The sequence below is a fragment of the Capra hircus genome, chromosome 5 (assembly GCF_001704415.2).
Source record: "Capra hircus breed San Clemente chromosome 5, ASM170441v1, whole genome shotgun sequence".
NCBI lineage: Eukaryota > Metazoa > Chordata > Mammalia > Artiodactyla > Bovidae > Capra > Capra hircus.
Genome location: NC_030812.1, coordinates 88,750,047 through 88,822,135, shown reverse-complemented (window position 1 = coordinate 88,822,135; position 72,089 = coordinate 88,750,047).

Sequence of the window (72,089 nt, the reverse complement as noted above, 5' to 3'; positions counted from 1 at the left end):
GTATCAACCTTGTATCTTTGACTTCATTGAATTTATTAGTTCTAAAAGTTTTCTGGTGGTCTTTTGGTGACATTTTCATATATACTATCCCGTCATCTGCAATGTGACAGTTTTACTTCATCCTTTATAATTTGGGTTCCTTTTATTTCTTATCTTATTGCTACGGCTAGGACATCCAATTCTGTGTTGAACGTAAGTGGTGAGAATGAATTCTTGACAAGAATTCTTGTCTTGTTCCTCATTTTAGAAGAAATGCTTTTAGCTTCTCAGCATTGAGTATGGTGTTGGTGTAGGTTTGTCTTCTCTGGCCTTTCTTTTTTTTATATTTTATTTCAAAATAAATGTCTCTAAAGTAATACATGTAACCTTTCTTATGCTATATCCTCTCTATACCCACTTTGAGTGTTTTTTATCATAAATGGATATAGTGTCTTTTTATATGTCATTAACATCTATGTATTTGCTAAATATGCTTATTCACAAACACTGCCTTAATTAGGATCGCACCTAATAAACCCTTTTTATATCAAAATATACTAAAAACATATATAAATGTTTCAAAATATGCCCATAGCATATTCCCATCTCATATGCTATTCTTTGAAGTATAATTTTTTTCCTGGTGCTATAGTGTTCCATTTTAATGAGAGAGAGAAATTTTATCAATTTAGTGTAGGTGGACATTTATGGTTTTTTTTTTTCCAATTTGTTATTAACTTTCATTAAACAACCTTATAAATAATTCAGTGTTCATCCTAGAAACGGGATTGGTGAATGGAAAGGTATGGATATTTGTATATTAAAAGATATGACTATCTATATATCTATATAGATGATATATCATCTATATCTATATTACTTTACTTTTTCCCACCAGCTGCTTATGTGAGTAAGGTGATTTCCTTACACTCTCATTAATTAAATTCTCAGCTAGACTGGTGAATTACAGAAATTCTTTGACTTTTAATTTATTGGCCACAGATATTTTTATTTTTTACCATTTTGATGAATTATTCTTTCACATTGTTTCCAAAATGCTGATTTCTGGGCTCAAGTTTAGAAGTGAGTTCCAGCCTTGATTCTGCTAATAACTATCAGAAGTTGATAAAATTTAACCTTTCAGGGCCTCTCTTTAAAAATCTAGATTGTCCCAAATATATTTTGGTACTGATATCAGTTTGATATGTTCAAAAAGAAAATTTGATTGTGTGATGTCATTATTTTCACTTGGGAGTAGCATCCCTTGGTCTAGAGGGAAATGTCATTTCTTGCTTTGTGGGGACAGGGCCAACTTTTTGACTGATAGGTGAATTTCATCAGGAGAGAATGTAATAGTTCTAGCAGACCCTATTGTGCTTCACTGGGTTGTGTAAGCCTTAGTTTATGGTTTAGTGTTTACTAGTATATTACTGACAAGCTCTCCTGGATTTTTAGTCTTACTTATGGTTAACATTTTTTGAGTGGAGAAACTCAGTAGGTATTTTCCAATTATGAAAAATTGAGTGAGTGATCTCAAGTGATTGGTAAAACGATCTGCCCATCTCAAAGGGTGTTTTGAAAAACAAATGAAATAATATATAGGAAAATATTTCATTATGGAATGAATATTTCTTTATTAAATATATTAAAACATATTTAATTATTACATTATGGAATATAATGCAAATATAAACTGTTCTTGGTCCAAATATTGTCATCGTAGTTAATTTGTGGTAGTTTTCAATGTTGAGTGAATATGAGAAGTGGCGTGTTCTACATAAACTAATTTCCTCCAGGTTGACTTTTCATAAGCTTGGGATAAACTCATATGACTGGTTTCTTGCATGCTTGTGGATGTGGTTTCAGAGCACTTTCGTTAGTTCTTTGGCAAGGTTAGTGAAGGCATACACACTGACCTAAAGATGTTGTCAGAACTAGAAGCAGTGGTATGTGAGCTGCAGATAACTGCATCCTTTCATCCTGGTGCCAGTGATGAAAAAGGAGGGAAAATATGTCACCAGAAAATACTAACCAGAATGACTCATTGATCCTGAGATAGTTTTAATTTAAAATGCAGGCGGTGAGAGATATACAATGTGGCTTACACTCATTCATGCTCATACACAGAGGAAACAACACGAGATGTGTTACCATCTTTCAACAGAACAGCAAATATGTTTTTTTTTCCCATATAGATTTTGTCTATGCCTAAGCCTAAATTCATTTAAAGTATGCTAGTTACTTGATTTAATATTTTAATAATTGACTTTTCCAAACAACCTCACAGCATGGCATCATGAGAAAATAAGAATTTTAATGCCAAGAATGAGGAGAAGGCAATGGCAACCCACTCCAGTACTCTTGCCTGGAAAATCCCAAGGACGGAGGAGCCTGGTAGGCTGCAGTCCACGGGGTCACGAAGAGTTGGACACGACTGAGTGACTTCACTTTCACTTTTCACTTTCATGCATTGGAGAAGGAAATGGCAACCCACTCCAGTGTTCTTGCCTGGAGAATCCCAGGGACGGCAGAGCCTGGTGGGCTGCCGTCTATGGGGTCGCACAGAGTCGGACACGAGTGAGGTGACTTAGCAGCAGCAGCAGTGCCAAGAATGAGTGAATTGTTATGGGATTATACTGGCAATATGGGTAAGGCAGAAAATTAGTAATAAGCCAAGGAGAATTCCATGGACAGTTCATGGGCTATAGTCCATGGGACTGCAAAGAGTCAGACATGACTAAGTGACTCACACACACACACGAGGACCCTTAAGAGCTGTGCTAGTCCATCATTTGGTTTCTTGTTGATACCGAATATCATATACTTAGAGTATTTTTTTTCTAGTTAAATGCTTTCTGCATAGGAAGTTTTATGAACTTTTTGAATAAAGAGTATTCCAGTTGCCTTATACACTCCTTAGTGATTTTAGGATTGTGCCAATCAGTTATCCAGTATTTCAGGCAATCAAATACATTTTCCTGGCCTCATCTCAGGCTTAGTGCCAAGTTATTGGTTGAATTATTTTGTTTTTATGCGAAATAGTCTCCCAGAAGCTCCATTGCTGTGAGGGGCGGGGGTGGTCTGCTGAAAAGAAAATCTTTGCTGAAGGAGGTTTTGGGAGGGATCAAGCAGAATGAGTGTAGTTGGTGGCCCAGATGTTACCATCACGGCACCTCATAAAGGACAGAGCCAGGATGTATTTTGGCCTGACCTTCACCTGCCCACTGACGTCAGTGTGGAGGAGTGAAGTGATGGTTATATCAGTTGTATGACTTTTCAACTTAACTGTGTTCTTTCTTTCTTAACTGAACTCCATTAACAGAGCTGCCCCTCAGTTTGCTGCTGTCAAACAGGAACCTTTTAACAATTCCAACAGTATTTCTCACTCTTATAAGCAGTCCAAATATTCTACTTCTTTAAAGAAAGCTTTTAAAAGAAAGACATTGTCTACTTACACTTTGACCTCATAGGTTTATAGCTTTTTGATATGGTAAATATTGTAAGATATAATTAAGTACTTCATTTCAGAGAGTGACACTTGGGTACATTCATACAGCTTGTATATTTTGGACATTAGATCACATGATTTTTCTGTTTAGGCTCTTTAGTTTAAGTTAGTGGAGAGCTCAGTGTTTACGTAAGGCAAGGTGAAGACTCAAGTTTTAGGAGTTATCTGTGGAGTTAATTTTATTGGTTAGAAAGACAGTATTATACAGCTTATGCCAGCAGATGGCACTCTTACCTTTATGCTTTTATAGAGAGCTGCTTGGGCTGGTGGTGACTTTGCTCAGCCAGATCTCAGAAACTGTTGAGGACTGCATTTCCCTATTTTAATTTGAACACAGTTTTATAGCAAAGCAATAAAGTTATTTTTACTGTTATAGAGAAAAGCAGATGAACGGACAAAACCACTTCTATAGATAGGCTGTTCAATTATTTGTTAGCATGTGAAACCGTTAAGATCCATATGGATGAAAAATGCACTTCCTCCAAATGCAAGTTCTATATTGTATCAGTGTCTTTTCTTCCTTTTATTTATAGCTCAGAATCTTAATCTGATAAATTCAGCTGGGTGGACAATAGAATGAGAACAATGCCCCTCTTTTCCTTTGTTTTGGGAATTTCATATGATCTTGGAGTCGTAGAATTTTAGTGCTTCAAGCAACCTTAAAGAGCTCCTCTAGTTGAACAGACAAACTTTTAGCTGAAGAAACCATGACCCACTGAGGTTAAACAATTTGTCCAATCTGAGAGTAGAAACACCTGCTTTCACTTAAAAGCAGAAAATGGGCCTCTTCGAATAGCCTAATACTCTCCAATTTCATATTCCTCTTACTGTTCTCTGATGGCCTAGAAAGCAGGAAGCTTTGGGCACTTGACCTTTTGGTAGAGATTGGTTCATTCACCATGCTTTGCCTGCCTTCAAAAAATTTGCCCAGAGCAGTTAAAATTCCAAAAGTGCATCTCAGAGATAGTTAAGTGTTCAAATGAGGCCAAAAGGTGTATGTCAGGAGCGACAGTTTTTCCTATGGTAATTACTAATTTAAGGAGGGCCATGTGCATCCTTAATCAAATTTAACCAGCGAGGGGAAATCCCTAGACCTTAGGTAACTATGTGCCACAGGTATAAGGTGTCAAAACTCTGAGTCAACTAAGTAAACTTAACTTCCTGAGTAGTTGCTTCCTTTGCTGTAGAGAGATTTGTAGAGCCAGGGAACATTCATAGAAGGAGCATGGGATTAGCAGGGTAAAGTTTCCAGTTAGCTTATGGCAACAGGGAACTGGAAAGCCTTTCTTGCTACAGCATACTGCTGAGAGGCAAAAAGCATCTCATTTTATTGTTCTGAATCAGCTTAAATATGGATGGCGCTGCCTGGCTAGCAGGTCATCCACACTCAAGTTGGTCCCCTTTCATGCCCTCCCCCGACTCCCTTCCCTGTGTCTCACTCAGAACAGCGGGAAGAGCCAAGGAGGCTGAAAAAACACCAGGAATATTGGACAGAGAGGCCTCTGTTCTCTGTCCTGGTTGATAGTTGCTGAAGGGTTTGCTGTTTAAGCTTGTGTGGCTTGTTTGAAGGTGGCTCCCCACCTTCAAAGGTGGTTCACTGCCTCCAGGGGCAGAGAGGCTTGGGCCCCCGAACTGTGCAATGTTCAGCATCCTGAAAGTCACACAGAGGCATGGCTGCTTCTTGGATGCTATGAGGGGCCAGCGTCTTGTGTTCCCAGCCTCCCACCTCCACTTGAGACCATTACCCCTGGCTTCTAGTCCCTGCAAATCCAGTTCTCTTCAGGGTCTGCTGGGGCAAAAACCTCCATGCCCTCCACCTCTGAGAGCATAACTTTAATTCACCCCAATGGATCTGAAACCAGAACCTTTTCTCCTGAATTGAGTTTACTAGACAAGCCACATCTAGTAAAACAGAAATCAAGTGTTGATTTTTTCTTTTTTTTTGGCCAGTGAGTGAGTTTTTAGCAAGAAAGAGAAGATAGATTTTGGTTTCTCAATAATATTGCCTGTTTCATGAGGCTACACTTGATTCTAGACACACGTTTTTAGGATGGGTGATGTTTTCCCAGGAGGTAAAAGAAAAATTCAAATTCGCAGAGGTTGCTGCTTCTAGTTGTTTTTCTTACCAAGTCCCCGAGCACCTGCTGGGTGAAAAATAGGTCGAGTTTAAGGGGAACAATTGTTAGAGTATTAAGATTGTGTGTCGGGGGAGAAAGATGAGTTGCTTTTCCTGGAGGTATGGGCCTCATCGACTGTGCAGCTGGAGAGAATTCTTGCTGCTCAATGTTGTATGGCCCAACCTGATTTCTTATCTTCTTAGAAACTCTTGGCTTTCTATACACTGGAATTCACACTGACTGCCTACTTACTCCTCAGGGATCCTTGAGAATTCGCTGGGCTAATGTATGCTAACTGCTTTATCCTAGTCAATAATAATACAAATAAGGACTATTAAGACATCATCTAGGCAAGTGAAACCATTCCCCTCATCCCCTCTTTTTTTGTTGAGTTGTTCTTGATGTATTCCCTAGACTAGGATCTGAGATAAACTACTAGAAAACTCTCCAATGAGGCAGAGGAAGAAAATCATTTCTGATACACTCCCCTACCTCCCCAAATATTGATATAACTGCTGAACTTGGAAGTGTGCTTCATCTTCTATGTCAGTTCGGTTATGTTAGAGAGGGTTCAGGCCAGTTTGTGAAAACTGATGGTGTGTATCTCTTCCAAACATGGTGTTTGGAGCATCATGACAGTAGCTGAAAACCAGCCACAGTGAGAATATCTGCAAGATAGCTGATTCTTAAACCCTTAACCCACTGCAGCCTAAAAATCACTTTTAAATTGGTGTACTAAATAATTTGGGCTTCCCCTGTGGCTCAGCTGGTAAAGAATCCACCTGCAATGCAGGAGACCTGGGTTTGATCCCTGGGTTGAAAGATCCTCTGGTGAGGGAGAGGCTACCCATTCCAGTATTCTGGCCTGGAGAATTCTATGGACTGTAAAGTCTTGGGATCGCAAAGAGTCGGACACAACTGAGAGACTCTCACTTCGCTCACTAAAAAATTTATTTTTCAAAAGTGACTGGGAAAATCAAGTGGTTTTTCTTTTCAACCTCATATGAAAAGAGTATCTCAGGGAGAGCTTGAGTGATTCATAATGGGAGGACTATTCATTGCCTTCCCTTCAAAATATATTGATAGTAGTAATTTTTAAATGCCAACACTGTGTTTGTTTAACAGAAGTTAATTGCCTGTGGGCCAATATAACATGACTTCTATTTCTTAAAAAGAAAAATATAAGAAAGCAAGCGAGAAAAATCTTTTGAATCAATGTTTTAAAAAGGTGTATGGAGAGATAATAAAGGAATACCATTCAGTTCTACTGCAGGTAACCTCTGTTTTTAGAAAGAGCTATTTGTACTGTAAGGGCTTCCCTGGAGGCTCAGTGGTAAAGAATTTGCCTGCAATGCAGAAGACACAGGTTTGATCCCTGGGTCAAGAAGATCCCCTGGAGAAGGAAATGGCAACCCACTCCAGTGTTCTTGCCTGGGAAATCCCAGAGACAGAGGAGCCTGGTGGGCTGTAGTCCATGGGGTTGCAGAAGAGTCAGATTCGACTTAGCCACTAGACAACAACAAATTTGTATTGTAATCTACTTTGTGTTTTTTTTTTCTTCTTTCAGCTTCTTTTTCCCAAGTTCTATCAGAGATCTGTCCTGTTAAATCTAAATCACTTTGACAGTTATCACAGATTCTAAGGAATATTGTGCTAAACCTCAGGGGATGTCAGTGGATTAAATGGGATAATGGATTAATGGCCGCCAAACAGGGTGCTATTGGAAAACAAAAATTCCCCCTTTTCCCCAAACACCTCTGTTTCCATAAACCAAATTCTGTGCTTGACTCAGTAATGTTTATCACTATCAAGTGTGTCTTAATTTTTATTAGAGCCATGGTAAAGGACAAAGAAATGGTTTTCAGTGTATTATTATCATATTTCATAGCAGGATTGCTAAACAGTTGAGGATTGTCTTAAGTCTCCAAGCAGCTCAGGTATCAAATATTACTGTTTGAAAAAGAGCAAAAAATAAGACCTCTGTGAGAAATGAAGGCAAGTGGTGGGAGGCCTTTTTCTAGGATGTGGAACCTTGTATCATTGCTGATGCCACCGTCTCTGTAGTTGCTGTTCTTACTTCGTGGACTCTCAGCTCAGCCATAGACTCACCAAACAGTGCCTCCAAGATCCCCAAGAAGTCACTGACACAGGCTTCCAACTCCAGCAACATCTCATGCTGACTTTATTTATTAGCATCCGGCGTGAACCACAGATGCACTGGAGCCCTGAGCCTCAATTCAGAGGGGGAGGTGAACCATACGTGAGCTCCGCAGATGGGCATCTCTCCCTGGCTGGCTGGATTCCCTCCTTCATCTCTGCAGGGACAGTTGGTCTGGCATGGAGTCTGGCTAGAGTATAGGAACTTAACATAACTTCATACTTCATATAGAGGCTTCTTTTCCTGTATTTTCTAGCCCTGGAATGGTTATCCAGAAGTTCACCCCCGACATTTCTTATATTTTAGAAACTTTTTATTTAAAAACTTTTAAATTGGAGTGTGTGTGTGCGCCCACGTGCGCTCATGTGCACTCAGCTATATCCAACTCTTTGCCACCCCATGGATTGCAGTCCTCCAGGGTCCTCTGTGCATGGACTTTTCCAGGCAAAAATGCTGGAATGGATTGCTCTTTCCTACTCTAGGGGATTTTCTCGATCTAGGAAAATCCCAGACTCAGGATCTAACTCACATCTCCTACTTTGGCAGGCAGACTCTTTACCAGTGGTGCCACCTGCGAGGAGGGCATGGCAACCCACCCCAGTATTCTTGCCTGGAGAAACCCATGGACAGAGGGGCCTGGCGGGCTACAGTCCGTGGATCACAAAGAGGCAGACAGGACTGAAGGCACTTGGCATGCACAGGCAGGCCACTTGGGAAGCCCTAAAATTGTTTTATAATGTTGTGTTGGTTTCTGCTGTATTTTTATTTATTTATATTTTATTTTACTTTTTTATTTTTTACATTGAAGTTCAATAGCTTTATAGCATTGTGTTAATTTCTGCTGGTTTTTTTTTTAACTCATATTTTCTTAGGAGTGAATTTTGGATATTTGAGTGTTAGAGTCACAAGAAAAACGGAGTTTTCCTGTGAGTGTAAGCAAGTCAGATATTAAAAGTTCATGGACTTGAGCACACACTTCTAAAATCAATTTAACCCTCATACCTAATCTTACTAACCCAACCTAATGTAAGAAAAAATGCTCAGAATTTGACATGGGACCACTTCTAAAGTAAGATCCTCAGGTTCCATTGTTAAGTTTCCATGTATTGGAGTTTATTTATGAAGGAAATTATTTAACAGATGTCTTTGGAGACCAAACATTTGTATATGAAACAAATCAAGAAGAATTTAAAATAATAAATAATATTTAACATTTACGGTCTACTTTCTTTGTGCCGGGAACTGTGACAAAGGCTTTCCAGGGATTATTCGTTTCTGAAAAAAAATCTCAGAGACAGGATATGAACACGACTGGTCTACATTTGGGGTTAACTCTCTGCAGTAGAGCTATCACATTATACGCAGTAGTGTAAATGGGTGCTCAAGGGACAGCTTCAGAGAGATCCAGGAAGGAAGATTTCTCGAAAGATGTAAATTTGGAGCCAGTTTTTGACATATGTTTCTGTGGTCTCATGCCATTGGCTATATTAACAACTCAAGTACATAGATTACAACTTTGAAAATCATTTAAAATTCTGGAAGGAGTAAATGCCACATGTACTAAGAAATTTACAGGGACAAGGAAGTAGTCACTATTTTCCATCACTTTATCTCTCTAATTCATCAAAATACCACTGATAGAATGTCTGTGAACTGTCATTTCAGCTCAAATACATTTCTACCATCACTTTCGCAAGTTGTGGTTCACAAATTCCTATTAGTCACTACTTTTGAAGTTGGTCAACAGAATACTTTCATGATCTTCGCCCTTATCAGGGTGTCTGGCTTATCATAGGTTTTTACAGATATTGGTTGAATGAATTTCTGATAAAAGATTGTCTCGTTTTTTGTCTTCAGTTCTTTTTCTTGTTTTTAAATCCACCCTGTTTTTATTAATGAAACTTTCTCACTCTAATCTCCCTCCACCCCTCCCCTTGCAGAGGAAGACTATATAATATAGAGCCCTTCATGATAATGAGAAGAGTAGGAGGCATTACTGACAACCTTTCTGAGACTTGTGGTTAAGCTGTTCTAAGATGGGAGACAGAAGTCTCTTAAAAGATAAAAATTTCAGTTTAGACAGACGGGCTTCTTGATCCTCGTTTATGTTGAAGTGGTGTGTGTTGGAAGGTTGTTCTATCTGTGGCTGCCAATTAGAATCCGTTGATGATTTGACTGTGAAAGTATTCAAAGGAGCGCCTGTAGAAGTGGTCAGGAATTACCTAACAGAGGCTTTTGACTGGACAAATACAATTCTTTTTGGATGACCTCCTGCTTTTCCCAAAGGGACGTTGTCGCATACTGTTTGCACAAGTGCTTCCTCTCTGTAACTTTGCCAGAACTGTGTTCTGTGTGATTCTTCTGACATACCCAAGACTCCGTGACTTGCCAACATTCAGACATCACTAATGACCTCACTAATGCCATTTTGATAAAACGTTTACATCATTGCTTCTCTTATATCTTGCTCTTGACGCATATCAGAATGTCTGCTACATTTCCCCACATCCTTCATTGCCTGCATATTTGTTTGATGTGTGTTTTGAGTTGTTAGTGTTCTGTACTTTCAATTCCCTTTTGGCTGGAACCCAAAGATTTGGTTCACCAGGCCATGAGCCTTGCACCTTGGTGAGAAAATTTCTGCTGCAGGCCTGATAATGAGGAATATTGCATATTCAGAGGTCTCCTGTGGTTCACCTCCCTGCCTCACCTGTTACTTTTTGAGAAGCGTTTATTATTTTATTGTTTTTTTAAAATTTATTTATTGTATTGGCAAGAAGCATTTTTTAAAATAACGTCTTTAAAATAAAGACAGCCAGTTGACCTTGAAGAGTATTTGCAACTGCCGTCCTTTCTTGTACCATTTCTAGCTAATGTCATTTCTACAACGTTTTTCTTCTATGGGTTCTTAGTTGCCTATTTTCTGAAACTGGTTACTTTCCTAATAGAAATCGCTTCTGCCTTAGATTACTGTCCCTTCATGGTCCCCTGGTCCTGATACTGACTATTTGTTCAGATTTCTGAATGACGACTTTACCTTGACTTCGGGGCTATATGCTCCTTAATTGCGGTCTTACTAAATCTCCTTGTTTATGCTGATACAGTTCATTTAGGTCTAATCTATCTCAGAAATCTCCATAAAAATATTGATCTAAACTAGTAAAAGTGGATTTTGTCTTTAGTTGTTCACTCAGCTGTTAGCTCTTTTGTTGTTTGCCAGGATCCTTCTTTGTTAAATAGCCAATCCCCACTAACCCCCTGCCAACCAACACTGCCCCCCGACACCCGCTCCTGCAAAACAATGACAAAACATTAACTAGCCTCCATTATTGTTGAATATTTAATATGCAGATGTACACTCTGAGCATTTAGAGGGGTAGAGTTTTGACCTGGGGTTGGGAAGATCTCCTGGAGAAGGGAATGGCAACCCATTTGCCATTCTTGCCTGGAGAATTCCACGGACAGAGGAGCCTGGCAAGCTATAGTCCATGGGGTCGCAAGGAGTTGAACAAGACTGTGCAAGTTAACACTTTCACTTTCATATACTATGTAACTTATGGTAGCCACTACAGTATCTACTTCTTTGTTACCTTATAAACCTCCTCATCCCCAGCTTTATGTATATGTGGGTGTGTACTTAGTTGCTCAATCATGTCTGACTCTTGCAACCCCATATACTGAAGCCCACCAGGCCCCTCTGTCCATGGGATTCTCCAGGCAAGAATACTGAAATGGGTTGCCATTTCCTTCTCCAGCTTTATGGGTGTATCCCAATTACTTTGCATTGGTTTCTCATCCCTGGCTTCATATTTGAATCATCTAGGCTGTGTTAAAAAAATGCTCCGACTCCCTTCCCTCCCAGACATATTGAATCTGAATCTCTGGGATATGGGAACTGGGCGTTTTCATGTTTATTTTTCTCCTGGCTGCCCTGTATGATGGCATGTGGGATATTTGTTCCCTGACTAGGGATTGAACCCTTACCCCCTGCAGTGGATGCACGTAACCTTAACTGCTGGACTTCCAGGGAAGTCCCAGAACTGGGTGTTTTTAAAGTACTTCCTAGATGAATCTAAAGTCCAGTTGTAACGGAGAACTGTAAAGTCAGTCAGTGTGGTGACATTTCCCCTGGTGGCTGTTATTAGTTTACTATTAGGCGAGGATGCATATTCGCAATTAAGGGCAAAGTTAAGGAAGAAATATGTGGCCCCTGCTGGTTATCATCTCATGATCAGCCTTAGGATGAAGTTGATACTTTGGACAATAAAGCAGAGAAAGTGATCTTTAATGACACCTTGAAGCCATTGAATCAATTAACCCTGAAACTTGCTGCGCCTTTGGACTTCTTCTTATGTGAGAAAATAAACACTTAAGCTAAGGAAACTCAGATCAAGAGGTTAGATAACTCATGGAAGAAACTGAAATCCAAATCTTACAATTCAGTGTTTTTTCTGCGTAGTCTCTGAAGATACTTCTTCAGAAACCAATGAGTATTAAAAAAAGAAGAAAACAGAATCTACTTCCAAGAAAGTCACAGTCTCTTTGAGGGAGATAAAGTTGTTAGAAACCTCATCAAACAATCATCATAACCAACTCTGATAGCATGTTAGTTTACAAAGAATTTGATATCTCTTGTCCCTTTTAATCCCCTCAAACTGTTAGGTAGGATAGTATTATACCTACTTCATAACTGAGAAGATTGAGGCCAGGAGAGGATTTATTATTTACCCAAGATGATCCTAAAGGAAATCAACCCTGAATACTCATTGGAAGGACGGATGCTGAAGCTGAAGCTCCAATACTTTGGCCACTTCGATTAGAAGAGCTGACTCATTGGAAAAGATCCTGATGCTGGGAAAGATTGAGGGCAAGAGGAGAAGGGTGGGGAGGAACAAAGGACGAGATGGTTGGAGGCATCACTGATTCAAAGGACTTGAGTTTGAGCAAACTCTGGGAGATAGTGAAGACAGGGAAGCCTGGTGTACTGCAGTTCATGGGATATCAAAGAGTTGGACACAACTTAGACACTGACAACAACAAGATGATCCAGTTGGTAACTGCTAGGAGGTGAAGCCAGGTCTTCAGACTCAAAATCCAGTGTCCTTTTTGCTGTACCTCTAGCTGAGAATGGTCTTTATGTTTTGGAATTCCATCATCTCTTCCTTTCCTGGATATGGGGATGCAGGGATTCAGGAGAGTGTAAAGTTATCCTTTTCCTGGGGCAACAGTGACTTGGGATACAGAGCTGTCTGATCTGTATGGGATATGGTAGACTTCTGATTTCTGAAAAGAGGATAGAGTTCATGGAAATTATTGAGTTCAGGGGAAGAAAGTTTTGTCTTGGGAGATAAGAGTCTAGAATTCCTGGGGAGGATTTCATCTGAATTAAATGGCTCAAGATTACTCATCAATGGCAACTGGGTTCAATTGTGGGAGCAGAAGGCTCCCTATTTGATTCCTATATTATTGTATGATCTTGTGCACTTCTGTTAAATCCTTTTCTGGGTATGATAGCTACATCCTTGGTACACATAGAAGTTCCTGTCATCTGTGATCTGGAGCGCTTTTGGTTCTTTTTCCCAGTCCACCAAACTCAAGATAAATCACTTGCCTCCATCTGTAAACTAAACTGCTTCTGCAACAAGTTTTCCCCTAACTTCCCGCAGAGAACAGCCTAGCAGTCTTCCCCTTACATTGCTCGTAATTCTGGGAAGATAGTAAACCAATTAAATAGTGCAGCTGTACAAACATCCCAGCTGTAATCTATGAAGTCTGGATCATGAACACATTTTCATTGTCTTCTTTCCCCATGTGGAATCTCATTGTTTCTTTTAATTGTATTTTTCAAATGTGTTTATGTAAGATGGGAGGCTCTTTAGCTAGTTAAAGTACATTTAAGCTACACTTGAAATGTTGAACTGAATTTTTTAAGGGGAAAACAGTTTTGGGAGATTTTTAGAACAAATAATAGTTTTGGGGAATGGAAATGCCTGAATTTTTGAGTCTGTTTTAAACTATATCAGCATGAGAGTCCTCTTTTTGTTTCTTAGCTGTTATTTACTGGGACCACCTTTTGGGATGGGTGTCAGGCTCAGGAAACTGAGTTATTCTGCTAAAGGTATAATCATTGCAGTGAACATTTATGAGCACATATTATAAAGCAGAGCCTGTTTCATGCCCTTCATATGAGTTATGCTATTGCATCTTCAAAAAGACCTGATGTTGTGCCTACACATACCATCCCCATTTGGCAAATAAGGTAATAAAGGTGTGTGTGTGTGTGTGTGTGCGTGCGTGTGCTCAGTTGTGTCCAACTGTTTGTGACCCCATGGACTCTAGCCCACCAGGTTCCTCTGTCCATGGGATTCTCTTGGCAAGAATACCGGAGTGGGTTGCCATGCCCTTCTCCAAGTGATCTTCCCGACCTTCCTGATCAAACCTTCGTATCTTGCATCTCCTGCATTGACAGGTAGATTCTTTACCACTGCACCACCTAAGAGAAAGAAAGGTATAGAGAGGTGAATGAATTGCCCTTTGTCATCTAGCCAGCTGATGTTGAAACCCAGGCATTTTGACTCCACATCTATACTTTTAACCACAATGTTCTATGACCTTCCTTAAAAAGGAAGCAACACATTTAGTTGGTTTTCCTTTAATTGACCTCTTTCTTTCTACCCTAACTAGTCATACAACTAACTGGTGAAATAGGCTTCAAGTGACAATGACACAGTTTATGTATCTCATTACCAAAAGGCAGACCAGGAGAAATCATTTCCTGGAAGTGATTAGAGAAAGAAACATCAGTTTTGCAGCTCTCTTTTAAACATGTGGACAAAATTTCCTGTTACATTTTTTTTCCCCTTTCACTTCTTGATTAAGATGCTTTTGCTTTGCATGTAATCAAAAATGGAACCATCTGTTGAGCATTCCATATCCCATACTTTTGACTTTCCTACATCTTCCTAGAAAATGGTTGTTTGACTCTCAAGGACGAACTCATTTTTCCTCCCCACTTCACTCTTGTAACTCTGTAGAAAATGACAGATTTGCAAACGAACCGCTCCAATTGGTTGCTCACTGTTCATATGCTCTGTTGTGTTGGGCTTCCCTGGCGACTCAGATGGTAACAGAGAAGCCTGGCAGGCTACAGCCTATGGGGTCACAAAGACTTGGACACGACTGATCTACCAGCACTTTCACTTTTTTTTTTTTTCTGTGTTAGGAATGTAGTTTTGCTCCTCTTTAGGCAAGTCGTGAATTGGCTGCTGAAGTCCATGGCATAGTCAATAAAGCAGAAATAGATGTTTTTCTGGAACTCTCTTGCATTTTCGATGATCCAGCGGATGTTGGCAATTTGATCTCTGGTTCCTCTGCCTTTTCTAAAACCAGCTTGAACATCTGGGTGTTCACGGTTCACGTATTACTGAAGCCTGGCTTGGAGAATTTTGAGCATTACTTTACTAGCGTGTGAGATGAATGCAATTGTGCAGTAGTTTGAGCATTCTTTGGCATTGCCTTTCTTTGGGATTGGAATGAAAACTGTGAAGAAATCTGAACGCCGAAGAATTGATGCTTTTGAACTGTGGTGTTGGAGAAGACTCCTGAGAGTCCCTTGGATTGCAAGCAGATCCAACCAGTCCATTCTGAAGGAGATCAGCCCTGGGATTTCTTTGGATGGAATGATGCTGAAGCTGAAACTCCAGTACTTTGGCCACCTCACACGAAGAGTTGACTCATTGGAAAAGACTCTGATGCTGGGAGGGATTGTGGGCAGGAGGAGAAGGGGACGACCGAGGATGAGATGGCTGGATGGCATCACTGACTCGATGGACGTGAGTCTGAGTGAACTCCGGGAGTTGGTAGATGGACAGGGAGGCCTGGTGTGCTGTGATTCATGGGGTCGCAAAGAGTTGGACATGACTGAGCGACTGGACTGAACTGAACTGAATGAAGTCCATGGGGTCGTGAAGAGTTGGACACGACTGAGCGACTTCACTTTCACTTTTCACTTTCATGCATTGGAGATGGAAGTGCAACCCACTCCTGTGTTCTTGCCTGGAGAATCCCAGGGACGGCAAAGCCTGGTGGGCTGCTGTCTAAGAGGTCGCACAGAGTTGGACATGACTGAAGTGACTTAGCAGCAGCAGCAGCAGTGATTGGCACTAGTGGTAAAGAAGCTGCCTGCCAATGGAGACTCCTGAGTAGGTTCAGTCCCTGGGTAGAGAAGATGCCCTGGAGGAGGGCAGGGCAACCAACTCCAATATTCATGCCTGGAGAATCCCATGAACAGAGAAGCCTGGTGGGTTACAGTCCATGGGATTGCAAAGAGTCAGACATGACTGGAGCCACTTAGCACAGCACAGTGACTGAGAAGAGTTCATTTCTAGTTCTCGATATTCTTTGTATCAATCTAACTTTTCCCAAAGCATATCTTCTATACTTTTGGCATGGAGACACAGAAGATAAATGACTTTTCAAAGGTCATTTGGAGAGCCAGAGCTGGAGTGATTGTCTTAACTTAGAACAGTTTCAGCTTAATTTCTTTCCCTCTCTCCTGTTAAGTGCACTTTGATCATGGCAGATACTGGTCAAGCAAGAAAGTGTGCTTTGAAAAGTGGTCTGCCTCTTTGAGGGCTGTATACATTTATATATATACATTTATATATATATAAATGTACCAAATAAAAGACCCACTGTGTTCTGAGGACCTGAGGAACTCCTGTTCTGGCTTCTGTCGGACTTTGTTGACCTGTATAACCAGGAACAATAGGATTTTAATATGCCAAGTCCTACCAGCAGGATAGAAAATGAACAGAGATGCTAATCAGCTAATTTGCCCCTTTGCTAAGCGTGGCTTCGCTGAGCTATTCCCATGTTTCTCGGAGCAAGACATGCAGCCAGAAACAGTCTTATGAGCCCTGATACTGCATTTGCAGTGGGAACGTCGTCAAGGATGGTGCCTGGCACGTGGCTCAGTGCCCCATTAGCAAAATCCCACGTGAGAAATCCCATTTAGCCCTAAGAGCTAAGAGAAGCTCTGCTTTCTCTTGACGAACTGTTGCATCTTAATCGTTTCCCTTTTAACAAGAAAAAAATCAACCGTAATTTCCTTTTCCTTTTGACTACTTAAGAAGAAAGAATTATATGGGCATTTATAATCTAAATACTTGATTTACTCTCTCCGTTAAATTTTCCCAGGGGTGATTTTTTATTCTCGACTAGTGTGAGCAAAGAAAAACAAAGAGCTTTGTTCATCACCCAGTTCTACAAGGGTTAAGTTATAACCTACTGCATGTGCCCACCAACAGTGCACCTTGAGAGGCATTCAAGATGAAAAACAGAATGAGGCGTTCTGTGCTTTGGGTAAACACATATTTAGATGGCTAGACATACATCTCTAAGAGAATCTTAGTGACTCTGGCTTCTTGTGTCTACTCATACATAGAAAATCACTAAATACAAATGAACTTACTAATGGAACGAAAGCAGAGGCACAGATGTAGAAAACAAACATGATTACCATGGGATAAGAAGGGGAAGAGGAATAAATTGGGAGATTGGGATTGACATATGCACATTTTTATGTATAAAATAGATAGCTAGTGAGAACCTGCTCTATAGTGCAGGGAACTCCACTCAATACTCTGTAATTTTCTATATGGGAAAAGACTCTTAAAAAAAGTAGATATATGTGTATGTGTAAGTGGTTCACTTTCCTGTGCAGCTGAAACTAACACAACATTGTAAATCAACTGTGTGTGTGCATGCATGCTAAGTCGCCCCAGTCCTGTCTGACTCTTTTTGACCCTATGGACTGGAGCCTGCCAGGCTCCTCTGTCCATGGGATTCTCCAGGCAAGAATCCACCAATTAAAAAAAAAATTTTTTTAAAGCACTAAAATCATTAACTTGAAATATCTGTTTGTAATTAGCAGTAATCTTTCATCAAGATATATGCTTGACTGCAGGTATTTCCAAGCCTAAAACACTCATATGTAAACTGGCTTCTCCTTTGCCTCTGTATAGAAGTTTCTTCAGAATAACTGAAAGGCTGTCTCTTGGGCAGTCCTTAGTAATTCCCTGAGTAAAACTTAAACTTTCAATTCTCATGTTGTGAATTTTTCTTTAGGTCAGCAATAGCTTATTATATTTTAACTATTAAATATATATGTTTTTGTTCAATTCAGCTGCTCAGTTGTGTCTGATTCTTTGCAACCCCAAGGACTGCAGCCCACTAGGACTCCTTGTCCATCACCAACTCCTGGAGCTTACTCAAACTCATATCCATTGAGTCGGTGATGCCATCCAACCATCTCATCCTCTGTTGTCCCCTTCTCCTCCCACCTTCAATCCTTCCCAGCATCAGAGTCTTTTCAAATTGGTCAGTTCTTTGCATCAGGTGGCCAAAGTATTGGAGTTTCAGCTTCAAAATCAGTCCTTCCAATGAATATTCAGGACGGATCTCCTTCAGAATGGACTGGTTGGATCTCCTTGCAGTCCAAGGGGCTTTCAAGAGTCTTCTCCAATAACACAGTTCAAAAGCATTAATTCTTCGGTGCTCAGTTTTCTTTACAGTCCAACTATCACATCCATACATGACTACTTGAACCGGGATCTCCTGCATTGTAGGCAGATTCTTTACCAACTGAGCTATCAAGGAAGCCCCCATGTTTTCACTGGGTATTGCTTAAAATTCTTTGTAAGATTTAGTGTGGATGTAATTCTCTGTGGCTTAGACGGTAAGGAATCTGCCTGCAATGCAGGAGACAGGTTTAATTGCTGGGTCAGGAAGATCCCCTGGAGAAGGGAATTGCTACCCACTCCATTATTCTTGCCTGCAGAATTCCATGGATAGAGCAGCCTGGCAGGCTGCTTTATGTTTTATGTGGTTGCAAAGAGTCAGACACGAACTAACACTTTCATACTTTCATTTTCATAAAATATGTATAAATTGAATTTGTTGTGAGACTAGCAACTGGATGAGAAATGGGTTTTATCCTTTATCTAGTTCTTTTTGGAAAAGAAATCCTCCATTTTTTCTTTTGTAAGGGAGGGAAAGCCCTTTTCTCTACCCTCTTAGGTTTAATGATTGTGGGTGTGCAGATTAAATTGAGGAAGACAGATTAGCAAGAGAAAAGACATTTTTCTTCATGTACATATAGGAGTGTTCACAGAAAAATATGACTCAAGGAGGCAGTCAGAATTTGGGGCGTATGTACCATCTTAATAAGGGAAAAGGAGAGGGAGAAGGCCACTTATAACAAAACAAATGACTCTAGGAAAGAGAAATATGTGCCCTTAGAAGATTAGATATGAGATATGATAGTTTTGTGACGTCTGTTTAGGCAATTTCTTGCCATCTGTCATAGGAGTCAGTCTTCCTTGGCAATTTCTCCCAGAGGGCGCGTTTATGACAAATGATTCTTTGGAGAAGTTCTCCTTTTACGCAGATAAAGGGAGTTCAGAGGAAAACAAACAAACAACAAAAACCCAAAACTTTTCGCAGAGATCTATCCTGCATCTTTTTACTTCCAAAGAACACTGTTCTCACGGAGGGAGGTTCATCTGGTAGGTCATTTGACATTGCAGAGTTTGTTTGTGGGTTACAGTGGGCTCCAGGGATGTATTTCTCCAGGCTTTTAGTCCAGTCTGATGGTTCAACACACCCTTTCTTGTCTAGCTGTGATGTATCCTCTGATAAAGTTTCCAAAGTGCAGTGTTGACATTTTATTTCTTCAAACGCTCCATTTCTTTGCCTCAATTCACTATATATACCTTCAGAATTATGGTCATTCCTGACATCTCATCTCTTGATTTTTTTTTTTAAAACAGTCTATTGCTTTATTGAAGGAGAGCAGTTAGGAGGGGTGACACCAGGGTGAGGAATGAATCAGTTAAAATAATGTAAGTTCAGGAAGCAGTGTTAAAATAGTACTGTACAAAATGGATAAAGGTAATAATTTTCTTAGAGAACTCAACTCATGGAAGAAAAAACTCACGTTCCAAAAACATCTGTATGAAGTACAACTTGGTTTTGATAACATTAGTAGAGAGCATGTTCCAGGAAGTGGAGGTAACTGGAGGTAAAATCCCGGGACTGTTAACAGAACAATCCCAGTTGGCTAGACTGAGGCCAATACTTAATGAGGGTGAAAACCTTGTCTGTGGGGAATTTTGGATGATACCCGGAGAAATATTACACTGGACGCAAACCAAATTGAATTGTTTTCAAGTGTTGCAAGGTTTCATATAGTAAAAGGTTTTTTTTTTTTTGCATGCTGAAAAAACAGCAAAAGTAGCTTAGGAAACATAAACACAGAGGAGAACATTCATGCAAAATTTCTAACTTGTTAATATAATAATGTATCAGCTCCTGTTTTTTAAAATGTTAATGTATTCTCCCTTCTTGTTTCAAATGACAAATTTGTGTTCATTTTGTGTCAATTGACATCCCCTTGAATAATAGTACTACTTAGCACTTCTCACATTAGGGTAGAATATACATTTTTATTGAAAGTAGTAGATACCAAGAGGAAGTGCTTTCTTTTTGTTCATTTACTTTGCCTTGAATTTGTTTTGTTTTGGTTTAACTAGTCTCATGGGCTTCCCTGGTGGCTCAGATGGTACAGAATCCGCCTGCAATGCAGCAGACCCAGGTTCCATCTCTGGCTGGGGAAGAACCCCTGGAAAAGGGAACGGCTACCCACTCCAGTATTCTCACCTGGAGAGTTCCATGGACAGAGGAGCCTGGTGGGCTACAGTCCATGGGGTTGCAAAGAGTTGGACATGACTTAGTGACTCTCTCTCTCTCAGGTTCCTAATGACTTTATTCCTGCCAGGATTAGATAGTTAAGTACTCAAATAGGCAGAAGTTAATTTGAGTACATAGAATTTGCTCAGTCAAAAATTGATAGTATCTTATAAAACTGTGTTGTATTATCATGTCCAACGTACATTCCAGTCTACTTTATGTTCCAGCTGTTATCCTGGTTTTTACCCAATCAATTCCTATTTGTACCATAATAACTTCCTAATTCATCACTTTGCTACCTTTCTTGCATCGCTGTGGCCAATGCATTTGTCCTGCGGTCTGGACAATGTGATCTTTGAAAGATAAGAGTGACCATTAGAGGTCAAAAGGTTTTCAAAATTATCCATTGCCTTTAGGATGAAACTCTAACTTCTCTGTACTGCCCGCAAGGCCCAGTCTGACTTTGGCCCTACCCCTTATCTTGGGCCCCCTTTCTCATCTCCCCTTGCATGGTGCTTCTCAGCCATACTGGCTGTACTTCTCTTCTTACAGTTCTTGCCTTGGGCCTTCCTACACAGTGTTTCCCCTACCTGGACTGTTTTATTGAGTTTGTTAAAATATTGCTTCTGTTTTATGATTTTTTGTTTGTTTGTTTGTTTTTTTCACCCTAAGGCATGTGAATCTTAGCTCTTTGACCAGGAATCGAACCTGCAAAGGCTTAACCACTGGACCACTGGGGAGTCTTTGCCTGGACTACTTTTGTGTAGAGTTTCTCATTGCTAGGTCTTGTCATTTGAGTGTCACTGCCCAAGGGAAACCCTCTCTGACCTCTATAAAGTCACCCTCTTGCACTGTCTCCACTTACTCTCATTGCCTTATTTTATTTTCTCCATGTCACAATTATTATCCGAAATTATTATCTCCATCTCCTCACAGAATGTAAACTTAGTTAATACTAAGACCCTGTCTGCTTTATCGTCTGGTAGGATCTTCTGACCTTCCCTAATATGCATTCGTTGTCTGTATTTGTCGAATGCATCATGTCAACTAGAAAAAGACATGTACTATTTTCTAAATAGTGATAAGTTTTCAAATAGCCAATTAATGGAGATGTAGAAATTGGTTTTGTATTAATTTTATATAAATATATTGAAAATAGTTTTGCTTAAATGCTTGGGCAGACTTCCATACACATCATTTTTAAAATTTTGAAATAAGCATAAACTTTCAGAAAAGCTGAAAGTACAGTGCCCCCATTTTTTTTTTCCCCTGAATTATTTGGTAGTGTCCTACTTTCTCCAGAATTCTTTCATGTGTATTTCTAACAAGGATATTCTCCTACATTACTAAATTTAACCACCAAGTCAGGAAACTTACATTTATGCCTTGCTTTGTATTCACCAGAACTCATTCACGCTTCCTCAGTTGTACCGACAGTGCCCCTTGTAGAAGAATGATCCTGTAGAATCGCTTGTTGCATTTAACTGTCATCTCCCTTTGGCTTCCTTTGCTTTGAAATGTTTCTTTAGTCTAGACTCTCATAATCTGGGCACTTTTGAAAATAAAAGGCCAATTATTTTAAAGAATATTCCTTCATTTAGGTTGTCAGATATTTCTTCAAGATTAAGCTCAATTGTGAGTCTGTCAGGAACTCTGCCAGCAGTAATGCTAAGTTCTTTCCATTGCATCTTATTGATGTAGGATTTTGATTTGTCCCATTGCTAATGATTTTTTTTAACTAAGGTGGTGTCTGCCAGCCTTTTCCCACTCGACAGTTACTAATTTTTTCTCTTTGTAATAAGTGTTTCATGAGGAGGTACTTGAAGACAATATAAATATCTCTTTCCTCACCAAACCCTCCATTTATCTATTTATTTAAATATGATTGTTTCCTACTTTATTCAATAAATTATACCCCATTACTGTCTTTATTGGATATGACCCTCAAATTGCTCCCAGTTTAACCAGTAGAGCTTGTTGAAGCTGGGTTCCATGTCCTTTTGACCTATCTCCATCATTCTTCACGTACATCCTTACTCTCTGATGTAATAGGATGTTCAGTCTCATCTTGTTCTTGTCTTACTTCAGTTATCTCTATAGTCAGCCATTTCTCCAAGGAGCCTTAATTTCTTTTAGTGGAGGATGGTAATTAAAAGTCAAGATCTGGACCCTGAAAGTGAAAGTGTTAGTTGCTCAGTCAAGTCTGACTCTTTGTGACCCCATGGACTTTAGCCCACCAGGCTCCTCTGTCCATGGAATTCTTCAGGCAAGAATACTGGATTGGGTTGCCATTTCCTACTCCAGGGTTTCATCCCAACCCAGGGATTGAACCAAGGTCTCTTGCATTGCAGGCAGATTCTTTACTGTTATTGTCACTAGGGAAGCCTGATCTGGACACTAAGTGTGTTCATTGTCAATGAGGTGTTACTGCTTCAAGGCCGTCTCAGTGGGCAGATCTAGGAAATAAAACTATAGATAATCCACATACTTATATCTGTATATTTCTCTGTGTATGTGCATTTATATGTTTATATAGCTCTATATGTATCTCTCTATCAGAATTTATAAATTCACACAGTTGGTCCAATGCAGTCTTCCCTAAACGTACCCTAATCTATCCACTGGGTTAGTTTGTGCACATGATTACTTTATCTGACTCTTTCCCAAGTATAGTCTGTCCTTTGACTGCAAATTAAAAAAGAACCCCATCCATGATGACTTTTACATCTGTTGTCCAAGAAAAGCTGCGGGTAGATGGAACATTTGGGGTTGGGACATAAAGGAAAAGATTCAAAATTATATACTAAATATTAAACGAATGTGTAGTAATAGGTTTTCACAACTATCATCAGTTTAGTTCAGTTGCTTAGCGATGTCCAACTCTTGGTGACCCCATGGACTGCAGCATGCCAGGCTTTCCTGTCCACCACCAACTCCTGGAGCTTGCTCAAAATCATGCCCATTGAGTCAGTGATGTCATCCAACCATCTCATCCTCTGTCACCCCCTTCTCTTCCTGCCTTCAATCTTTCCCAGCATCAGGGTCTTTTCCAATGAGTTAGGTCTATACATCAGGTAGCCAAAGTTTTGGAGCTTCACCTTCAGCATCAGTCCTTCCAATGAATATTCAGGACTGATTTCCTTTAGGATGGACTGGTTGGATCTCTTTGCAGTCCAAGGGACTCTCAAGAGTCTTCTCCAACACCATAATTCAAAAGCATCAATTCTTTGGTAGTCAGCCTTCTTTATGGTCCAACTCTCACATCCACACATGACTACTGGAAAAACTGTAGCTTTGACTAGATGGACCTTTGTTGGCAAAGTAATGTCTCTGCTTTTTAATATGATGTCTAGCTTGGTCATAACTTTTCTTCCAAGGAGCAAGCGTCTTTTAATTGCATGGCTGCAGTCAGCATCTGCAGTGATTTTGGAGCCCAAGAAAATGAAGTCTGTCACTGTTTGCATTGTTTCCCCATCTATTTACCATGAAGTGATGGGACTAGATGCCATGATCTTCATTTTTTGAATGATGAGTTTTAAGCCAGCCTTTTCACTCTCCTCTTTCACTTTCATCAAGAGATTCTTCAGTTCTTCTTTGCTTTCTGCCATAAGGGTGGTGTCATCTGCATATCTGAGGTTATTGATATTCTTCCCGGCAATCTTGATTCTAGTTTGTGGATAAGACAAACTATCATAGTCTTTGTTAAAGTTCGTAAGAAAGTCACATCTGTTCAACATCTCCCCCATCTGGATGGAGGGAATCCCTGCTTATGCTTTTGTTGCTTTTTTAGCTAAGTTTCTTCAAGATAGTTGCCTAAAAATAGAATCGGCTTATGATTTTGGAATAGGTGAAATGAGATGTTTAGTCAATTAAATACTCATTCTAAAGTTTACTCTTGAGAAAGATTCCAGCTTGGTCTGCTGAAATGATTGTCAGTAATGGATCTTACCAACCCAGGGATGGAACCCAGGTCTCCTGCATTCCAGGCAGACGCTTTAACCTCTGAGCCACCAGGGAAGCCCAATTAAGGAGTACGTCAAGGCTGTATATTGTCACCCTGCTTATTTAACTTATATGCAGAGTACATCATGAGAAACACTGGACTGGAAGAAACACAAGCTGGAATCAAGAGTGCCAGGAGAAATAACAATAACCTCAGATATGCAGACGACACCACCCTTATGGCAGAAAGTGAAGAGGAACTAAAAAGCTTCTTGATGAAAGCGAAAGTAGAGAGAGAAAAAGTTGGCTTAAATCTCAACATTCAGAAAACGAAGATCATGGCATCTGGTCCCATCACTTCATGGGAAATAGATGGGGAAACAGTGGAAACAGTCTCAGACTTTATTTTTGGGGGCTCCAAAATCACTGCAGATGGTGACTGTAGCCATGAAATTAAAAGATGCTTACTGCTGGGAAGAAAAGTTATGACCAATCTAGATGGGATATTGAAAAGCAGAGACATTACTTTGCCGACTAAGGTCCGTCTAGTCAAAGCTGTGGTTTTTCCAGTGGTCATGCATGGATGTGAGAGTTGGACTGTGAAGAAGGCTGAGTGCCGAAGAATTGATGCTTTTGAACTGTGGCTTTGGAGAAGACTCTTGAGAGTGCCTTGGACTGCAAGGAGATCCAACCAGTCCATTCTGAAGGAGATCAGCCCTGGGATTTCTTTGGAAGGAATGATGCTAAAGCTGAAACTCCAGTACTTTGGCCACCTCATGCGAAGAGTTGACTCATTGGAAAAGACTCTGATGCTGACAGGGATTGGGGGAAGGCGGAGAAGGGGACAACAGAGGATAAGATGGCTGGATGGCATCACCGACTCAATGAACGTGAGTTTGCGTGAACTCCGGGAGTTGGTGATGGAGGGAGGGAGGGAGGGAGGGAGGCCTGGCATGCTGCAATTCATGGGGTTGCAAAGAGTGGGACAGGACTGAGCGACTGGACTGAACTGAACTGAATTAATATGAAGTCAAAACACTGTATCTGTTATCCTTAACAATGTATACCTTTTGAGACCCAGATCTAAATGCTCATCTTTTCTTGCCTTTTGCTCTACAACTCTCCACAAATATCTGAAAAGCAGTTGCCTTTTCTCCATCAGGAAATAATGCCAGTGGGAAAAAGACTATTTGCACTAAAGAAAGTTTTTGCCTAGCTTTCAATCTCATTTCAAAGAAAAAAAAAGATTCCTATAAAAGAGACATATAAGAAACTATTTCAAGGTTACTGAATGGTTTAATATTAACTTATTTTATTTTAATGATTTCTATTGTGATATAGATTGTTAATTTTCTGTTAGTTTTTTTTTTTATTACAGTCATATTGCTTTAAAAAGTAATCCTATTAAACTAATGTTCTACAATGTAAAGGGGAATCAGTTTATTCTGGCTTTTGATGTCTTTGAAAAGATTAATATCTTTATTATAGTTGCCTTACTATGAAAGGTTAATTTTAATAAAACTGTTTTTTTATATCTTAACAGTGCTATGGCTTGAAAAAAATTAGAGAAATCCAACTGGAATAAATTCATCTTGGCTCTAAGCTAGTTTTTTATCATGAAAAAACAATAGAATCAGTTCAAATTGTTTGCTTTTTTTTTGAGTATTTTTTTTTTCATTCTCAAATGCTGTTATAAATACTTTCTGTGGCCACGAGCTAGAGTTCAGAATTTTTTTCCTCCTTGATTATATGAAGATGGAGCAGAGGTAAGATTCCTATGTTGAGGCGGATAACTGCATTGATCCTTCTTTACCACTAGATGTCCCTGTGTAGATGAGCCGTCTACCTGAGAGTAGAAGATACCAACAGAATTAGACAGATGTTTGCTGTTCCTACGGTGCTTTTCCCGGCCCTGATTTAGCACCCTGGTTGTGACCAGATGCTTTCCCTTTCTTTCTGGAGGATTCATTCCAGAGGACTGAACAGGACTTGAGTTAAACAAAGAGTGAGTAAAATTAGGTTTAGGCATTGGTCCACACATGTACATCTACTAACTACTCATCCTAGAAAATGTGAGAATCCTTACAGATATATTTTAGATTTACAGAAAATTTTCAAACATGCTAAAATGAGGAGGGGCTTAGATTTGCATTAGATAAAGTGGTAGATTATTTATTTATTTATTTAATTAAAAACCACATTTGGTAATAAAATGTTTGTATTTATGTTTTGAATGCTCTGGGAGTTAATGAAATTTCAACTGTGGACATGCAGATAATATTCTTAAGGATTGGAGTTTTTGAGATTTCTTATACAGTTTGTCTCATAACTCAACTCTTTTCCATACTTGACAAAGATCAACCATGTCAGTTGCCAGTTCAGTGTGATAGGATAGCTAAGCTTGAGGTCATTTCTTTTATAAGTTTGTCTACCTTTTAGTTCTCAGTTTATCTGCAAAGGAGGGGATAACTGAATGTTTGATTAAACACACACATAGAAATAGAATAAGTATCCTAAAATTCATATGGAATCTTAAAAGACCTTGAATAGCTAAAGCAATCTTGCAGGAAGAACAGAGCTGGAGGCATCATGCTTCTTGATTTGAAATGATATTAAAAAGCTATAATAATGAAAACAGTATGGTGTTAGCATAAAAACAGAAACATAGATCAGTGGAACAGAATATGGAGCCCAGAAATAAACCAGTCATGTGTGGTCAATTATATTCCAACCTAGAGCCAAGAATATACAATGGGTAAAGGTAATCTCTTTAAGAAATGGGAAAATTGGGCACCCACATACCAAATAATAAGCTAGACTACTATCTTACACCATACGCAAAAATTGACTCAAAGTGGTTTAGGTGAATATAAGACCTAAGACCATAAAACTCCTAGAAGAATACCAGGCAAGAGGCTCTTGGTGATGACTTTTTGGATATGACTTCAAAATCGGAGAAGGTGATGGCACCCCACTCCAGTATTCTTGCCTGGAAATTCCCATGGACAGAGGAGCCTGGTAGGCTGCAGTCCATGGGGTCACGAAGAGTCAGACGTGACTGAGTGACTTCCCTTTCCCTTTCAAAATCAAAGGCAACAAAAGGAAAAATAAGCAAGATGCCAGAACAGAAGTTTCTGAACAGCAAAGGAAGCCATTAACAGAATGAAAAGGCAACCTGCTGAATGGGACAAAATATTTTCAGATCATATATTTGAAAGGGGTTAATATCCAAAATACATGGAAAGATGCTTAACATCACTAATCAGGGAAATGCAAATCAAAAAGAGAAGAAGAACAAGTGTTGGCAAGGATATGGAGAAAAAGAACAAAATTTTGTGCCATGTTAGTGGAAGGTGAATTGGTATAGGCATTATGGAAAACAGCATGGAGGTCTCAAAAAATTAAAAATGGAACTACCATATCTGGCAATTCCCCTTCTACTATTTATTCAAAGAAAATAAAAACACTGCTTTGAGAAGATATATGCACCTCCATGTTCATTATAGCATTATTGACAATACGCAAGATATTGAAACTACCTGAGTTTCCACTGATGGATGAATGCATAAAGAAGGTAAGATATATATGTTTGTTTTACATGTTTGTGAGGTGTACATATATATGTGTATATATATACACACACGCACATATACATACATCAGTTCAGTTCAGTCGCTCAGTTGTGTCTGACTGTTTGTGACTCCATAAATTGCAGCACGCCAGGCCTCCCTGTCCATCACCAACTCCCAGAGTTCACTCAGATTCACATCCATTGAGTCAGTGATGCCATCCAGCCATCTCATCCTCGGTCGTCCCCTTCTCCTCCTGCCCCCTTCTCCTCCTGCCCTCAGTCCCTCCCAGCATCAAAGTCTTTTCCAATGAGTCAACTCTTCGCATGAGGTGGACAAAGAACTGAAGCTTCAGCTTTAGCATCATTCCTTCCAAAGAAATCCCAGGGCTGATCTCCTTCAGAATGGACTGGTTGGATCTCCTTGCAGTCCAAGGGACTCTCAAGAGTCTTCTCCAACACCACAGTTCAAAAGCATCAGTTCTTTGGCACTCAGCCTTCTTCACAGTCCAACTCTCACATCCATACATGACCACTGGAAAAACCATAGTCTTGACTAGACGGACATTAGTCGGCAAAGTAATGTCTCTGCTTTTGAATATGCTATCTAGGTTGGTCATAACTTTCCTTTCAAGGAGTAAGTGTCTTTTAATTTCATGGCTACTGTCACCATCTGCAGTGATTTTGGAGCCCCCCAAAATAAAGTCAGCCGCTGTTTCCCCATCTATTTCCCATGAAGTGATGGGACCAGATGCCATGATCTTCGTTTTCTGAATGTTGAGCTTTAAGCCAACTTTTTCGCTCTCCTCTTTCACTTTCACCAAGAGGCTTTTTAGTTCCTCTTCACTTTCTGCCATAAGGGTGGTGTCGTCTGCATATGTGAGGTTATTGATATTTCTCCCGGCAATCTTGATTCCAGCTTTTGTTTCTTCCAGTCCAGCGTTTCTCATGATGTACTCTGCATATAAGTTAAATAAGCAGGGTGACAATATACAGCCTTGACGTACTCCTTTCCTGATGTAGAACCAGTCTGTTGTTCCATGTCCAGTTCTAACTGTTGCTTCCTGACCTGCATATAGATTTCTCAAGAGGCAGATCAGCCTCTTGCAAAAACATGGATGGACCTTGAGGGCATTACGCCAAGCAAAATAATTGAGACGTGGAAAGACAAATGCTATATGATCTCATTTATATATGGGCTCAAAAGGAGAAAAAGAACAAACCCAAAAGCTACACCCAAACTTATAGATTCAGAGGAAAGGCTGGTGGTTGCCAGAGGTGGGGGATAAGTGTGGGCACAATGAGTGAAAAGGATCTAAAGGTGCAAACTTCCTTTTATAAATAATTTGTGGCTATGATACAGAACATGACCATAGTTAATGTACTGTATAACATAATTGAAAGTTACTTAGAGAGTAGGTCTTAAAAGTCCTTGTTAAAAAAAAGTTTTTATAACTATATATGGTAATGATGCTAACTAAATTTATTTTGATCATACATGATACATACAGATTTTTGAATCATGATGTACAATTGAAACTAATTATGTTATATGTCAATTATACTTCAGTAGAATATCTTTTGCTCAGGTTGTGTAGAGTAACAAGACTAGGTTGAAATAAAATTTCTTGTTATACTCTCTATTTTGAAATTATCAGAATCATTCAATAACTTTTTGGTAGTAAAATGCAATGTTGTTAATCTTTCTATTTAAAATCTGAATCTGATTAAAAACTTTTGGGAAAACAGTTATTCATTAGAATCAACAGATCATTTCAAAAAGCTTAGAACTTGCTCATTTATTGATTGAATATATTTTACTAAATTGTGTGTGGTCAAATAATCTTTTATAATGTTGTTTCATGACACATTACATATTATAACTCAATATAGAAAAAATATAGGGAAATAAAAAGTCATGCCAAATAACCAAGATTAACATTTTTTTTCTTTTTTAAATAAAGCATCTGTGTTTGGGAGTTCTTTTTATGCAAAATTTCTTCTCAGTGTCAAAAAAAGACAAGTGGATACCCAATCTTCTTTCAGTTCAAAGTGATCTTTGAGAAAGAATGATATTTGGGCAAGCTTGAAGAATGGGGATGAGTGCAAGAGATTGGCAAAGGCAATTGTACTGTCTCTTAAAAAAATCTTTTTTTACAACTTGAAAGCTGGAGAATTTGGTAATCCTGTGCAAAATTCATGAAAATGTCATAGAATGGAGTTTGCAAGCCCTGTGGAGAATGAAAATATGATCGTTAAAAATAACTATGTGAATAAGAAAAAGCATATGTATAACTGAATCATTTTGCTGTATACCAGAGGCTAACACAACACTGTAAATCAATTAAACTTCCATAAAATAAAAAAAAAATAACCATGTGGCATCTTAACCAAGTTGGATAAAATTTGAGGAGGATGTGGAGAAATAAGAACTAAGAATCCTCATACACTGCTGTTAGGATTATAAAATGTTGCAGCCAGTTTGGGAAACAGTCTGGAATCCCTCAAATGATTAATCATGGAGTTGCCATTGACTCATCACATGGTTATATGCCCAAGATAAATGAAAATGTATGTGCATACAAAAACTTATACTCAAATGTTTATAGCTGTTTTATTAATAATAGCCAAAAGGTGGTCACAACCCAACATCTATCAGTTGACAAATGGATAAAATGTGATCTCTGCCTATGATGGAATATTGTTCAACCATAAAAAGGAATGAAGTCCTGATACATGGATAAACCTTGAAAACATTACGTTAAATGAAAGAAGTCACAAAAGATCACATACTATGTGATTCCATTCACATGAAAGTCTTGAATAGGCAAATCCACACAGACAGTATATTAGTGGTTGCTTCAGGCTAGAGGAGATGGGCAGAGAGTGGGGTGCAGTTAAAGGATACAGGGTTACTTTGAGGAGATGAGAAGTTTCTAAATTAACTGTGATGATGTTTGCACAATTCTGTGAATATATTAAAAATCAATTGCACACGTATATTTATATATATGCATATAAAATATATTGGCTGATTGATTTGGCTGTGCTGGGTTTTAGTTGCAGCACTCAGGGACTTTGCTGTTCATTGTGGCATGCAGAACCTTTAATTGCAACATATGAACCCTTATGGGATCTGGTTCCCTGACCAGGGATCGAGCTTGGTTGTGTGAAGTCTTAGCTCACTAGATCACGTGGGAAGTCCCAGTTGTGCTAACTTTAAATGAATGAATTGCGTGTTATGTGAATTGTATCTCAATAAATCAAGAAAAGCAAAAAGGAAGTGAAATGCTGATACATGCTACAATATGGATAAATCTTGAAAACATTAGGTTGAGTGAAAGAAGCCTGTCTCTCAGTGGAGCCCAAAGGAAATGTTCCCCTAGATGCAGTCGACCAATCAGAAATCACTTCTGCCATAAGCAAAGTTACCTGGTAAGACATGTAATCTGTCAGCTTTTATTGGGTTACCCAGGGGACAGAGCTAGAAAGTTAATTACAGAGGAGGTTCTCATGTAGAAGCTGGACAGGTATTAATCCCTTTGCCCTCAGGTATATGCTGAACTCCTCACTCAGTGCTAATTTGGATTCTATTCATCTTAGCTTAAGTGATTTCCATCTTATCTTATTAATCTTTGGATTAATTAGTACTATTTATGCCAAAAAAGCATTTTTTGTTGTTTTTCTATCCATCTCCTCTACCTGTCATCATCTTTCAGTTAATTGGAAAACCAACTGTGAAGATATTGATTACCAGTCAGGATATTTTAGGCATTGCCAATACATAGATTTTTCTCTTATTATTATCAGAGCACTTTATATACAACTAAGTGATTAGAGATGGGTACATTTGGCCAAAGATGTCCTGAGATGCAAAATTGTCAAATACTAACCGGATTTTGAAGTGTGGACAACAGCTGACACTTGCAATGTGTTAATAACTGGCCTATGTTTTGTGGAAATGTGCCCAAGGTACAAATATTGGTGTTTTTACCTTCCCTCATGTTTAGAAGTTATATTCTAAACATGCTTTTCTTGAGTGGTTTTCTTCTGTGAAATGAAACAAAGATATAATAGATGAAGTATCTAAAATCTATTATTCAATCAAGGAGCAACTAACAGCCAGTTAGTGGTTTATTTGCAAGTTAGCATCTTTGAGGGGAGGGTGTTTGATGTCTATTGTTTCTGTTGAGGGTTAACAGCAGTTCACGGAGAAGGCAATGTCACCCCGCTCCAGTACTCTTGCCTGGCAAATCCCATGAACAGAGGAGCCTGGTAGGCTGCAGTCCATGGGGTCGCTAGAGTCAGACATGACTGAGCGACTTCACTTTCACTTTTCGCTTTCATGCATTGGAGAAGGAAATGGCAACCCACTCCACTGTTCTTGCCTGGAGAGTCCCAGGGACGAGGGGGCCTGGTGGGCTGCCGTCTATGGGGTTGCACAGAGTTGGACACAACTGAAGCGACTTAGCAGCAGCAGCAGCAGCAACAGCAGTTCAAGTTTATCTTGTTGAGCCTCAGTTCAGTTCAGTTCAGTTGCTCAGTTGTGTCCAACTCTTTATGACCCCATGGTGGTTGAGCCTGGCAAAATATAAATATGATTTATATTGATTCTATTGATTCACATTGCCTGTTTTTTTTAAAAACAAAAAGTCTGATGCTCATAGAAAGCAATAGCTGTCAAATTATTTTAGCCAAATGTGTTCCTCAAATGAAATCTAACATGGAAGCCAGTATGTAAAACAAATGGAGTTGCTTAGTCTGAAATGAAGAAAGGGTAATGAAGTCTGGTATTCTGTAGCAAACTGCTAAAATTCTTTCTTAATACCTGGGGCAGCCTTTAATCCAAAGCATCTGGAGATGCAGAGGTTGTGGAGAACAGGGCTGGAAAATCTTCTGTGTAATAGAAAGGATATTGTAATTTTAGACTCATTTTCACAATTAATTGGCAAGGTAATTCTAGATAAGCCACTCTGTTCCTCTGGGTCTTTGTTTTTCTTATGTGAAAAATGGAGGAGGGTGGAATAAAATTATTTTCAAGGTTCTTTTCAATGTAGACACCTTTTGATTCAGGACCTAGTCCCCTTAATGAAGACAGGTACACAGAGCATTAGGTTGAGGCTAGAACTTGGCTAAAGGCACATCACAAAATTTAATTCCTTGGTCATCATACAAAGATCTGGGAGAGATATTTTAATTTGTTTAGTTTTTAAGCTCCAGAGCTGTAAGACTCTATTAAATATAGCCAGCACCAGCTTTGATATTTAAGAACCTTATTTTTAAACTTTTTATTTTATAAAATCCCATGGTTAGAGAAGCCTGGCAGGCTACAGTTGGTAGGGTCACAAGAGTCGGACACGACTTAGCGACTACACCGCCACCACCACATATTAACAATGATGTGACAGTTTCAGGTGGACAGCAAAGGGACCCAGCCATCCATATACATGTATTCATTCTCCCCCAAACTCCCCTCCCATCTAGGCTGCCACATAACATTGAGTAGAGTTCCCCCTGCTACACAGTAGGACCTTGTTGGTTAGCCATTTAAAATATAGCCGTATGTACATGTCCATCCCAAACTCCCTAACTATCCCTTCCCCCATCCATCCCCGTGGCAACCGTAAGTTTGTTCTCTAAGTCTGTGAATCTGTTTCTGAAGAACCCTACTTAATCTGCTTCTATCTTTGGGAACTAATGGACAGCATATTTCTGGTGTTTGATGTTTACCATCTTTGATTCTCACTGAGTTTTCAATTTTATATCACAGGCTATAAACAGAGGAAGAAAGTCACATTTTTGATTATTTTTGAGTGACTGTTCATTTATGCTAACTGCCCTGATCTTTTGATACAGTGCAGTGCTCTAAACACCACTATGACAAGAGCAAGCAGTGTCAGAGCCCAGGAAAGACACGTTTTTGGATGAACTTTTCCACGTTATGCTTCACTGAGGTTGTGTAGGGAAATATTCTGGACACCCACCAAAGCGGAGTGCACACGGATGTGTGTGGATCTGGAAAGTAACCTGGAGACCCACCTGGAACCACAGGTATTCTTCCTTGTTATTACTATACTTATATTACGCAGTATCCTGGTGTTCAGGTGAGCGACATGGAGGTATGAGAATGTTTTTGCCACTGACCACATTGAAATAAGACAATATTCCTTCAAAGAGCACTTAAAATACTTTCTTTCAAAATCCCTCTTTTGTTTCTGTGGTGCTGGCAATGTTGAAGGTCTTGACCTGTGGTACTGGGTGTTATATCAGTTCAGTTCAGTTGCTCAGTCACGTCCAACTGTTTGCAGCCCCATGGGCTATGGCATAACAGGCTTCCCTGTCCATCACCAACTCCTGGAACTTGCTCAAACTCATGTCCATTGAGTCAGTGATGCCATCCAACCATCTCATCCTTCTGCCGTCAATCTTTCCCGGCATCAGGGTCTTTTCCAATGGGTCAGTTCTTCACATCAGGTGGCCAAAGTATTGGAGCTTCAGAATCGGTCCTTCCAATGAACATTCAGGACTAATTTCCTTTAGGATGGACTGGTTGGATCTTCTTTCAGTACAAGGGACTCTAAGCATCAATTCTTTGGTGCTCAGCCTTCTTTATCGTCTAACTCTCACATCCATATGTGACTACTGGAAAAATCATAGGTTTATCTAGATGGGCCTTTGTTGGCAAAGTAATGTCTCTGCTTTTTAATATGCTGTCTACGTTCATCATAGCTTTTCTTCCAAGGAGTAACCGTCTTTTAATTTCATGGCTGCAGTCACCATCTGCAGTGATTTTGGAGCCCAAGAAAATAAAATCTGACACTGTTTGCCCTGTTTCCCTATCTACTTGCCATGAAGTGATGGGACTGGATGCCATGATCTTAGTTTTCTGAATGTTGTTTTAAGCCAACTTTTTCACTTTCCTCTTTCACTTTCATCAAGAGGCTCTTCAGTTCTTCTTCACTTTCTCCCATAAGAGTGGTGTCTTCTGCATATCTGACTCTTTGCGACCCCATGGACTGTAGCCTACGAGGCTCCTCCATCCATGGGATTTTCCAGGCAAGAATACTGGAGTGGGTTGCCATTTCCTTCCTGACCCAGAGATCGAACCCAGGTCTTCTGCGTTGCAGGCAGATGCTTTACCATCTGAGCCACCAGGGAAGCCCCCATCTGCATATCTGAGGTTATTGATATTTCTTCTGGCAATCTTGATTACCAACTCGTGCTTCCTCCAGCCCAGGGTTTCTCATGATGTACTCTGCATATAAGTTAAATAAGTAGAGTGACAGTATACAGCCTTGATGTACTCCTTTCCTGATCTGGAACCAGTCTGTTTTTCCATGCCTGGTTCTAACTGTTGCTTCTTGACCTGCATACAGATTTCTCAGGAGGCAGGTAAGGTGGTTTGGTATTCTCATCTCTTTCAGAATTTTTGTGTACTTATACTTTGTAACTTTGTATTAGATTTCAATAATACTTTAAGGAAAAAGAGTCACAATAACATCAACCAGGTGCTAAAATCATGCGACCAGTATCTTCTAATCTCCAGCTTTCAACCTTTATGTTCCTTTGATGGAGGGACTTTACTCTGGTTCTTCGACTCTCAGCTTTATATCTTATCCTAGTTCCTCATCTAAAAATAAAGCTGTTCCAATTGAAACCTTCAGTCCTGTGCATTCATTTTTTAAATACAACCAAGTGAATGTTAATATCATTATGTCAGCCTTTTACATTGTCTCAGGAACTCTTGCTGCAAACTCAAAAAGTTAAGAATTGTTACCTTTATTTTTCATGTGAAAGCTGTAGGAGTCAAGTGACTTGCCCAAAGTTGCAGGACAAACAAATGGCAGTGCTGGGATTTGAACCCCAAATTCTCTGATTCCAAAGCCCAGGCTTTTCCCCATAAAACCATCTTCAGTCTTAGATCAAGGACTCAAGTCTGCTGAACAGAGATGGCTTGAAACCAGAGGAAGTTCTCTAGGATGTTTATAGCTCTCTTGGTAGCCAGAGCCAGGCCTGTCTTAAACCAAACAAAATGAAAGAGTGAAGAAGATTGTTCTCAGAAACTGACTCAGCCACTGTGGATGACTGACACCATTTTATCCTGCAGAACAAGTTGTTAGTGGTCTCAAGACTAAGATGATCTGCTTGTGAACTTGAGAAAGGTGAATCAGTTAGTGTTATCATGGAGCCAGACAGTCACTGCCTATGGGGCCAGCTTGGGAAAATAGAACCCAAGCTCCAGAAGAACCAGGTATCTGGTCTAGTGAGAGCATTGAAATGAACAATGGACCTGGGGTGTACTAAGTGACTTAAGTGCTGTTTTGCAGAATTTGTGTGTGTGTGTGTGATGCTAGGGCTTTGGGATCTCACAGTATGGAGGCCCATGAGTGGTTTAATTCTACTCCTTGTTGAGTAAAATGTGTGAGGTGCTGGTTCATCTCCTAGTGTGTCCACGTGTGGGGTACGGAGTGTCATATGATGCTTTGCTTCAGTTGGAGGGGAAACTCCACCCATTGAATTGAAAGTGTATCCTGAGAGCATTTTGTCTACAATATGATTTCCAATTTTCCTTATTATAAACATAATAAAAACTCACTATAGATGATTGTAAAACTAAAAGAGGATAAAGGCTACCCACTCTAGTATTCTGGCCTGGAGAATTTCATGGACTGTCAAGTCCATGGGGTTGCAAAGAGTTGGACACGACTGAGTGACTTGCACTCTATATATAATTATCTATAATGGGACTGTTTTAACACATGCATTGCTAACCTTTTTCATCTTAATCTGAGTTGAACTCAGAGTATTTCAGCAATTTCATTGTCTTTTTTTAGTTAACTTTATAAGAAGCCCTCTGTTATTATAAAGTTTTTTTATATGTACTTTACATATATATTTTAATATTTATGTGATGTTTCTTCATGTGGCTAAATCACAATTTACTTAAACATAACCCCATTATTTAATCATTAGTGTTTTTCAGTGCTACTAAGGGTACAATAAATATGTTTGTATATGAAACTTTTTCGGGAGGGACATGTTTCTTAGGCAGAATTTATAAGAATAGAATAACTGAGTCAAAGGGCAGATGCATTTAAAAATTTTAAATGTTCTTCCTCAAGAAATGGTAGAAATAGATTGTAATAGACATACATCAAAAATAGTTATTTTCTTAAGAGAAAATAGAAATATTTTCTCTAGAAAATAAACAATGGTTGCCATTTGTCCCCTTTTAAAATTTCCTTTTTAAAATAAGGAGATTCAAAATTAATGGAACAGTGTGAAACAACTTTATTTTTAGAGTACTTATTTTGAAAGAACTCAAATAATTTTATCACATTAATTCACACAATTATTAGAGATAGGCAAGATTATTATATCATAATTGAAAAAATAGAGCTCATGATTTCTTCAAATTCACTCAGCTAGGGTATGACAGAGCCCCAAATAGTCTTTGTCTTTCTCAAAAAAGTCTTTCCTGCTGTGTATTTGTGACCTTAATATAACTTCTGCCAGAAAACTATATATCAAAGAGGAAAATTACAGATGTCACAAATACGTATTCCCCTGAATAGAATTTCAACAAAGACGAAAAGGACTAAAAGAGCATAAAGGTGAAATTCCCTCATTTTAAAGTGTCCTAAAGAATTCATGTTAAGAGTGAATTAGCACGTGTTGTTTTTCCTCCTTGGATACATTTAAGCTTTTAAAAATGGATATTATTCATCAGTGATACCAAACTTTCTACTTGTTTTCCTCTTTGCACATTTTCCCCTTGAATTCTTGATGGGTAAGTGTGAGTGTATTTATTTATTTACAAGTATGTATAGATTTTTTCAGTAAAGTCTCCATTTGGCAAACATTTATTTTAAAAAAGTTTATTATTAAAAAAAGTTTATTATTTTTATTATAGAGGAAAAAATAATCTTGTATTATAAAAAGACAACAAAGATGTTAAAGCTAATAATATCAGCTTTACTGGTTTGTTGTGAGGATTAAATGTGTTGGTGGTGGTTGTCCAGTCACTCAGTCGTGTCCTACTCTTTGTGACCCCATGGCCTGCCAGACTCCTCTGTCCATGCGGTTCTCCAGGCAAGGATTCTAGAGTATGTTTCCATTTCCTTCTTCCCAGGATCTTCCCAACTTAAGACTCGACCCATGTCTCCTGTGCTGGCAGGCGGATTCTTTACCACTGAGTAACCTAAGAAGCCCAAATGTGTGGGACTGAGCTCAGTGCTGTGTATCTCATAGAAGCGCAATAAATATTAGCTATTGGGAATATTAAGACATGCATATTGGTATACCAGAAAGCCAAAGATGTAGGGAAGTCTAGAGAACAGGAATGTGATATTTGAAGTAAGTGGTCATCTGGTCCAGATTGGGATCTAGAGAATGGTTGGAAATGTTTGCAGAGAGGTAAGGTGGCTCAGACATAAAGAATCCACCTGCAATGCAGGAGACGCGGGTTGGATCCCTGGGTTGGGAAGACACCCTGGAGGAAGGCATGGCAACAGACTCCAATATTCTTGCCTGGAGAATCCCCATGGACAGAGGAGCCTGGTGGGCCACAGTCTGTGGGGTCGCAAAGAGTCGGACACGACTGAGAGACTAAGCACACAGTGAAATGGAATGAAGGAGTGGAATGAAGGGTGGATAAAAGGGGTCTTTCAGAGAATTCAGGGTCTATTCAGAGAACTTGGTAACAAAAAACTTCTCCCAGGGAGCTTATAGTTAGCAGGAAAGCTCTGTTAAGGTGAGTGTCTGATATAGAGTTGATCATTTTATTATTTCTCTATGAAATGTAAAACAGTAGGCACACTCCTTTACATATGTGGTATATTTCATAGCAAAAATGCAAAAGAGAAAAATAACCTAGAAGAATGGGGTGGGGGAGGGGTGGGAGGCTCAAGAGGGAGTGATTTATATATAATTATGGCTGATTTGCATTGTTGTATGGTCATTGTTGTGTGGCAGAAACTATCACAACATTGTAAAGCAATTTTCCTTCAAGTTTGGGAACGCATGTAAGAATTAAAGATTTTAAAATTTAAAAAAAAATAAAAAATTAAAATTAAAAAAAAAATTTGAAAAAAGCTAAAATAAGAAAATAAAGTTTTTACAATCATTATTAAAGAATAGAAAATATAATAATCCTAAGATTATTTCTCCTCAATGATAAAAAAATTTAAACTTGGAAATTGGCATCTTGACAAATCTTTGACATTTTCAGAGGGAGAGTATCATTTTCATTATAAGATTTTCTGATAACTACTAAAGAGAAAAGATACCATTGCGCAGTGAGGAAGAAATCCAACAGCAGGAGAAAATACATAAGAAAAAATATGAGTTCAGCAAGTCTAATCAAAATACACTGGGAAAACTGTTTTCTTCTCAGAGCTATGGGCCAAAGATTACAGAAAAGGGTAATCTGTATTTATATTTTGAGTTGATATAAAAATATGCATCACAGATTATTAGTCTGTTAATGTAAGTGAAAGTAATGTGTGTTGCCATTTTAAACACATGCAATAAATCTCATGCCCAACTCTTTGCAACCCCATGGACTGCAGCCCACCAGGCTCCTCTGTCTGTGGGACTTTACAGGCAAGGATACTGAAGTGATTTGCCACTTCCTTCTCCAGGGGGTCTCTCTGACCCAAGTATCGAACCCAGGTCTCCTGCACTGCAGGCAGATTCTTTTACCGACTGAGCTATGAGAGATGCCCAGTAAGTCTCATTGGGTAAAAACTCCACGAATTGTTATAGTGGAGATCCACTTAGGGAAGAAAGTTCAGGAAAAAGGACGTGATCCTTTTGGGAGAGAAAGGCTTAGCTTGCAAAGAATGCTGCAGAGAGAATATCTTGCCACCTATGATGAAAGAAATCTAAGAGAAGATAGCGTTATATAAAGGATGACAAAGTTACAGAAAATGAGTATTTGAAATCAAAACGGTGATTTCTATTCGTACATACCGGCCCATTTGCAGTGATTCTAGACTTAAAAATCAAACATGATTAAATAATTTTATCAAGTTAAAATCTGTTTGAAATTAAAATAATGCTAATCACCAATGGGGATGATTTATTAGATATTTTTTAGAACTTCCTCTGAATTTTGACTTTACATATAGTCTTTTAAAAATTTTTATTTATTTTTATTGAAGGATAGTTGCTTTACAGAATTTTGTTGTTCTTTCTCAAACTTCAACATGAATCAGCCATAGGTATACATATATCTCCCTCCCCTTTGAACCTCCTTTCCATCTCCCACCCGATCCCACCTCTAGGTTGATACAGAGCCCATGTTTGAGTTTCCTGAGCCATGCAGCAAATTCCCATTGGCTATCTATTTTACATACGGTAATATAAGTTTCCATCTTACTCTTTCCATACATCTCACCCTCTTCTTCCTACTCCCTATGTCCATAAGTCTATTCTCTATGTCTGTTTCTCCACTGCTGCCCTGTAAATAAATTCTTAAGTACCATTTTTCTAGATTCCATATATATGCATTAGAATACAATATCTATCTTTCTCTTCCTGACTCACTTCACTCTGTATAATAGGTTCTAGGTTCATCCACCTCATTAGAACTGACTCAAATGTGTTCCTTTTTATGGCTGAGTAATATTCCATTGTGTATATGTATTATGACTTCTTTATTCATCTGTCAATGGACATCTAGGTTGTTTCCATTTTCTAGCTATTGTAAATAGTACTTCAATGAACAACGGGATACATGTATCTTTTTCGATTTTGGTTTCCTCAGGGTATATGCTTAGGAGTGGGATTGCTGGGTCATACGGTGATTTTTATTCCTAGTTTTTAAAGAATCTCCATACCATCTTCCATAGTGGCTGTATCAATTTACATTCCCACCAACAGTGCAAGAGCGTTCCCTTTTCTCCACACTCTCTTCAGCATTTATTGTTTGTAGGCTTTTTTGATGATGGCCAGTCTGACTGGTGTGAGGTGATATCTCATTGTAGTTTTGATTTGCATTTCTCTAATAACGAGCGATGCTGAGCAGCTTTTCACGTGTTTGTTAGCCATTTGTATGTCTCTTTTGGAGAAATGTCTGTTTAGGTCTTTTCCCCATCTTTTGATTGGGCTGTTTGTTTTTCTGGTATTGCATTGTATGAGCTGCTTGTATATTTTAGAAATTAATCCTTTGTCAGTTGTTTCATTTGCTATTATTTTCTCCCATTCTGAGCGTTGTCTTTTCATCTTGCTTATAGTTTCCTTTGCTGTGCCAAAGCTTTTAAGTTTAATCAAGTCCCACTTGCTTACTTTTGTTTTTATTTCCATTACTCTAGGAAGTGGGTCATAGAGGATCTTGCTTTGATTTACATCATCGAGTGTTCTGCCTATGTTTTCCTCTAAGAGTTTTATAGTTTCTTATCTTACATTTAGGTCTTTAATCCAATTAGAGTTTATCTTTGTGTATGATGTTAGGAAGTGTTCTAATTTCATTCTTTTACACATAGCTGTCCAGTTTTTCCAGCACCGTTTATTGAAAAAGCTGTCTTTGCCCCATTGTGTATTCTTGCCTCATTTGTCAAAAATAAGGTACCCCATCGGTGCATGGGTTTATTTCTGGGCTTTCTAACTTGTTCCATTTGTCTATATTTCTATTTTAGTGCCAGTTCAGTATTATACTGTCTTGATGACTATAGCTTTGTAGTATAATCTGAATAACTTGACGTATATTCTTAATAATAGTTTTTATTACCTATAATGTTGCATAGTTTTCCTATTCTTTTCCTCAGGGTTGTTACTCTTTTTTAATTAATTAACTTATTTTAATTGGAAGCTAATTGCTTTACAATACTGTGGTGGTTTTTGCCATACAATGACAGTTTTATTTTAACCAGTTTGCAGGTGAGTTGAATTATAATATTAATAGCTAACAATGGGTAGGAGATAAAGCCTCACAGGTTTGGCTACTTGTTGAGAAATACACTTGGAAAAAAAATCATGAAAATGTGAAAGAAGGTCTTGCTTTTGAAAGTAGATGTAACAATACAGTATTGTAAAGTGAAATAAAGTGAAAAAAAAAAAGAGCTTTAAGAGAATAAACTCTGAGTCACAAAATGAAAAAAAAAAGTAAATGTAACTCTGTAAATGAGCAGAAATGGCTTGATCTAAGTGTCGTGGCAGGCTGCACTCTTATTTTTGAATGAGATCAGTTTAGATGGTGGTGGTGGTGATTTAGTTGTTAAGTCACGTCCAACTCTTGCTACCTTGTGGGCTGTACCCTGCGAGGCTCCTCTGTCCATGGGACTCTCTAGGCAAAGATACTGGAGTGGCTTGCCATTTCCATTTCCGTCAGTCTAGATAGTTTGGCTTTAGTCACTTTATAGGCAGAAAAGCCACAGGAAAATTTCTAAGACAAAAGGTATGCAACAATGTTATACTTGAAACACTGAAGCCAGGTGGTCTTTTGTTTATACTTAAGATTTACTTAGAGTTGGTGTCCCTCTAGGAAACACTAATGAAAGTGCTCTGCCACTGACTGTACAGTGGATGCTGTGTGTGTGTGTGTATCTGGGAATAGAGCAGACACCAAGGCTACTGTGTAGTCCTAAGCCTACGTCAGCAGTCCCCCACTTTTTGGCACCAGGGATCAGATTCGAGGAAGACAGTTTTTCTATGGACGAGGAGAGAGGGGATGGTTTTGCAATGATTCAAGCACATTGCATTTATTGTGCATCTCATTTATATTATTATTGTATTGTGATATATAATGAAATAATTGTACAACTCACCATGATGCAGAATCAGATCATCAGGCATTAGAGTCTCATAGGGAGCACGAACCTAGATCCCGCACATGTACCTTTTACAGTAGAATTCATGCTTCTATGAGAATCTAACGCCACTGCTGATCTCACAGGAATTGGAGCTCAGGCAGTAATGTGAGTAAAGTGGAGTGGCTGTAAATACAGACGAAGCTTCCCTCACCCACCAGCCGCTCACCTCCTGGTGTGTGGCCCAGTGTTCCTAACAGGCCGCAGACTATATACAGGTCTTTGGCCTGGGGGCTGGGGACTCCTGTCTTTTAAAGTTTAGTGTATGATCTCATGGGGCAGAAAAATGTTAAACAGCTACAAAGAAAACATCCAAGATGCAATAAAATTATAAAAGAGGGTGTCTACTCTGCAGATGACATTATGATAAGGGTGAGAACATAGTACTTTCAGTTCTGTCACTCACTCATGTCTGACTCTTTGCGACACCGTGGATTGCAGCACGCCGGGCTTCCCTGTCCATTATCAACTCCTGGAGATTGCTCAGACTGATGTTCATTGAGTCAGTGATGCCATTCAACCATCCCATCCTCTGTCATCCCCTTTTCCTCCTGCCTTCAGTCTTGCCCAACATCAGAGTCTTTTTCATTGAGTCAATACTTTGCATCAGGTGGGTAAAGTTTTGGAGCTTTAGCATCAGTCCTTTCAATGACTATTCAGGACTGATTTCCTTTAGGATGGACTGGTTGGATCTTCTTTCAGTCCAAAGGACTCTCAAGAGTCTTCTCCAACACCACAGTTCAAAAATATCAATTTCGGTGCTCAGCTTTCTTTATGATCCAACTCTCACATCCATACATAACTACTGGAAAAACAAGGATGATCCCCTAGAGGAGGGAATGGCGACCCATTCCAGTATTCTTGCAGGAAAATCCCATGGAGAGAGGAGCCTGGAGGGCTGCAGTCCATGGAGTCACAAAGAATTGGACACGACTGAGCAACTAAGCACAACCTTACTGCTGCTCACTTTTCTCATCTGAAAGGTAGGCATTTTTAATTATTGCTGTCAGAATTAAATGAAATAACATGTGGAAACTGTCTTTTACAGAGCTTGGAGCACGAAAGTTTTTCAATAAGCATTAGTTCAGTTAGTTCAGTTGCTCAATCATATCCGACTCTTTCCGACCCCATGAATTGCAGCACGCCAGGCCTCCCTGTCCATCACCAATTCCTGGAGTTCACCCAAACTCATGTCCATTGAGTCAGTGATGTCATTCAGCCATCTCATCCTCTGTCTTTCCCTTCTCCTCCTGCCCCCAGTCCCTCCCAGCATCACAGTCTTTTCCAATGAGTCAACTCTTTGCATGAGGTGGCCAAAGTATTGGAGTTTCAGTCTCAGCATCAGTCCTTCCAAAGGACACCCAGGACTAATCTCCTTTAGAATGGACTGGTTGGATCTCCTTGAAGTCCAAGGGACTCTCAAGCGTCATCTCCAACACCACAGTTTAAAAGCATCAATTCTTCGGTGCTCAGCTTTTTTCACAGTCCCAACTCTCACATCCATACATGACCGCTGGAAAAACCATAGCCTTGACTAGACTGACCTTAGTCGGCAAAGTAATGTCTCTGCTTTTCAATATGCTCCTTAGGTTGGTCATAACTTTCCTTCCAAGGAGTAAGCGTCTTTTAATTTCATGGCTGCAGTCACCATCTGCAATGATTTTGGAGCCCCCAAAATAAAGTCTGACACTGTTTCCACTGTTTCCCCATCTATTTCCATGAATTGATGGGACCAGATGCTATGATCTTCTTTTTCTGAATGTTGAGCTTTAAGCCAACCTTTTCACTCTCTTCTTTCACTTTCATCAAGAGGCTTTTTAGTTCCTCTTCACTTTCTGCCATAAGGGTGGTGTCATCTGCATATGTGAGGTTATTGATATTTCTCCCAGCAACCTTGATTCCAGCTTGTGCTTCTTCCAGCCCAGTGTTTCTCATGACGTACTCTGCATATAAGTTAAATAAGCAGGGTGACAATATACAGCCTTGATGTACTCCTTTTCCTATTTGGAACCAGCCTGCCGTTCCATGTCTAGTTCTAACTGTTGCTTCCTGACCTTCATATAGGTTTCTCAAGAGGCAGGTCAGGTGGTCTGGTATTCCCATCTCTTTCAGAATTTTCCACAGTTTATTGTGATGCACACAGTCAAAGGCTTTGGCATAGTCAGTAAAGCAGAAATAGATGTTTTTATGGAACTCGCTTGCTTTTTCCATGATCCAGCGGATGTTGGCAATTTAATCTGTGATTCCTCTGCCTTTTCTAAAACCAGCTTGAACATCTGGAAGTTCATAGTTCATGTGTTGCTGAAGCCTGGCTTGGAGAATTTTGAGCATTACTTTCCTAGTGTGTGAGATGAGTGCAATTGTGCAGTAGTTTGAGCATTCTTTGGCATTGCCTTTCTTTGGGATTGGAATGAAAACTGACCTTTTCCAGTCCTGTGGCCACTGCTGAGTTTTCCAAATTTGCTGACATATTGAGTACAGCTGGTATATTGAATGCAGCACTTTCATAGCATCATCTTTTAAGAGACACTTAAGGAAATATCAAATTGAATGCACTCAAATGAATATCAAATTGAATGCACCCAAGGAATGATCATCAAATAACATAGAAATTTATTTTCCATAGAATTGTGTACTTTGCAAGGAACTGTCATATAATTTACTTTTAGACTTTGAAGTAACAGATTTTTCATAATAATCCATTAAGTAGTAGCATACAGATTTTTTCCCCTCTTTCTTCTCTCCCTCTCTGCTTTCTTTATCCTTTTCTTTTAAGGGGTAACATATGACTGTCCCACTTGCACGGCAGGAAACAGAAGAAGTGGAGCCTTGGACACAGATTTTATAGACTGAGGTCAGTTTATCCACTGCTTGCTGTGTCTAAGTTCAGCCAGTCACATCCGTTCATATTCCTCCTTCATGAAAGAAGACTGTCTGGTTTTAGTCTCTTTCCACTTTCAGCAGGTACTTTTCTTTTGCTGTTTGGAACATAGTTCAGACAGAAAGCACTGAGGGTGAAGATGCTTTGGCCGTGTTGCCCTGTGGTTTAATCGGTAGCCCGGTAAATGTTATAGCAGTAGTAGCTTGGACACCCTTATCCACAGGAACATTGAACTTTCATTGCTGTAGTCTTAGCTGGACTCACAGAGAAGCACAGTGACGATTAAATCTCTATTTCCGGAAGGGCAACTTTAGCATAAATCCTTGAATTACTAGACAATTTGTGAATCGTAAAATGGTGACATTTGTAGTAGCCCTCCACCAGCAATATTCTTCTTCAGCCAGCCACTTGATTATCAGCTCAACAGTTGTGCTCAGTCACATTCCATTCCATGTGTGCTTAGCTGCTCAGCTGTATCTGACTCTTTACAACCCCGTGGCCTGCAGCCCACTAGGCTCCTTTGTCCATGGGATTCTCCAGGCAAGAATACTGGAGTGGGTAGCCATTCCCTTCTCCAGGGCATCTTCCTAACCTAGGGATCAAACCCCCACCTCCTGCATTGGCAGGCAGGTTCTTTACCATTCCTGCCACCTGAGAAGCTCAACAACTTTGTTGCTAATTATGGTCTTGTTGGGACATGAGGAATTGAAAGTAATTTTGTTTACTTACACCCCTTAAGAGAGAATTCTACATCCAGATTTTTTTTTAAGAAAAAAAGATGGGGGTGTTTAGAACATAGCTCTTCACTCTGCTGTGTGCTCTGCACTTGACAGCCCTGATTTCCGTGGTTGCATTCTGCAGAAGTAATTGAGTCAATTTCTCCTTTCACATGTTCTTTTGTTATTCACTTAGAATGTCGAGGGTGTGGATTAACCATGATATTTGCAGTTTGTTTTATCTGTGATTTGGAATTCAGTCATTACCTTTCTCCATCTCGTAATCCATTCATCAAAAGTTGACTGCATAGATTTGTTGGTTGGAAAAGTTAACTGCTTCCAAACCATGGAGATGACTTCTCTTTGTGGCTTCGAAGACTAGTTTCAAGTATCAAAGAGTGTCCGGGCAAGCCAAGATGTCCTTGAACAATTGAGGTCAGTCCACTGTGGTAGCTCAGTCTTGTGGTTCTCTGCCTTGACTGGAAGTTATAAAGCTGGAGCCAGAACCTCCTTTAGAGAAATCCTAAGTATAAATTAGTCAGAAATTAAATAAATACCATTTGGCAAGGACATGAAAAATGTCCTAGTCTTGAATATATTTAAATGCCATAAGTGGTGAAATTTGCAGCTCATTTAATGTGAGGTAATAATTAAAATAATAAACCCCCAAACTTCCAACTCACTGTTATTTTCTTCTGCCACCTTCGATTTCCAGCCAGGAAATAGTGTCATAGAAAAACAATCCTGTGGTTCAGCTCCCTGCTGCAAAAGGAGTACATGCAAGTTATCTTAAACTAATTCCTTCAAATGAATGTCTAACGGATGCTGGAAAACCTCTGAGGCAGATCCCATAACTCCGTTGGTAAACTCTAGCAGTGTTTGAATGACCTTGTAGTTAAAAGGTGACTCCCAATGTTTAAACTGAATTTTCTTGTTGATATCTGACTATCATCGGTGAGTTTGCTTCTGTGAATATTAGAAATGGGAAAGATCTGTCTTGAGGCTACATGGGAAAGGCTTAAGACAACACTTTTATAATTACTACATGATTTCTTTTTAAAAAATTGTAGTATAATTGCTTTACAATGATGTGTTAGTTTCTGGCTCTACAGTGAAGTGAATCAGTTATACAGATACAGATACCCCTTTCCTCTGAGACCTCCCCACCCCCCAACCCCATCCCATCTAGGTCATCACAGTGCCGAGCTGAGCCTCCTGCGCTTTACAGCAGGTTCCCACTAGCTCTCTCTTTTACACATGGTAGGGCATATATGTCAATCCTAGTCTCCCAGTTCATCCCACCCTCCTCTCCCCCCACTCTGCCCATGTGTCCCTTCTCTACTTCTGCGTCTCTGTTGCTGCCCTGGAATTATATTGTTTCTTGAAAGAGAAGCTTTAAAAAAAAACAAAACACATTCTTTTAAACATAGGGATAGCTCTTAACTTTGTTCACTTAGGATTCTTGTTAAGTAAATTATGATCTGTACTCTTTCTGTACAGTAACATTTATGATGGTGTATTGGTTTGGAGGCTTTCCTGGTAGCTCAGTGATAAAGAATCCGCCTGCAGTGCAGGAGATGTGGGTTCAATCCCTGGCTCAGGAAGATCTCTTAAAATAGGAAATGGCAACCTACTCCTATTCTTGCCTGGATAATTCCATAGACAGAGGAGTCTGGCAGACTATAGTCTATGAGGTTGCAAAGAGTGAGACACGACTGAGTATGCACACACACACACTAGTTTGGAAGAGTCTGAGGATACTTTCTATTCTGAAACTTTATGATATTTTTTAGTTATGACTGTGAATGATGGGAGTGATTCAGAAAAGCCCAGTTTACCCTAAATGTTCTAGTTTTGCTTCTTAGGCTATAAATAGGGCAGATAAGATTTGGACAAGTCTGTGAACTTTCCACTGGCTTTATTAGAACACTGTTTTCCACTGGTTATTCCTGAGAGGCAAGGGCAGATCTGACATGAGATCAGCTCAACATAAATACTGTGCATCTTGGGTAAACATAAGCATGGAAGCTGGAATGTGAGAAATGACAGACATTTGTAAGCTTCAAGTAGTTTTTGAGTTCATCTAATCTACTTTATATATATATATATATATATTTTTTATTCCTTGGATAAACTTATTCATCCTCGAGGCTTCATCTGCCATTTGTATGTTATACATTTCCAGAGTTTTTGTTTTTGCCCAAACCCCTCTTCTGATAGTGTTAGTACTTGTATTTTTATGCATAGCCCATACTCAACACATCCAAGATCCAATTCTCCACTCAAGCCTGCCCTTTCTCTGTCTAGTGAATGGTGTATATATGTGTGTGCTAAGTCAGTCATGTCAGATTCTTTGCAACTGTAAGGACTGTAGCCCTCCAGACTCCTCTGTCCATGGGATTCTCCAGGCAAGAATACTAGACTGGGTTGCCATGCCCTCCTCCAGGGGATCTTCCTGACCCAGGGATCGAACCTGCATCTCTTAGGTCTCCTGCATTGGCAGGTAGATTCTTTACCACTAGCACCACCTGGGTACCACCATTTATCTCTTCTTAAACGAGAGATCATTTTCTATTTCATATACCTGTGTCAGTTTGGATGAGGTTTGACTCTGTTACAGAAATTTCCTCTTAGCAGTGGCTTAAACAATATGGAGGGCTTCCCAGTTGGTGCAGTGGTAAAGAACCTGTCTGCCAATGCAGGAGATATAAGAGACACAGGTTCGATCCCTGGGTCAGGAAGATCCTTTGGAGGAGGCCATGGCAACCCTCTCCAGTGTTCTTTCGTGGAGAATCGCCATGGACAGAGGAGCCTGGTGTGCTGTAGTCCATAGGGTCACAAAGAGTCAGACACGAGTGAAACAACTTAGCATGTATGCTTGCAAAAAATACGGAAGTTGATTCTAATTGCACATAAAAATCTGAGTTGGCACTTGAAGATTAATATATGCTCTATAACTTGAGGGACAAGGGTTCCTTGTGTCTTACTGCCTTGCCATAGATAGTAGCATCTAGTTCCAGACAGCAGGTTAGAGGAAGGGAGAAAGAACAGAGCAAAGGGCATGTGTGTTCCACGTCATCAGAAGGATTTCCAGAAGCTGCTACATGAACACTTTTGCCTAGCACCCCAGGGACCTAGTTTTAGGACTCCATCTCTGCAAAGAAGTTGCTGACTCCATCCTGGGAAGCCATGTGCCAAGCTCAAAATTGGTGACTCTGTCACCACTGGAAAAAAAGAAAAATGGGTATTGGGGGACCACATTGTGGTCTTTTAAAAATCCATGAACACACTTCTGATCATTCATAGGTCACCATCAGCTCCTCCATATGAAAGGTAACCCCTAAATTCATCAAGTTGCTCATCCAATGCACAGTCCTTGATCTCTATGCATGCCTGGTGTCCAGGGCCAGATGCAGCTTCCTGCAGTTTGGTAACCCATCTAAAAGACATTTTGTTCACCCCATGAGCACTCATATCCTAATAGGAGAAAAGCGGTAGAATAACTACTATAAAGGTTCCCATTCAGAAAAGAGGGAGGGACTTCCCTGGTGATCCAGTGGTTAAGACTCTCTGGGTTCGATCTCTGGTCAGGGAACTAGATCTCACATGGAGCAGCTGAAGATCCTGCTAAGATCCACATCTAAGACTTGGCATAGTCAAATAAATTGAAAAAGGAAAAGAGGGAAATGAGAAAGGTGTAGAAATCACTGTGTACAACAGTTATCAAATTCTGCCCTACAGGAATTATGAAGACAGTCTAGCCAAAAATACACAAATTAAGAGGTCCATAGGTTTGGTAATTAGAAGTCATTGGTGGCTTCAGTTTTAAACAAAATACCTGCAATGCAGGGGATTTGGGTTCCAGAAGGGAATGGCTACTCACTCTAGTAGTCTTGTCTGGAGAATCCCGTGAACAGAGAAATCTAGCGGGCTACAATCCATGGGGTTGCAGAGTTGGAAATGACTGAATGAAGCACAAAAGCACTTTCACTTTTCACTTGAGACCTTGAAACAAAGCAAGGGCAGTTACAGTGGTGAGTTGGTGGCATGAAACCCACCTGTAGTGTATCTAGGAGAATAGGGCTGTAGCCAAGCAAGTTTGAGCCTGGTTATAAAGAGAATGAGAGGTCAGAATGGAGATGAGGAAGTTGAAATTCACTCAAATTCTCAGGTTGTTTTTTTTTTTATGAAGGTAGAATTTCAACTGTAAGACACTCAGGAAGGTGTCATCTCTTTCTATTCTGTCCCTCTCTTAGCTCTGGATCAGTTGATGTGCTCCATCATGGCAGGTGGCACTGACTGGGAATTCAGATTTTTTTCTTCCTCTCTCCAGGTAGATGAAGAGTTGTAAAGAAGAGCCTTGGCCAAAGCTTGGAGAATTTAGGGACCATGGAAGAAAGAGAAAGGTTTTGATGCCCAGAAATGTTTTTTTTCAGCCTTCTTTTGTAACCAGATCAATTAAATGACTACGATGTACAAGGCTTCCGAGGTGGTACTAGTGGTAAGGAACCCAGTTGCGAATGCAAGAAATGTAAGAGATGCGGGTTCGATTGCTCGGTCAGGAAGATCACCTGGAGGAGGTCATGGCAACTTATTCAAGTGTTCTTGCCGGGAGAATTTCATGGACAGAGGAGCCTTTCAGGCTGTACACCACAGGGTAGCAGAGTAGGCCATGACTGAAGCGACTTAGCATGCACACATGTGCAAGGCACTGTGGCTGGCACCAGTACAATGAACGTTCCCTGAAAAAAAGAAATTATCTTTGTCACTCAAACTCTACTGAAACCAGATTTGATGAAACGACTCATTTATGATCCTACTACAGTGATCTGTGTAGGGAAATTCTCTTAGGATTTGGTAGCAGCCACAATCCTGTCTTTTCTGAGAAACTTTGCTTGTTTTGTGTTATTGGATGGCAATACTAGATAGCATCCTTAGTCACCTCCCACGTGCTAAGCACTGTGCCAAACACCTCGTCTGCATTTTCTTAGATGTTCCCATGATGTGTCTTTAAAGGCACACTGTTGTAATTCCACTGATGAGGTGAAGTAACAGGGTTTTTTTTTTTTTTTTTTTTGCTACTAGTAAGCTTAGAGCTTGGTGTTAAGCCGAATCACAGCAGCTGCACTGACCTCACCTTTTGTCTTTGTTTAGCGTAAAAGACATTTATTTTACCTGAGATAATAATAAAAATGCTTAGACATTCAAATAGGAAGACTTTAAGGCTTCTGATATTTTATGTATATATTATATAAAATGTATGTATAAATATGACTATTTTTCATGTTTTCTTGAAACTCATCCTTCAGAATAGTTATATTCATTATATTTAAGTGATTGAAACGCTTAAAAACAGGGTAAAAAATAATTGAATTTTACATTAAATTGCGTTCATCTATGCATTGGAGAAGGAAATGGCAACCCACTCCAGTGTTCTTGCCTGAAGAATCTCAGGGATGGGGGAGCCTGGTGGGCTGCCGTCTCTGGGGTCTCACAGAGTCGGACATGACTGAAGCGACTTAGCAGCAGCAGCAGCAGCATGAACATAGTATAATTATGAGTTGAGTTCCTAAGTTGGATCTTAGCCTATTGATATTTTCACTAATGAAATGATGGCACAAACATCTACTATAATTCATGCACCTTAAGTCAAGTTTTTGTCTCTTTATACATATAACATTTGCAACCATATAATACATTTTACAGTTATGTTTTTGGGAGAGAACTAGTAAAAAGATAAATATTCAGAATGCAATTTGGAACAGACAATTGAGAAAAAACTGCTTTGTATATTAATTTTCCTGGTAAAGTTTTAGTCTGGAGAAAGCGTTTCTGTGATTCTAGACTTTGAATATTTTTTTGTTGTTAAAATATGAAATAGGTTTTTTTTACCTATGCATTTAAAATAGCACTTTGGCCTTGATTCCTATGTTCTGTAGAATTTCCATCCAGAAATTTTAATGAAAGATTTCAGAATGCAACCTTTAGATGACTTCCAGGCTGTTTATATGCATACAACTTACCTGGCCAAATGTGATTAGCCCATTTGCATAAATGTGATTTACCACGTAAGAGTTTAGGAATCTAATCTTAATTTCCTCAATTGATGTTTAATTTTGACACATTTATAGGAATGATTTATAAGATAGAATGCTTTCTCATATTAATCATTAGTCATAGGCTAACTGAGGATGAATAACATTTTCAAATTTCAACATTAGATGAATTATACTTTTGGAAGTTGATAATAGAGATAACTGCCTTGACTCTAGGATTTTCCTAATTTAAAATCATTGGGAGATTTTTCTCAATTTAGAATAAATTGGAAGATATGTATACTTCATTGGGTTATAAATATTTAGTACAACAACATCAGTTAACCACTGGTTTACAGGGGTGGAAGATCTTTAAATATCCTCAAATTATAATTCCAGAATGAAATGACTCAGTCACTAAGATCACTGTTTATTAATAAATGTGTAAACAGCTTTTCATTTTCTTTGAAATAGCAGTAAAATATATGAATAGCTTGATTCATTAATACCCTCTATATGCAAGACGAAGTGTTAGTTCTTTGGGGATAAAATGATACATTAAACTTAAATTTTGAGTTTGATACATCAAACTTAAAGAGGTGTCAATTTAATGAAGATAATTAGACATGTTCTACAAAATACATAAAGCCCTATTATAGGAGGCGATAAAGGGCTCTCAGACTTAAGAATTTATGTATCTTGACTCTTCCCAAATATTTTATTTTCTCCACTCACTTCTACCAAGTCATGGTGAATTTTTCTTTACATTGCTTAACAACACTCTGTGCCTATCCCCAGTTTTTCAGTCACTTTCAGTTGTTAAACACGGTGACCAAATGTGAAGCTTGCATCTCATGCTCAGTTCAACGAATACCTTCTTCCCTTCCCCCAGCACCAGCCAGGCTTAGGCTCCAAAGACACTATTTCCTCCCTTTTCCCAGTGTGGAGTAAAGAGCGCAAGGTGGGGAGGGATGTGATTTGCCTCTGGGTCACATCTCTTCCCTTTTTTGACTTCTGTATTGGTCCCCAAGGTTTATTGGGCCCCTGGGGGAAAGTATAGCGATTGCATTCTTTTTTAAAAAAATCAATGAATTACTTTTTGGCTGTGCTGGGTCTTCATTGCTGCGTGTGGGCTTTCTCTGTTGTGGTGAGTGGGGGCTACTCTCCAGTTGTGGTGCACAGGCTTTTCATTGCTGTGGCCTCTCTTGTTTCAGAGTACAGGCTTTAGGGTGCGAGGACTCAGTGGTTGTGGCACATAGGCTTAGTTGCTATGTGGCATCTGGGCTCTTCCTGGACCAGGGATCGAACCCATGGCCCCTGTATTGGCAGGCAGATTCTTAACCACTGGACCACCAGGGAAGTCCTGAATTTGCATTCATGTATATATTGTGTCATCATTTGCTGTACCTAACTATGATATTTCTGTCATCTGAAACTTTATTTTTAGCATATAGACTGCTTGTTAAATTTTTTCTTCCTTCTTCCAATTAATAGCATTATAAAATGCCATTTTCTCATGTTATTACAAAGTATCTTTACAAATAATTTTCAATATAGTAACTTATTCTATTGTATATTACATTGATCAATTCACTTATCATTACTTCATCAATTTCATAATTTCAGATCATTTAGATGGCTTCAGATCGAACACATTATAAGTAATATGAGAACACCACATTTGGACAGACTTTTTTTTTTTTAGAAATCTGTATTAGGTTATTCCATGTGTATGAGCAGTAATGCCTACTTCATGTATGACAGCAGGCATTACTGAATTTATGTCTCTCAGAACCTTGGGAAACAGTTGATATTAAGTATAGGTATAGTTTGGTGTTGGTCATACTTTCTGAATGATATTACCTCTGACTGGCAAGATTTTCAAATTCTTCCTTTTGTTTATAGCTAATTTCTGTCTCTAAGTGGATTTATAGTGGAATATTTTTATTATTTAATATTTTATTTTCATAATTTGGCAGCAAGTGATGTATTTATTTCTGCTCTCGGATTTTGGCAGAAGCTTTCTGTAAATCTCAGAAGCACACAAACCATTTAACACTCTCTGCCATCCAAGACCATGATCACTTCCCTGAACCCAAGCAACTTGGTAAATTTGGGGGGAAATTCATGAATGCCTTTTCTGGAAAGCCTGTTGGAAGACCCTGATTAGGCATCTTTCCTTTAATGAGTTCTTCTAATAGCATAGCTAAACTTTTTTTTTTTTAATCATTTTCTGGAATATATCCAGGACCTTTATTTAATAAGTGTTCTGTCAAGAGTTGGAAACAAAACAAAGTATTAGAACAAGATACTGGCAAAGCTTTCTGCTCCTGATCACAGGTTAGGTGGGCCAGGCATGTGGAGTATCAAGAAACTGATAGAACAAGCAGAATGAACGTTTCTAGAGAGTGTACTGCACAGCAGTCAGTCTCAGAAACAGCTATCAGAGTGGGCTTTTTACTGTCCATCTCTCCCCTCTGTGGCTGGGTGGGAAAAAAGGGAGCATCTTAAACACTAAATATGAGCAAAAAGATTTCTAAAATACAGGTCTCTTACAACAGACATATATTGAATTGGCCAAAAGATTTGTTCAGGTTTTTCCATAACATCTTACAGAAAAACCCAAACTTTTGGGCCAACCAAGTACCATTAAAGGGGCTTCGCAGGTGATGCTAGTGACGAAAAACCTGCTTGCCAAGGCAGGAGACATAAGAGATGCGGGTTTGATCCATGGATCGGGAAGATTCCCTGGAGGAGGGCATGGTAACCCACTTCAGTATTCTTGCCTGGAGAATCCCATGGACAGGAGCCTGGTGGGCCGCAGTCCCAGAAGTTACACAAGAGGTGGACACGACTGAAGCAACAGCACACGTGCAAGCATGCAATACCATTAAAATGGATTAGGAAGACCAACCTGCTGTATGCTTACGTGAATTCCTTTGTGATCATTTGCTGGCGATTCATGCTCATTTCCTGATGATAAAGAAATTTAGATGCTGGCATAATTATACAGCTTAACATCAGCTTGAATTGCAGTTGCTGTTTGAGCAGATCAAATAAAACAGGCCAGGTGAGAACTCAGGTGGGCAGATCTTGGGGGACCTGAGGGGACCTTTATAAGTGAGTGAGCTGAATGCAGAGGGTTGTCCTGGATGGTTAAGAACGGCACGATGAGTTGGATCTTTACTCAGGGTACTTGGCTTGTGTCATTTCCTAGGACTGGAAGGACTGGAATAAAATAATAGAGATTGTGCAACAGCAGGCTGGGTCCGCAGCGAGAGGATCCAAAAAGAATAAACAGGAGGCATAATTGGAGAAAACTACAGGAAATAAGAATTAACATTATGGCAGAACTCCAGAAAACTAACTGGGCTGTTTTCTCAGTATAGCTTTGTATTTCTCTTTGAGGGAGTGACATAGGAAAGTGAAAGTGTTAGTTGCTCAGTTGTGTCTGACTCTTTGCAACCCCATGGACTGTGTAGCCCACCAGGCTCCTCTGTCCATGGGAGTCTCCAGGCAAGAATACTGGAGTGGGTTGCTATGCCCTCCTCCAGGGGATCTTCCCAACCCAGGGACTCTGAACCTAGGTCTTCTGCATTGCAGGCAGATTCTTTACTGTCTGAGTCACCAAGAAACCCAAACTGAGCTGTTTGACTTTATCCTGAGACATGCTGTGAATCATGTAAACCTCTCTAGTTGAAGGAACATCATCTTTCCGTTTGATTTTGATAGGCTGAATGAACCATACTCTTAGTGACTTTACATTTGTGATGTCATCCAGTTAAAGCAGAGGTGACTCGACAAAACAAAATGAATAACTCTTTTCTCTCCACATTCATGGAGGATCCGCTCAGCTCCATAGAGCTTCCTATTGTGTCTCATAATGAGGGAAGATAGCTGAGGAACTGATACATGGAAGGATCCTTCTACAGGACTGTTGAGAGGAGAGAAGATGAAGCTAGAAATCAGTATATCAGAATCCGGCTGTCATAGAAATGATGTCAGAAATCTGATTATGGACATTGTGCTTTGGCTTCTTTGATAGAAGTCTGTGGGTGGTTTAGCTGAAGTCAGACCAGGCATATTGATGAAGCAACTTTCTCTTGCTCTAATCTCTTGCCCTACTTGATCTTCTTAGATTAAAGTCTTTGAGTTTTAGGCTAGAGATCTCCTCACAGAGGGATGGGACAGTACATAGCCTGTCATGACAACTTTAGAGTTAAGTATACAGACAAAAAGCTGCATTGTAAACGGAGGCCTTTGGGAATCTCTTTATGCTGTTGGTGGAAACATAAATTCGTGCAGCCACTATTAGAACAGTGTTGTTTTTGTTCGATTGATAAGTCATGTCCGACTCTTTGTGACCCCATGGACTGCAGCATGCCAGGCTTCCTAGTCCTTCACTGTCTCCCAGAATTTGCTTAAATTCATGTCCGTTGAGTTCGTGATGCCATCCAATCATCTCATTCTCTGTCACCCTCTTCTCTTTTTGATTTCAATCTTCCCCAGCATCAGAGTCTTTTCCAATGAGTCAGCTCTTCGCATCACGTAGCCAAAGTATTAGAGGTTCAGCTTCAGCATCAGTCCTTCCAATGAATATTCAGGGTTGATTTCCTTTCATATTGACTGGTTTGATCTCCTTGCAGTCCATGGGACTCTCAAGAGTCTTCTCCAGCACCACAATTTGAGAACGTCTATTCTTTGGCACTCAGCTTCCCTGGTGGCTCAGAGGTTACAGCGTCTGCCTGCAATGCAGGAGACCTGGGTTCGAACCCTGGGTCGGGAAGATCCCCTGGAGAAGGAAATGGCAACCCACTCCAGTATTCTTGCCTGGAGAATCCCATGGATGAAGGAGCCTGGTGGGCTACAGTCCATCGGGTCACAAAGAGTCAGACACGACTGAGTGACTTGACTTTCACTTTCATTCTTTGGCACTCAGCCTTGTTTATGGTCCAACTCTCACAGCTATACATGACTCTTGGGAAAACCATAGCTTCGATTATATAGACCTTTGTCAGCAAAGTGATATCTTTGCTTTTTAATATGCTGTTTAGAACTATATGGAGGTACTTAAAAAAAATCTAGGAATAGAACCAACATATGGCCCAGTGATCCCACTCCTGGGCATATGTCTGGAGAAAACTCTAATTTGAAAAGATACATGGACCCCAATGTTTATTGCAGCACTAGTCACAATAGTCAAAACATGGAAGCAACCTAAATGACCGTTGACTGATGAATGGATAAAAAAGATGTACCATATACATACAGTGGGATTCTACTCAGCCATTAAAAAAGATGAAATAATCCCATTTGCAGCAACATGGATGGACCTAGAGATTATCATTAAGTGAATTAAGTAAGAGAAACACAAATTACATGTCACTGATATGTGGAATCTAAGCAAATGATACAAATGAACTTTTTATAAAATAAAAATAGATTCACAGATGTAGAAAACAAATTTATAGTTGCCAAAGGGGAAAGTATGGGGGAGGGAAAAATTGGGAATTTGGGATTAGTGGATACACACTAATATATATGAAATAGATAAGAGGAACGTATTTTATAGCACAGGGAACCATACACAATATCTTGTAATAACCTATAATGGAAAAGAATCTGAGAAAGACTAGAGATATACATTACATATGTGTATAGTTGAATCACCTTTGCTGTACACCTGAACATTGTATTAAAAAGTCAGCTATACTTCAATTAAAAATTAAAAATCAAAGAAGAGGTCTTTTGATCAGTAGGAGCAGAGAGTATAGTAGAACTGGAGGAAGTCTCCAGATTTTCCTTGTAGCATGCTATATATGTTTATTATTAGCACCGCCTTGTCTGTACTATTTGCCAGCCATCATCAAGGCAAACCATAACATAAAACTCAATGAAAATTTAACAAAGAAGAAAAAATTTAAATTCTCCACAAAAGACAGAATAAAGAAAGATTATATAAGAAACCAGAGAAGGTAATGGCACCCCACTCCAGTACTCTCACCTGGAAAATCCCATGGATGGAGGAGCCTGGTAGGCTGCAGTCCATGGGGTCGCTAAGAGTAGGACACGACCGACTGAGTGACTTCCCTTTCACTTTCACTTTCATGCATTGGAGAAGGAAATGGCAACCCACTCCAGTGTTCTTGCCTGGAGAATCCCAGGGACGGGGGAGCCTGATGGGCTGCTGTCTATGGGGTTGCACAGAGTCGGACATGACTGAAGTGACTTAGCAGCATGTAAGAAACAGGATAAAGGACTTTACAAACCCAAATAAGGAAATTTAGAAATAGATTAAAGAAATAGAATTAACTAAAGAAACAGATTAAATAAATTAAATAGATTTAACTCAAATATGTTGAATTAATAAAATAGACTTAAAAATAGGAAAAGTTCAGAGAATTGCCAAATCATATAATTTCTTAATAAAGGTAAGTCAAACCAATAGAAAAAAATGATAAAAAGTCTGATATGCAAAATGATTAGGTGTAAGACTGTGTCATTTAAAAGATAAAGGTGAAAAGAAGAGGGAAGATCAGAATGATGGATGGTAGACATACAAACCGAAAGTTAAGCAGTGTCACTGAGTAGCAAACTAATACAAGGCTGAAGCACGTCAAATGTTAAACAGTACTAAACATGCTACAGCGTGTTTTTTTAAAAGATAAACTTTAACCTGAATAAAATAAGAAATCAACTGACCAACCAGCTGGAAACCAGCAAGTGGCAGGCAGGACTCCTTAGCAGAATTCTGTTCAGTTCAGTTGCGTCTGACTCTTTGCGACCCCATGAATCACGGTACACCAGGCCTCCCTGTCCATCACCAACTCCCAGAGCCTACCCAAACTCATGTGCATTGAGTCAGTGATGCCATCCAGCCATCTCACCCTCTGTCGTCCCCTTCACCTCCTGCCCCCAATTCCTCCAAGCATCAGAGTCTTTTCCAATGAGTCAACTCTTCACATGAGGTGGCCAAAGTATTGGAGTTTCAGTCTCAGCATCAGTCCTTCCAATGAACACTCAGGACTGGTCTCCTTTAGGATGGACTATTTGGATCCCCTTGCAGTCCAAGGGACTTGCAAGAGTCTTCTCCAGTGCCACAGTTCAAAAGCATCAATTCTTCGGTGCTCAGCTTTCTTCACAGTCCAACTGTCACATCTATACATGACCACTGGAAAAGCCATAGCCTTGACTAGACGCACCTTTGTTGGCAAAGTAATGTCTCTGCTTTTGAATATGCTATCTAGGTTGCTCATAACTTTCCTTCCAAGGAGTAAGCACCTTTTAATTTCATGGCTGCAGTCACCATCTGCAGTGATTTTGGAGCCCCCCAAAATAAAGTCTGAAACTGTTTCCACTGTTTCCCCATCTACTTCCCATGGAGTGATGGGGCCAGATGCCATGATCTTAGTTTTCTGAATGTTGAGCTTTAAGCCAACCTTTTCACTCTCCTCTTTCACTTTCACCAAGAGGCTTTTTAGTTCCTCTTCACTTTCTGTCTTAAGAGTGATGTCATCTGCATCTGAGGTTATTGATATTGATATTTCTCCCGGCAATCTTGATTCCAGCTTGTGCTTCCTCCAGCCCAGCATTTCTCATGATGTACTCTGCATGTAAGTGAAATAAGCAGGGTGACAATATACAGCCTTGACGTACTCCTTTTCCTATTTGGAACCAGTCTGTTGTTCCATGTCCAGTTCTAACTGTTGCATCCTGACTTGTATGTAGGTTTCTCAAGAGGCAGGTCAGGTGGTCTGGTATTCCCATCCCTTTCAGAATTTTCCAGTTTGTTCTGATCCACACAGTTAAAAGCTTTGGCATAGTCAATAAAGAAGTAGATGTTTTTCTGGAACTCTCTTGCTTTTTCAGTGATCCAGCAGATGTTGGCAATTTAATCTCTGGTTCCTCTGCCTTTTCTAAAACTAGCTTCAACATCTGGAATTTCATAGTTCATGTGTTGCTGAAGCCTTGCTTGGAGAATTTTGAGCATTACTTTACTAGCGTGTGAGATGAGTGCAATTGTGCAGTAGTTTGAGCATTCTTTGGCATTGCCTTTCTTTGGGGTTGGAATGAAAACTGACCTTTTCCAGTCCTGTGGCCACTGCTGAGTTTTCCAAATTTGTTGGCATATTGAGTGCAGCACTTTCACAGCATCATCTTTCAGGATTTGAAATAGCTCAACTGGAATTCCATCACCTCCACTAGCTTTGTTTGTAGTGATGCTTCCTAAGGCCCACTGACTTTGCATTCCCAAATGTCTGGCTCTAGGTGAGTGATCACCCCATCGTGATTTTCTGGGTCATGAAGATCTTTTTTGCATAGTTCTTCTGTGTATTCTTGCCACCTCTTCTTAATATCTTCTGCTTCTGTTAGGTCCATAACATTTCTGTCCTTTATTGAGCCCTTCTTTTCATGAAATGTTCCTTTGGTGTCTCTAATTTTCTTGAAGAGATCTCTAGTCTTCTCCATTCTGTTGTTTTCCTCTATTTCTTTGCATTGATCGCTGAGGAAGGCTTTCTTATCTCTCCTTGCTATTCTTTGGAACTCTGCATTCAGATGCTTGTATCTTTCCTTGTCTCCTTTGCTTTTTGCTTTCACAGCTATTTGTAAGGCCTCCTCAGACAGCCATTTTGCTTTCTTGCATTTATTTTCCATGGAGATGGTCTTGATCCCTGTCTCCTGTACCATGTCACGAACCTCCATCCATAGTTCATGAGGTCCTCTGTCTATAAGATCTAGTCCCTTAAATCTATTTCTCACTTTCACTGTATAACCATAAAGGATTTGAATTCTGTAGTTGGAAACAATTTTCTATAGTAAGGAGAGAGAGAGAGAGAAACCTGTTCTCTTGGGCTCCTGCCCTTCAGTGCATTTTGGGCACCAGAGCCCAGTCAGCACTTCTCAGCAATCAGGAGGCTGGGGCTGGGCCCCAGGGGGCTCAGCCTTGTGTGTGGTCTCCTGGGGGTCTGCAAACACCACTGCAAATTCAGGTGAAGCAGATGTTGCTAATAGTTACGGAGAAGGGACTTCCCTGGGGGTCCAGTGGTGAAGACTCAGAGTTCTTGGTTTGAGTCCTGCTCAGAGAACTAGATCCTACATGCTTCAACTAAAGATCCAGCATGCCTGGAAAAAGATAAAGGTCCTGTGGGCTTCAGCTAAGACCTTGAGAAGCCAAAAAAAAAAAAAAAGTTGTAGAAGAAAGCATTTGTTTGTAGTTTATATTTGGCCCTTGGATGTGTGGGTTTTTTAGTTAAAAAGAACTCATCTTACATCCCCCTTTTTGTGCCTTCCTAAAGGTCTCTGCTGTTAACACTCTCCTATGTTTTATTCTTGACCCTTTTCTATGGTTGAAAACTCATATAAATAGAAATATATAGAGTTTTGTACATAAATACATCATAGCCAGCATATATGACATGTTTACAATACGCTCACTACTAGAGATGGATTATACAGCGATGGGGTGACACCTGGGCTGATCTATTCATTGTTCCTTGAGGATGTTTTGCTGTCTATGATTCCAGTTTTTTTGGGAAAACAAAAATGAACTTACGAGTATACTAAAGGCTGTTATGCAGCTCTATTATAAGTGCAGAGCAAAGGCACACAGTGTGTGCTAAGTCACTTCAGTTGTGTCTGACTCTCTGTGACCCCATGGGCTGTAGCCCACCAGGCTCCTCTGTCCATGGGTTTCTTCAGGGAAGAATGCTGGAGTGAGTTGCCATGCTCTCCTCCAGGGGAATCTTCCCAACCCAGGGATTGAACCTGTGACACTTATATCTACCCACATTGGCACTTTACTGCTAACACCAAAAGCACATAGTAGCCATTTAATATTTGCTTAAGTGCCTTGAGCAAACTCCTTTAAATACTACTTTGTGCAGACTTGCAGTATTTTAAAGTGTAAAGTTTTAGTTTATAGTTTATTCTTTTCCATTACCCCTTTCCCCCAACCCCCGCTCTACCCCTAACTCAGGGTTACGCCTGCACCCTTGCTTGTAACAATGTAGTTTGCTAGTTGAAAGGGGGAGCGTCTCGGAGAGGCCTGTGGCGCCCTGTGTTCTGTTTTAGGCATTTCACCAGTTGTGTGGCTCCTCGTGTCAACAGTCTGCATCTGGCCTTTTACTGCAAGGAAGGTTACTGGCAGAAGACATGGAATGGCTAGAAAAACCTGAAGTGGAAAACCAGGGGGTGCCCGCCACACTGGAAAGCGTTCTCATTTAATTGGTAAAGTGGACCATTGCCTCCTGTATGTATTTTCCTTGTGTCTATTTCCCATGTTTTAAAGTGTAAAAACATATTACCACAAGAGATTAGTAAAATATTCTTTTAAAAATGAAAAGATACAAAGGAATTTATTTCTGAAACAGAAAGAGACTCACAAACATAGAAAACAAATTTATGGTTACCAAAGGGGAAAGGGCAAGGGGAGGGGTAAATTAGGAGTTTGGGATTAACAGTTACACACTACTATATAGAAAATAAACAACAAGGACCTACTGTATAGCGCAGGGAACTATACCCAATATTTTGTAATAACTTACAAGGAAAGAGAACCTGAAAGTAAGAGTGTGTGTGTGTGTGTGTGCGTGTGTGCGTGTGTGCGTGCGTGCGTGCGTGTGTGTGTGTGTGTGTGTGTTACAGAACTGCAGTGCTGTATATCTGAAACTAGGGCTTCCCTCAAAGCTCAGTTGGTAAAGAATCTGCTTGCAATTCAGAAGACCCTAGTTTGATTCCTAGGTTGGGAAAATCCCCTAGAGAAGGGATAGATTACCCACTCCAATATTCTTAGGCTTCCCTTGTGGCTCAGCTGGTAAAGAATCCGCCAGCAATGCAGGAGACCTGGGTTTGATCCTTGGGCTGGGAAGATCCCCTGGAGAAGGGAACGGTTACCAACTCCAGTGTTCTGCCCTGGAGAATTCCTAGGACTGTATAGTTCAAACTGGGCTTCCCTGGTGGTTCAGACAGTAAAGAATCTGCCTGCAATGAAGGAGACCTGGGTTTGATTCCTGTGTTGGGAAGATCCCCTGGAGAAGGGAATGGCTACCCACTCCAGTATTCTTGCCTGGAGAATTCCGTGGACAGAAAAGCCTGTCAGGTTACAGTCCATGAGGTCACAAAGAGTTGGACACAACTAAGCCACTCACACTTAGTTACGTACTATATCTAAAACTAACAAAATATTGTAAATCAACTATACTTCAATAAAAAAATGAGAAAAAATAAAATATTCTAGACTTAAAATAGTTTCCTTTGCCTTCTTCCTATTGAGTCACTTAGAAAGCTTCCTGTAAGTTTTGTTGAAAATGGGGAAGTATTAAGCTTCTTAATTTTTTCTTCTGTGGGATTGTGTTTGTCTCTGGCAAATTTGTATTTCTTCCTCCTTCAGTAGCAGAAAGAGTGATTTCTCTCCTCCCTCAGTTCTTTGTGGTCTCTCCATGTCTCTAAAATATGCATTCTAACTTAATTTTCCAGTGTGGTGAAACAGACAAGTATGTCTAACACGTAGTGAACAGGAAATACGATGTTTTTGTGTGTAGAGAATGTAAGTGCTGTCCAAAGTCAGGAGAGCAGTTAAATTAAAAAAATCAATCTGTGCAAACATAAAGAAATGAGCCAGTGGGGGAAATTGGGCCAGTTTAGAATTCAGTAAAATCTACTTCTTTTCGCTGTGTCTCTAAACTGAAGAGAAAACACTTTTGGTTGAATGTTTGCATAAAAGGAATATCCCCTGGAAAATATTGTCATTATTCCCAAAGTAACTATTTATTTTGGAGTTTAGAATTTACATGGGCTTTCTTGGAGGCTCAGATGATAAAGAATCTGCCTGCAATGTGGAAGACCTGAGTTCGATCCCTGGGTCGGGAAGATCCCCCTAGAGAAGGGAATGCTACCCACTCCAGTATTCTGGCCTGGAGAACCCCATGGACAGAGAAACCTGATGTAAAGAGTTGAACACGACTGAGTGACTAACAATTTCATTTTTTTTTTAAAAGAATTTACACAAGGTCATACCTTATGCTCTGGGAATAATAGATACAGACTGGAACCCTAGAAGGGCAACTACTTTTTCTGCATCTATACCCAATATGGATAAACTCTTAGATTATTATGGTATTTTACTTTTCAGATCAGCATGGAAAGATTTATTTTTAATAGCAAAAAGCAGAGATAAGCTCTAAAAGAATTCAGTATTCCATTCTGATTGCTAGAATGTTTTGGTTTTCTTTTTCAAAAGAACTAATATTAATTACAAATCCTTTGGTAATCAAAAATATGAAGAAAAAGGAAATATTATCAAATGTTGGTACATGGCCCTTGCTATTGTGAATCAAATAATGTCCTCACAAACAAAGGCAGCTTATTTATCTAAACCCATTGTTCCTTATAATGACTTTTTGGGATAACTAAGGCAGACTTTTGAGCACGTAGATATTTTTAACAGAAACATTTCTAAAATATACTGCAAACTTTCTTTTCTGTTAAGCTTCTTGAAGATAAATTAAACTTTTCCTAATAGTGCAGGGGAATCTCATAAGTGTTCATTATTTTGCAGGGCTGGAAGACAGTCTGGAGCAATAAAGATAATAGTAACAATCATCATCATTATCTTCATAACAGCTAACATTTGTGATCATGTAGAATATTGTGTGCAAACACGCTTTTAAGTGCTTTACTTGTATTAATTTATTAATTCCTGTAAGGACACTGTGAAGTATTAACACTAGTAGCATCCCCAAGCTGCAGATGAGTCAGCTGAGACAAGGAAGGGTTTAGTAACTGGCCTCAGGTGGCCCAGCTCAGAGGTGGTGATGTCTGGATTCACGGTCAGGCTTTTGTCCATCTAGAACTTGCCCCTTAGCCTTGGCCTTTCTGGCTTCTAAGATAAGTGTGAGATTGAGATCAAGCTGGAATTTTGGGTTTACCAGTTGGTGTTTGAGTGAGGAGGTAAGTGGACTTACTTTCCCAAGTTTCAGTTTCCTTCTCTTAAAACGAGAATGACAAAAAACACTAAATTACTAATAATGATAGTAGCACCAAAGTGCAGGTTCTTGTGAGGAGAGAATGAAATGGTGCCAGCAAAGAGCTTGGCACTTAGGAAATCATCAAGAAGTATCACCCCCCTTTTCAAAAAAAATTGAGGTATGATAGCTTTACAATGTTGTGTTAGTTTCTTCTGCACACTGAAGTGAATCAGCTGTATATATACATATATCCCCTCCTTCCACCCTTGTCCACCTCTCTAGGTCATCACAGGATCCTGAGCTGAGCTCCCCGTGTTCTACAGCAGGTTCCCACTAGCTATGGTCCTGTATATATGTCAATGATACTCTCAGTTCATCCCACCCTCCCCTTCCTCCCTACATGTCTGTTCTCAACTGCATCTCTATTCCTGTGCTGCAAATAGGTTCATCTGTACCATTTTTCTAGATTCCATCTATAAGCTTTAACATATAGTATTTGTTTTCCTCTTTCTGACTTATGTCACTCTGTATGACAAACCCTAGGTCCATCTCTATGAATGGCCCAATTTCATTCCTTTTTATGGCTGAGTAATATTCCATTGTATATATGGACCTTATCTTCTTCATCCATTCATTTGTCGGTGGACATTTAGGTTGCTTCCATGTCCTGGCTGTCATAAATAGTGCTGCAGTTAACATTAGGGTACATGTGTCTTTTATTTTTTATTTTTTTAATTTTTTTTAATTTTTTATTTATTTATTTTTTTTTTAAATTTTAAAATCTTAAATTCTTACATGCGTTCCCAAACATGAACCCCCCTCCCACCTCCCTCCCCACAACATCTCTCTGGGTCATCCCCATGCACCTGCCCCAAGCAAGCTGCACCCTACGTCAGACATGGACTGGCGATTCAATTCTTACATGACAGTATACATGTTAGAATTCCCATTCTCCCAAATCGTCCCACCCTCTCCCTCTCCCTCTGAGTCCAAAAGTCCGTTATACACATCTGTGTCTTTTTTCCTGTCTTGCATACAGGGTCGTCATTGCCATCTTCCTAAATTCCATATATATGTGTTAGTATACTGTATTGGTGTTTTTCTTTCTGGCTTACTTCACTCTGTATAATTGGCTCCAGTCTCATCCATCTCATCAGAACTGATTCAAATGAATTCTTTTTAACGGCTGAGTAATACTCCATTGTGTATATGTACCACAGCTTTCTTATCCATTCATCTGCTGATGGACATCTAGGTTGTTTCCATGTCCTGGCTATTATAAACAGTGCTGCGATGAACATTGGGGTACATGTGTCTCTTTCAATTCTGGTTTCCTCCGTGTGTATGCCCAGAAGTGGGATTGCTGGGTCATAAGGTAGTTCTATTTGCAATTTTTTAAGGAACCTCCATACTGTTCTCCATAGTGGCTGTACTAGTTTGCATTCCCACCAACAGTGTAGGAGGGTTCCCTTTTCTCCACACCCTCTCCAGCATTTATTGCTTGCCGATTTTTGGATCGCAGCCATTCTGACTGGTGTGAAGTGGTACCTCATTGTGGTTTTGATTTGCATTTCTCTAATAATGAGTGATGTTGAGCATCTTTTCATGTGTTTGTTAGCCATCCGTATGTCTTCTTTTAGAATTTTGATTTTCTCAGGGTAAATGCCCAGTAGTGGACTTGCTGAGTCATATGATAGTTTCACTTTTAGTTTTTTAAACCTCCATGTTGTTGCTCATGTACTCTTGTGGTGTGGGAAAATATTTGCACACTTGAAAAGTGGCCTCAAATTTGCTAATTTTGTTTTGGTTTGTTTGGGAATCTGCATTTACTTATTTTTTCCTCCTTGGTTGTATTTTGTCACTTTTTGATTCTTTTAATGGTCAGGAATGTGGGCTTCAGAAATCCCAGGTTCCACTGTTGACTGGTTTGGCTGGTTATAGGCAAATGTACTTTTGTTTCTTTAAACCACAGTTTTTCTACTATAAAATGCGAGTCTGTATTCTTCATGAAATGGCTCTATGAATTTGAAAATACAGTATTATCTCTTTTAGTGATCTGGATAAGAATTTTAAGAGTATATTGTCCATCTTAATATAGCCTTTCTAGTATATGATATTTCCTGTTACTTAAATTCAGACAGAACCAACTCATCCATTCCTTCTTATTTTCCCCAGATGCTTGATTGTTTTGAATGTCTCCTGTGTTTGTCTTTCATTTCCTAGGGCTGGCAGATTTGGTGTATCTGTTGCCATCAGTTGGGGTGATTTGGCAGGAAAGGTTTCCCCATGGGAGAAGGCATTCTCCGTCTCATTTGTGGGGAAGCAGATTGACTTCAGTTACCCATTTCTGACACATTAAGATTGTAGAACTTGATTGTATGTGTCCGTTCTTGGAATAGTTACAGTTCCACTCTATTTTCCTGACTGCTCTTGAGTGAAGCCTGTTTCTTTTGGCTCTGTTTGGTACTTGTGCAAAGAATATTATGGAATGTAAGTAATATTGATTATACCTTTGAAGGGAGAAGAGCATGCTGTTGTTCTTGAGTGACTTGTTAGAAAACAACAAACTCACGTCAGCTCTTAAGGTCCTTCTCTGCCAATGTTAAGAGCTTCTAACTTTATTCATCAGTTTCTTTGCTGGCCGAGTGCAGTTGTTGTTGAACTGGTTGAGGGAATCCACACTGGGATCCTAGCTTCAGCCGAGGCCCCAGTCTCAAGCCCAGGAGGTTCTTTTCTGATCAGATTTGTTCAGCCAATAATGAAAACTACGGCTGAGACTGAAACAGCACAGGTTTTATTCAATGATCAGAGAATGGAGAAGTGAGAATGTAGTTTTCAAATCAACATCCCAACCCAACTTGGGTGGAGACACCAAATATTTAGGAGAGTCAAGGTCAAAAGGATGCAATTGGAAATAGAGGAATGCTCAAGAGTTATCTGAGAACAAGGGTGTGATTTGGACCTGGAACTGATACAGTTCTCTTCAGTCCTTGTATGGGCTTTTCCAGTAAAGACAGTCGTCTCATAGGGAGAAATCATAGAAGAATGTGAAACAAAAATCTGCACTTGCTCTTTCATCTCTATGCCATTATTTTTTTGAGTTCTAGTTTTTTCCATGCTTATGCCAATTCTTTTTATTTTCAGTGTTTAAAATTTAGTAATTATTGTGTTTGTCCACTAATATCTTAGATTTTAAACTTTTGAATAGGTGATATTTTCATATGGTTCCAAAGAAAGCAATATTATAATGGTAATACTGAGAAATCTTGCTCTTACCTGTTTTTGACCATGGGTATGCACTTGTCCAACCAGTACATCCTAAAGGAGATCAGTCCTGTGTGTTCACTGGAAGGACTGATGCTGAAGCTGAAACTCCAGAAATCCCAAATCACTTTGGCCACTTCATGCGAAGAGTTGACTCATTGGAAAAGACCCTGATGCTGGGAGGGATTGAGAGCAGGAAGAAAAGGGGATGACAGCGGATGAGATGGCTGGATGGCATCACTGACTCGATGGACATGAGTTTGAGTGAACTCCGGGAGTTGGTGATGGACAGGGAGGCCTGGCGTGATGTGATTCATGGGGTTGCAAAGAGTCGAACATGACTGAGCGACTGAACTGAACTGATGCACTTGTCTCATTTTCTTTTATTCTTATGCGTCTTTGAAATATGCAAACAAAAGTTAATATATATTTTATCTTTTATACAGTTAGCATTTTCTTTTTACTTAATATATCATAGATATCTTTCTAATATCATTATCTAGAGATAAATGGGTATATTGTTGATATATATATTGCTGTCTTATATAGGTACACATTGAGTTACTTCCTTTTTTTCTTTTTTTGACTGTGCCGCATGGCATGTGGGATCTTAGTTCCCTAAACAGAGATGGAACCTGACAATAAGAAATATAATTCTTTAAAATTAGGACATGAGACTCTGTGGAACAAAGCAAAACCAACCATGAAGCATCAAGGAGGTAGTATTTGTGTATAAAAGAAATATGGTTTAAGAATCTGTTTCAGCATATGCTTGTGTGCTTAGTCGCTCAGTCATGTCTGACGGTCGCCCACCAGGCTCCTCTATCCATGGGATTTTTCAGGCAAGAATACTGGAGTGGTTGCCACTTCTTCCTCCAGGGGATCTTCCCAACCCGGGGGTCAAACCCAAGTCCCTGTATCTCCTGCATTTCCTGCATTGCAAGTGGATTCTTTACCCACTGAGCCATTGGGGAACAAATGGTATAATGACATTTTAGTAAAAGGAAACTTAATTCTATATTGTAATAAATGAGATATTATGTATAAGATTCACAAAATCACTGCAGAAGGTGATTGCAGCCATGAAATTAAAAGACGCTTACTCCTTGGAAGAAAAGTTATGACCAACCTAGAGAGCATATTGAAAAGCAGAGACATGACTTTGCCAACAAAGGTCTGTCTAGTCAAGGCTATGGTTTTTCCAGTGGTCATGTATGGATGTGAGAGTTGGACTGTGACAAAAGCTGAGCGGCGAATTGATGCTTTTGAACTGTGGTGTTGGAGAAGACTCCTAAGAGTCCCTTGGACTGCAAGGTCCAGCCAGTCCATTCTGAAGGAGATCAGCTCTGGGATTTCTTTGGAAGGAATGATGCTAAAGCTGAAGCTCCAGTACTTTGGCCTCCTCATGCGAAGAGTTGACTCATTGGAAAAGACTCTGATGCTGGGAGGGATTGAGGGCAGGAGGAGAAGGGGACGACCGAGGATGAGATGGCTGGATGGCATCACTGACTCGATGGACGTGAGTCTGAGTGAACTCTGTGAGGTGGTCATGGACAGGGAGGCCTGGCGTGCTGCGATTCATGGAGTCACAAAGAGTCGGACATGGCTGAGCGACTGAACTGAACTGAATATTATTTAGATGCTATGTGAAAAAGACTTTAATCTTACATCCACTTTGGGTCACCACATTTTAAGTAAATGACAAGGAATCCAGAATCACATTCTATGATTTCTGACCAAAATGAATAAAAGAGAACCTAGCACAGACCATCGTTGAATATTTATTAAATCTTGGAAGAGACATAGAGTTGTTTAAATGTTGGAGAACTGCACAGAGAAAAGTTGGTGAAGATAGCATAACTGTATGTGGTAAGAGATGGTAGTAGATATCCCCTGAGTTTTGGTGGATTTATCTCTATCCATCTATATATCATCTATCCATCTACCCATTTTTCTGTCTGAGTAGATATCATCTATGTCATTCATCTCTCTCCATCTGTTAATGTAGTCAACAAATATTATAATTATTCCCCAAATTAGTAGCTACCATATATTGAGAAATACATACCAGATTCTGTCCATGTACCAGGTGCTTAGGTTGTCGTAATGTTAAATAATGGTACAGGTAGTAATACCTCGATTTTATGGGTGAGACCACTGAAGAGTACATGATATATGTCATATAACAACAGAGTTAGGAGTATCACTGAACAGATTTTGGACAGTTGTACTTTATATTATAGCCAAAGTGGGACTTTGGTTCTTTCAAAGACCCTTCTGCTTGTTGTATGTGCAGAACCCAGAACTTTGTGACTCTTAACACTACCCTCTCAACCAATGTTCTTCCATCCCTCCCTTTCTTTTTCAGTATTAATATATTAAGTGTCTGTTATGGGTCAGGCCCTAGGTCAGGTGCTGGAGATACTGGGGTGATCCAGAATATTTGAATTCTTGTCTTTACAGTGTACAAGGTACTATGTAGTGATTGCATAGAGAATACAAATAAACAAGCTCTGTTTCCAAGGAAATAACAGTTAAGTGGGGAGACAATGCATAAAAATAAACCCTAAAAGACATGATATCAAGTGAAATGGTAGAGCTATTAGGACAATGTCCTAAAATCACTTGGGAGTCATTCTAGGGGAGTGTAGTGGGCAGACCTTGTAAGAGAAGACAGCATGAATGAAGGTGATGGAGGGAAAACCACTAAGTATAGCTTGAAACATGTATAATATCATATATGAAATGAATCGCCAGTCCAGGTTGAATGCATAATACTGGATGCTTGGGGCTAGTGCACTGGGACGACCCAGAGGGATGGTATGAGGAGGGAGGGGGGGTTCAGGATGGGGAAAACATGTATACCTGTGGCAGATACATGTTGATGTATGGCAAAACCAACACAATATTGTAAAATAATTAACCTCCAATTAAAATAAATTTATATTAAAAAAGAGTATAGTGCACCACACTGCAAGCAGAGGATGAGATGGTTGGATGGCATCACCAACTCAATGGACCTGAGTTTGAGCAAACTCCAGTAGATGGTGAAGGACAGGGAGGCCTGGTGTGCGCAGTCCATGGGTTGCAAAGAGTTGGACATGACTTAGCAACTGAAGAACAACAACAGGTTAGTAATGTAATGGATGAGGGTAGTGTGGAATGCAGAGATCTAGCATAGAAGCCTTGGGATGCCCTGGTAGAGAGTCTGACACGTTTCAACAGGGAAGTGATATGGTTAGAAAGAACATCTGTGCAGGACATGTAGAGGAGAGATTTGAAGATTGGGAGGTTAGGGGACAAGTTTGGAGGCTGTGGCAATAATCCAGGTGAAAGATTGTGAAAACTAGGACCAGAGTCATGAGAACAGAGGGCGAGTAGAAAGACAAAACTGCA